We start from the raw sequence: 66,946 nt of genomic DNA, 5'->3' as shown, positions 1-66,946 counted from the left end.
TCAAAGAATGGTTCAAATTCAATCCCGATAGTCAGAAGATTTCAGATCCAGAAATAGTTTTGTTTCTCAATCAGAAAGCCCAAATTGTCGCAGCCCTCGCAGGTGCTCAATCAAAAGAAACTCTAACAAAACATCTTCAGCAAATCATGCAAATGATGGAAGAAGATAAAAAAAAACACAAAGAAGGTCCAACCTCGTCAGCAGAATCTTCAAGCGGTTATAACTAGAATGAAGACGACTGTTTTGGAATTGATCTAGGGGAGGATTAATCTTTAATCTTGAAATTAATGTAATCACAAAATTTATAATCATATCAACTTGTACTGTAGAAATAGTACTGGTTAGCATAACATGTACTGTAGAAACAGTAGAAATTTCAATTATAAAAGGAGGCCTCGTTCTCATTGTGAGGCACCCTTTAGGTTTTACAAACATAGAGAGAAGTTAACGGGAGAAGCTCTGAGAGATCCCTTGTAAGCTCTGCAGCTTTTCTTCTTTCCTCTTCTTTCTTTTCAATTATTCAATAAAACTTTAATTCAGTTCTTCATTTTTGTGTTTTCATATTTACATTTCTGCATATATGTGTGCGGACTACCGCCACATCTAACATCATACTAATCTGCATATACGTGCGGACTACCGCTGCATCTAACTTCATATTTACTTTATTGTTCTTGAATCTGCATTCATTTTTTTGACATTTCCCTACTCATCTACCCCTTTGACGATTGGATTTTTGATGGTTTAGAATTTCACAAATAAAATCTCGTTGTAAAGTATAGTTTCTAAACCAAACAATAATCCTTTCATACAAAAATTTGTTTGTCACTAGTACAAACCCCTAAAATTTATAAACCGAAGTATTCAAACCTCGGGTCGTTCTCCCTAGGAATTGTAATGAAGTGTTTTGTTATTGGTTATGAGTTATTTTTGGGGTTTTGGATAAGAAGCATGAAAGTAAACTAACAACTATAAAAGCTCTTGGCAAGACATGAGAACTAGAAGTCCTATCCTAGTTATCCTTCTCAATTGTGATGAGAATTGTTCATTGCTACCACTTAGTTAACCCTTACTAGATAAAGGAAAGTCAAGTGGATGAATTGACTTGAGCCACAAGTTCTAGCCAACTCCCAAGGAAAGACTAGCTTTAGTGCACTCCAAACCAATTAGCAATCTCTCCAATTGTCAATCAACAAAGGAATTAGATAACTCAAGTGTCACTAATTACTCTACCTAGGCCAAGAGGAACAAAATCTACACTAAAACTAAAGAGACATTTTAACAAACACATAAAGTGCAATAAAAGTAAACAACATAAATTGCAAGAATTAAGGAGAGATCTAACTACAAAGGCAAGAGATCAACAATAGAAAAGTAAAGAAGAACAATTATTGTGAATTACCTCTTATTGAATTGGAAGAATGTAGAAGGAACAATACTAGATCTACAACAAAATATAAGAACAACATAAAGGAAATTATAACAAAAGAATAGAAGAAGGTGAATCTAACAACAAGGAATTGAGAAGTAGAAGTAGAAGAATGAATGAATGAAAACCTAGATCTAAGAACTAAATCTAATCCTAATCCTAATTCTAGAGAGAAGTGAGAGCTTCTCTCTCTAGAAACTACTTCTAAAACTAAACTTAAACTAAACTAATGGTAACTAACATGTGTTTCCCTCTTCAGTCCTTGGGTTAAATAGCATCAGAAATGAGTTGGATTGGGCCCACAAGGCTTCTAAAATCGCTGGCCACGAGTTGCATCTTAAAAAGTCACATGCAGCATCGGCGCGTCTGCGTACTGTGCGCGTGCGCGCCTCTATACGTGTAGCAACTATGGCAAATCTTATATCGTTTCGAAGCCCCGGATGTTAGCTTTCCAACCCAACTGGAACCGCATCATTTGGACCTCTGTAGCTCAAGTTATGGTCGTTTAAGTGCAAAGAGGTCGGTTTGACAGCTTTCCGGTTCTTTCATTTCTTCATGAGTTCTCCAACTTTTCATGTTTCTTTCTTCATTCCCTTGATCCAATCTTTGCCTCCTAAACCTTAAATCACTTAACAAACATATCAAGGCATCTAATGGAATCAAGAAGAATTAGATTTAGCTATTTTAAGTCCTAAAAAGCATGTTTTCACTCTTAAGCACAATTAAAGGAGAATATACAAAACCATGCTATTTCATTGAGTAAATGTGGGTAAAAGGTTATAAAATCCCCTAAAATCAATACAAGACAAACCGTCAAATTGGAGTTTGTCAACCTCCCCACACTTAAACCAAGCATGTCCTCATGCTTAAACCAAGAGAAAGCAAAGGGATCAACATTTATTCAATGAAAACTAACTAAATGCAATCTACCTATATGCAACTATCTACATGAATGCAATTGCTTGGTCAAAATAAATTAATTCCCAAGAAGCATATATAAGCACAAGGGCAAAAGGTATTAACAACCATGCCAAACCACAATTGAATTGAGCTATTAAATATTTTTACAAACTTGCATGAAAGGAGATGATCATTGGTGGAAACATGTAATTGAGCATCAAACCCTCACCGGATGTATTTGCACTCTATTCGCTCAAGTGTTTAGGGTTGATTCACTCAATTCTTTCCTAATCATGCTTTCTAAGATTTGTTTTTCTTCTAACAATCGACATATATTTCATGCATGCATACAAGTATCATGAGGTCTTTTCTTTAGGTTGTAATGGGGCTAGGGTCAAGGTAGGATGCATATTTGGTTAAGTGAGTTTGAAATTTGAATCTTTGATAAGCTTAAACTTCCCACCTAACCTATGACATCCTATACAATTAAATTCCAACCTAACTACCCATTTTTCACTCTTTCACATACTCATGTATTCCTTTTTAATTTCACAACACCTATGCATTGATTTTATTGGACTATACTTTGATTTGGGGCATTTTGTCCCCTTTTTATTCCTTTCTTTTTTTTTTTCTTCTTTTTCTTTCTTTTTCTATATATATTTTTTTCTTTTCCATATTATTTTTTTTTCTTTTTCTTTTGTTTTTCTCATTTTTTTTTTATATACAAGAGCATCAATGCATAAGGTCTATACATTTGATCAATACATGAGCATGTACCCAATTCCCAATATTCTCAATAAAAATACAAAACTACCCTTTTATTCACCCAATGTCCCAAGGTTCCCACACTCGAATGGTGCTCACACACACTAGCCTAAGCTAATCACAGATCCACATAAGGACATTTATTGTTTTTCGCTTTAAGGCTTGTAATGTGCTAAAATAAGAACAAGTGGGTTAATCATAGGCTCAAATTGGCTAACAAAGGAATATAAAAGGTTGGCTATTTGGATAAGTGAGCTAAATGAAATGATGGCCTCAATCATATAAATGTATGAATACACAAAATAATGGACATAAAGAATCAAACAAATCAAAGATTACAATCATAAAAAGAGAATAATGCACACAAGAAGGAAAATAAGTGGTTATAACATGTAACCACACCATTAGGCTCAAATCTCACTTGCTTGTGTTCTTAGCTCAAAACATGATCCACAATATATATATGTGATTCAAGCAAGTTTAATGAAAAATTTTCACTCAAATCAATTAAGGTGCCCTATAGATAGAAATCTTGAAAATTTTCATTATTTTGACTAAGCTTATTGTGTATACATATACAAAAATTAAGAGAATGCAAGTAAAAACCATAAAATCCTAGAATGAAATGCAAAAGTGTTGGGATTAGAAACTTGTCACCCAAAATCGTCGAACGGTCGGACGACCTCCCCACACTTAAAAGTTTGCACCGTCCTCGGTGCACTCAAAGATGAGCAAGGGGGTACGACGACTCTCCGGATTGCTACGTGTTCTTAGTCTTGCTTCCGTTATTGCTTGTGGTGTATTCATCATGAAAAACAAAAATATAACACCATAAGGTAGGGTAATACAAAAGCACGGAAGCATAATTGTTGGAATGAGGTAAATCACTAGAATTGAGTGAGTGAATTAGTGTGACATTAATGACAAATAAGTGTGTGAATTCTAAATTGCGCGGTTTAGAACACACATTAGCATAAAAGTTATGCCACAAAAGAAGCATGCACTTTACTCATTCTACTATGCTTGAGATGCTTTAAGTGAACTTGTAAGGTAAAACAAGCATTAAAGAAGCATGAAGGCATTCAAGCCAAACACATATGGATGCATATAATCATAAAATACAATGCATTAAGGTAAATGCACAACATCATCCATCAAGAGGTTGCCTAATCACAAAATAAGGCTCAAATTGCATGGTGGCCAAATCATGTAATTCAAGAAGAGTTACAAGCTCGAAGGCAATTCTCATCACTTGGTATTTTTCAAAAGATTGCATGAAAAAACTCAAGATCAAGTAGCAAAATATAACCTCAATCATAGGATCCAACAAAGATTATCTAAAACATTAATGCTAAATTAGCATTTAGGCAATAAAGGGGAAGCAATGCATAGTAAACAAAGTCAATAATCCAACACTTATGGTGAAAAGAGAGAAAATAAAATGAAAACTAAACTAAAACTAACTAACAAACTAACCGACTAACTAATTAACTAACTAAAATAAATGGTTATCCATGGTGTTTGGAAGTGTTGAATGAGGGGTAGGAGGAGGGAAAAAGAAAGGAGGAGGAAAGAAATAGAAAGAGGAGAAGAAAAGAAATGTGGTGAAGGAAGGAAATCCACGCGCACGCGCGCATGCCGCGCGCGCGCGGATGGTTTATTTCGAGAGTGGCGCGTACGCGTCATGTGCGCATGCGCGCAAGTGGGGTTGTGCCAAAGGCGCAACGTTGGCGTGGCGTAGGCATAACTCTCTGGAAAATGTATGGAATGTGGAACTTCTCAATCCACGCGTACGCACGCATGGTGCGCGTGCATGGATGGTCCAAAATGCATGATGTGCGCGTACGCGTGAAGTGCGCGTACGCGTGGATGGTGCTCTGTTTTTCAAATTTTTTTTTTTGCTATGTTTTTTTTGCACCAATCCAAGCATTCTAAACCTCCAAGCATCTACCAAAATACCATAAAACCTTATTTGACATGATAAAATACTAATTAAACTCAACCAACTAATCTAAACATGAAATTAAACTAGTTCTACCAATATGTACAAAAAAAGAAAATGAAAGGATTTTACCATGGTGGGTTGTCTCCCACCTAGCACTTTTGTTTATTGTCCTTAAGTTGGACTTATAGGGAGCTCCTCTCAAGGTGGCTTGTGCTTGTATTCATCTTGGAACTTCCACCAATGCTTGGACTTCCAATAATCTCCATCATTCAAGATTAATATCTCCAAGCTTTGATGGAGTTCTTCACAAACCATGGGCTCCCAATGTTGATCCTCATGTGTTCCCGGATCCCATATTTTGTCTTCACACCCATCTCCAAGTTGATTATCATTAATCCATGTGGGTGGTGAGCAAGGTGAATTCTCAACAAAGTGACCAAACATCCTTCTAGGCCCATGTATTCTAGTTATACACCAACCTTTACAATTAAGCTTTGAGCATGCAACCATAATGAACCTAGAATGATATTTCAAACCACTAACCATTTCCTTTTTACTCTTAAAGCCACAAATATGTCTAAGTTGACCATCCGTCTCAAGCAAACCATATTCAAGGGGAATAATAAAGCTTAAGTATAAAGAATTTACCCACTTGAATGAAAAGATAGATGGTGGTGGCTTGGGGAGAGGTATCTCCAATGTGCTAGCGAGCTCTACTCCCTTGTATTCTTCCTTGTCAACTTCCACCTCTTCATAAACTTCTTCGTTTTCAATCCTTTGTTCATCATTTTCATCTAGCTCTTCTCCATCACTCAAATCATAAATTGGAGGACGAGAGAAATCTACCTCCACATCACTTTCAAATTCATTGGGAGAAGGTTCTTCAAATTTAAAGGATTTTCCACCAAGAAAATTGGATGCATGATCTTCATCACCAAGGGAACTCAATTCTTGCTTCATTCCTTCCAAGTCTTCATTCAAAAATTGTTTTGGAGGTTGTGCACTTTCCTCCTCAACATCAAATTCAATCTTCTTGGAGGGGTTTTCTTCAATTCTAAGTTCCCAAGGGGGTTCCGCATCTCCTAAGTCTTCAACCACTTCTTCCTCTTCTTCAATGACCATAGGTTCCTCCAATTGTTCTAACACAAAGTAGCATTCCTCATTCTCCACCGGAGTTTCCAATCTCTCCTTCATGCTATGCTTTTCAATTGATTCTCCACATGTAACCATGGGAGTGTCTTGAGTACTCAAATATTGGGAGACTAAATTGCTTACTACCTTGGTCAAAGTGGCCATAAATTCTAGTGTCTCCCTTTGCATTTCTCCTTGCCCTTGAAGTATAAGGCTAAGGATTTCATCCATTGAAGATTGGAGTGGATAAGAGGGTTCATTGTCTTGGAGGAAGGGTTCATTATAGGAAGGTAGTTCTTCTTGGTAAGGTGGTGGTGTATATTGAGGTGGTTCTTGGGAGTAGTAATCTTGGAATTGTGGTTCCATGTATGGCTCATATGGTTCAAAAGGTGGTTGGTGTAGTGGATATGAATCATGGTCATATGGAGGTGTTTGGTGAAAATAGGCTTGAGAGTGTGGTTGAGGCTCATGTTGAGGATATGACTCATAGGCATATGGTGGTGGTTCTTGAAAATCACAAGGAGATTCACCATAGCCATTTGATTGGTATGCATCATAGAATGGCTCTTCTTCATAGTGCATTGGTGGAGGTTGTTGCCATGAGGATTGATCATAAGCATATGGCTCCTCCCACCTTTGATTATCCCATCCTTGATACATTTCTTCATTATAGTTCTCATCACCTACAACATAGTTGTAATTACACTCATAGCCAAAGTGAGAATTCATGGTAGCAAGAGAAAATAAGAAACAAAAAGCTAATAAGAAATAATGAAACAAAACACTAAGACTAGCAAAAACTAACAAGCAATCCAAAAATCAAACTATTCACAATATTCACATATATACAATAACCAATAACACAACACCATTGCAATCCCCGGCAACGGCGCCATTTTGACGATTTGGATTTTTGATGGTTTAGAATTTCACAAATAAAATCTCGTTGTAAAGTATAGTTTCTAAACCAAACAATAATCCTTTCATACAAAAATTTGTTTGTCACTAGTACAAACCCCTAAAATTTATAAACCGAAGTATTCAAACCTCGGGTCGTTCTCCCTAGGAATTGTAATGAAGTGTTTTGTTATTGGTTATGAGTTATTTTTGGGGTTTTGGATAAGAAGCATGAAAGTAAATGGCAATGAAAGTAAACTAACAACTATAAAAGCTCTTGGCAAGACATGAGAACTAGAAGTCCTATCCTAGTTATCCTTCTCAATTGTGATGAGAATTGTTCATTGCTACCACTTAGTTAACCCTTACTAGATAAAGGAAAGTCAAGTGGATGAATTGACTTGAGCCACAAGTTCTAGCCAACTCCCAAGGAAAGACTAGCTTTAGTGCACTCCAAACCAATTAGCAATCTCTCCAATTGTCAATCAACAAAGGAATTAGATAACTCAAGTGTCACTAATTACTCTACCTAGGCCAAGAGGAACAAAATCTACACTAAAACTAAAGAGATATTTTAACAAACACATAAAGTGCAATAAAAGTAAACAACATAAATTGCAAGAATTAAGGAGAGATCTAACTACAAAGGCAAGAGATCAACAATAGAAAAGTAAAGAAGAACAATTATTGTGAATTACCTCTTATTGAATTGGAAGAATGTAGAAGGAACAATACTAGATCTACAACAAAATATAAGAACAACAAAAAGGAAATTATAACAAAAGAATAGAAGAAGGTGAATCTAACAACAAGGAATTGAGAAGTAGAAGTAGAAGAATGAATGAATGAAAACCTAGATCTAAGAACTAAACCTAATCCTAATCCTAATTCTAGAGAGAAGTGAGAGCTTCTCTCTCTAGAAACTACTTCTAAAACTAAACTAATGGTAACTAACATGTGTTTCCCTCTTCAGTCCTTGGGTTAAATAGCATCAGAAATGAGTTGGATTGGGCCCACAAGGCTTCTAAAATCGCTGGCCACGAGTTGCATCTTAAAAAGTCACATGCAGCATCGGCGCGTCCGCGTACTGTGCGCGTGCGCGCCCCTATACGTGTAGCAACTATGGCAAATCTTATATCGTTTCGAAGCTCCGGATGTTAGCTTTCCAACCCAACTGGAACCGCATCATTTGGACCTCTGTAGCTCAAGTTATGGTCGTTTAAGTGCAAAGAGGTCGGCTTGACAGCTTTCCGGTTCTTTCATTTCTTCATGAGTTCTCCAACTTTTCATGTTTCTTTCTTCATTCCCTTGATCCAATCTTTGCCTCCTAAACCTTAAATCACTTAACAAACATATCAAGGCATCTAATGGAATCAAGAAGAATTAGATTTAGCTATTTTAAGTCCTAAAAAGCATGTTTTCACTCTTAAGCACAATTAAAGGAGAATATACAAAACCATACTATTTCATTGAGTAAATGTGGGTAAAAGGTTATAAAATCTCCTAAAATCAATACAAGACAAACCGTCAAATTGGGGTTTGTCACCCTTCTTCCCCCTTTCCTCCTTGATCCACTTCGGGACATCTGGTGTATATATATATATATATATATATATATATATATATATATATATATATATATATATATATATATATATATATATAAAATAAGAATATTTTAAAAATGAACTATAATAAGGGTATTGTAGTCATTTTTTATAAAAATAAATAATATTAATTTAGATCAGTTCAAGATTTGATTCACTATTTTTTTGGTTAAATCAATTTGTCTAGCCTAATTTTGACAAAAATGATATGATTTAATCGATTATATATGTTAGATTTTAATTTATGAAAAACATCTTTAAAAAAAAGACGTTTTAGGCATCTTTATTTGAGTTGCTCCCAATATATGAAGGCATGATTAGGAATGGATTTTGTAATGTCAATATTTTGTTGTTTCTTGTATGTTTGTAATGTTTGACTAGGTGGAAGTGAGTAGAACAAAATCAAGCTCAAGTTCGGTTTATTAATAATTCAATCTATTTTTTAAGCTTAAATTCGGCTCATTGAAAGTTTACGAGCTGGTTCAAATAATAGAAACATAATTTATAATTTTATATCAATAAATTATAATTTATAACTTATATATTTTAAAAAATATTTAAAAAAATTAATATTATATATTGTCTATTTATTAATAAATTATAAATTTTTTATTTATGTCCAACATCAAAATTATATATAAAAAATAAATATAAAATTTTAAATAATTAAGATCATTAATATATATAAAATTATATATTACTATTTTATATGTATATATATAAATTAAAAGTATAGATTAAATATATATATAATCGAGTCAGCTCACAAGCTAATGAGCTGAGTCCAAATTCAAACTCGACTCATTTAATTTATGAACTCAATTCCAAGTTTAAATTTGGCTCACTATCTCACGAGTTTAGTTTATCGAACTATTAATAAGTCGAATTTGAGTGAGTTTATAAGCTAACTTGACTCACTTTTAATCCTATATTTAAGTTTGAAATATTTAAAACATATGCAGGTGCTACATTACATTTTATACCCTCTTTTTTGGGTCGAATTGTAACAAACAATCTGAAAAAAATAACTAAACTCTTATTATATACTATTTGTGACTAAATAAATATAAATAGATAAAAATGCAAAATGGAAGCATCGAAGGACTAGAGAGATATGAGAAGAGTGAATGGCGGGCAAAAGGGCCAATTCACACTCCGAACCTTTTGGCGCGAACTGCATCGCTCATTCATTCGCTCGCTCTGCACCTTAATTCTATTCCCAATCCATTCTCTCAAACAACGCAAATTTAGTTACCGTTCCATTCGGAACAATTCCTTTCTCCTCTTACTCCTTTCTTCGCATTTTCTTTCTCTTTCTCTATTTGGACCCCAACGACTAAGAAAATCTATCTTCTGTGTTCTTCTACCTATTACGAATTTCACCTAACAAAGAAAAACAAAAAAAAAAGATTCTATGTACATTTTGATTAATTACTACCAGCTGCGATCAATCAATATTCATGTTACTGCTGTGGTTTCCTTGACCTAACGGAAGCTGCCGCATTCGCTCTCAGGTTATTGATTATGTTTTTTTATGTTTAATTCTCACGGCGTTTCTAGGGAACCAAACATGATGGTGGTTACGTACTTGGAATTCATAGGCGGGTGCAGATTTCTACTCTGAATTTGTATTCTAAAAGTACGTGGACGTATTTATATTGCAAGTTAGATGTTTGTTGATTACTAGTTTTAGAAATGCTTATGGTCATAAGAAAATAGTCAATAGATTTTCGATTTTTTTTCTTAATTTGTTCTTTTGGCTCATCAATGAACTGTTGGATGCTTGAGTATATAAAATGTGATTGATCATTGCTGCCATTATTTTTGAGCTTTGACTTTTGAAATTGGAAATAAGCTGTTGTATGAATAAAAATGTATGTATTTTGTATCGGTTTTAATTTCTTATTGGGATCATTGAGTTTGGGAACTAGATATGGAAGATAACGATGCATGTTTAATTCAATTATTCAATGTGTATAATGTTAGAAACTTAGAATGTAGCTGAAAATTAGTACGGTATGCTAGTTAGAAAATTTTTGGGCGGGAGCCAGTTTCACTTGTAAAACAATATCATGAATCTGGATGCAGATAACGAGCTTGAAAGGAGAGGGAAAAAAATAGAAGAGAAAGAAGAAAATGGCGACTCTAGGGGATATTTGTGTTTCCGCGGCCGTCAATCTCTTGTCTGCAATTGCATTCTTGCTGGCTTTTGCAATATTACGACTTCAACCCATTAACGATAGGGTCTATTTCCCAAAATGGTATCTGAAGGGAATAAGAGGAAGCCCAACAAGTTCCAGAACAGCAGTTGGAAAATTTGTTAACCTGGACTACAGTTCCTATCTTAGGTTCCTGAATTGGATGCCTGCAGCATTGCATATGCCAGAGCCAGAACTTATAGATCATGCAGGGCTTGACTCAGCAGTGTATATTCGGATTTATCTGCTTGGGTGAGTTGTTGCGAACAAGGGCCGTGTTTGGAGACGGTCTCAGGATAGAAATATGATAACAAAACTGAGATAATAGACACAACCTCATATTTGAGTGGATGAAAAATACAAGAAAAATCTGTCTTAGGACAAAAATATTTTACTTGTCTCCTTATCCAAACAAATTTGTATTTTTCAATGTCTCTATATATTTATGCTCTTAGACAGTATTCAAATGCAACATTTTTATTTTTATTTTTTTGCAATTAGGCTCTGCTGAGACATTTAAAAGACAAAGGAATTTGGTCTTCTATTTTCTATTTTGAATCTTTATTTTTTGTTTCCCCCTTTTAATGCTTGATTCTTTTTTCTCTGTTGGGAATACTGAGATACAGGTTGAAAATATTTGCCCCAGTTGCCGTACTTGCTTTTGGTGCTTTGGTTCCCGTTAACTGGACTGGGAGAAGATTGAATGCATCAAAATCCAAGGAGTTGACATTTAGCAATATTGACAAGCTTTCGATATCAAATGTTCCAGATGGATCAAAGAGGTGAGGAGATCCTTTTAACACTGTTTTCTTGGCTCCAACTCTGTCTCTTGTTATACAACATAGGATGGATCTTAACACTATATGCTAAGAAGTTTAGTGTCATCTCCTTGCAGGTTTTGGGTTCATATTGGTATGTCATATCTCTTCTCTTTTTGGACATGCTTTACTCTTTACAGAGAATACAAGATTATAGCAGCAATGAGATTGCGATTTTTGGCATCTGAACGTCGTCGTCCAGACCAATTTACTGTAAGTTGGTCTCATTTTCAGTGTAGTACATTTTCTTGTTATAAGTAGCTTGCTGAGATGCACATATGTACATATATGTACATGTGCCTATTATACTCAAATGAAGGGTATGTGGTAGTAACATAAGTCTTTCTATTTTCATGTTCTCCATAATTTTACTGTGATGCAGTGCAAGTCATTCAGCTTTTGCTTGTTATCAGTACTGTAACATTTACAGCTTGCTTAGGAAATTATCCTTATTCAGATGTTCAATGTTAATAACAGCTCTGATAATTTATAGGTCCTAGTGAGGAACGTTCCACCAGATCCTGATGAATCTGTTAGTGAGCACATTGAGCATTTTTTTTGTGTCAATCATCCTGATCACTATCTGATGCATCAGGTAATATTGTTTATAGACAATCTTAATTATATAACTGACAATAATAATATTTATAAGAATTGGTCTGGTAATCTTGTAATTTTCTTTGATGCAACAAAACATTAATTTATTCTTAATGATTGATAGGTTGTATATAATGCAAACAAGCTTGCTGCAATAGTTGCAAAGAAAAGGGCAATGATAAACTGGCACATTTACTACGAAAACAAATATGAAAGGAATCCTTCGCAAAGGCCAGTTACTCGGGTAACTTTCTCTTCATGATTTACTGTCAATTAGTTGTTATTGTGGCTTTCTTTTTAGTTAACAATTTGAATTGATGGGATCCTCTTTTGTCTTTTTGTTTTTTCATGAGAACTAAAAATAAGGTGATGTCAACTGACAATATTTTTTTCCCCTGTTCCTCAATTTGATTTCTTATCTATATAGACAGGTATGCTCGGTATCTTCGGGAAAAAAGTGGATGCTATTAATCATTATACTTCGCTAATTGATAACTTGAGCAAACAAGTACGTACTGATTAAAAAGTGCAATGCTTTAGTCAACTTTCACCTTCCATATACTTCCTTTGAAGTTGTCATGTTATGGTAATTATTTGTCATTGTTATTTCAATAGAAATAGCGGGTTATGATCCTAAGAGTTCTTAGAGGAAGTTCAAGTTATGGGTCTTTCACCTCATTTCCTACCCTTGTTCTGTATTCTAATTGTGCTTGGAAAGTTATAAAACTGGTTTAAGGTTAAACCAATTTCTGAACTTTCAAGTGTTTCTGAACATGCATTAATAAATTGTTACTCTTATATAGTTGTCATGGTACAAATGTTTAATATCAAAATATTCATCTTGCACCAAATTCAGTTTGCTCTTTGTTTGTGTGTCTCCTCTCCTCTTACGGTATTTTCATATGGTGATCAATATGATTGTATTCATTTCATGCAGGAAGAGGAAGAAAGACAGAAAGTTAGAAATGATCCCGATGCTATTGTTCCTGCAGCATTCGTTTCATTCAAAACCCGATGGGGAGCAGCTGTATGTGCTCAAACTCAGCAAACTAGTAATCCTACTATTTGGCTCACAGAATGGGCTCCTGAGCCTCGAGATGTCTATTGGGATAATCTAGCCATTCCATATTTGGATCTCAATCTTCGAAAATTGCTCATGACTGTTGCTATGTTTTTCTTAACTTTCTTCTTTATGATACCAATAGCATTGGTCCAATCTCTAGCCAACATTGAGTCCATCAAGCATGTCTTTCCTTTCTTGGCGTCGTTAGTTGAGAAGTAAGTTCAATCTTACACTAGTGATATACAATTTTCTTAAATCTGAAGTGCTAATAGGTTAACATTTTCGCTTGATTCACCAACGCTTAGTATCTTTTTGTGTTGTTCTGTAAAGGGAATAATTCTTCTCATGTGAAAAATCACATAAACTAGTCATTTGCATACTCTTTAACATTAACTAAAATATCGAGATCCACACTATTTCTTATCTTCATGTTTCATACTCAATAATACAATTTCACAAATAACTACGTCATGCACAATTTCCGCATAAAAGGAGTCCATTTTGTTGCTAGAGTAATGGCTTTGGTTTCTTCTCATACCCTGCAGGCCATCTGTAAAGAATTTTATTCAAGGATTTCTGCCAGGGCTAACATTAAAGATATTTCTTATTTTCCTCCCTAAAATTCTCATGACAATGTCCAAAATAGAAGGTTTTACATCGCTTTCAGGTTTAGACCGGAGGTCAGCATCCAAATATTACTTATTTATTCTTGTCAATGTGTTCCTTGGAAGCGTTGTAACAGGAACCGCATTTCAGCAACTTGAACAACTTATTGATCAGCCCTCTACAGAGTAGGCCCCGAGCTTAATTAGGTTTCATAATTATATAGCTTTTACTTGGTTGCTGAACATTGTTGCAACTGAGAACTCTCATGAACATGATACTTAATAAATATTTATCATGTGTAGGTTCACCAAAACTGTTGGCAGTACAATCCCTATGAAAGCAACATTTTTCATCACATATGTAATGATTGATGGATGGGCTGGAATTGCTGCAGAGGTCCTCAGATTAACTCCGTTAATTATGTTCCACCTGAAAAACACATTCCTGGTGAAGACAGAGCTGGACAGACAAGCTGCTATGGACCCTGGTTGCTTGGATTTTTCCATATCTGAACCTCGAATACAGTTATATTTCATGCTAGGACACGTCTATGCCCCAGTTACGCCTTTACTTCTCCCCTTCATTGTAGTATTCTTCGCCTTTTCCTACTTGGTCTTTCGGCATCAAGTAAGTTTTCAAAACAATTTGTTGCAATGTTTTGTTTTATATTCAATAATGGTGTCAAGATAGAAATACTGACAAAAGTTTCATTACACATGTAAGAATAAATGTTATTTAGTTTTTGCTTTTCTTAACTCACGATTTTCTTTCTCTCTCTCTTTTGCTGTCACAAGATTATCAATGTGTATAACCAGCACTACGAGAGTGGAGCAACATTTTGGCCAGATGTCCACCGTCGAGTTCTTACCGGATTGATTATATCCCAGATTCTTTTGATGGGGTTGCTCAGTACCAGAGGCACTAACAAGATCACGCTAGTTCTTATTGGACAACCCATCTTGACATTCTGGTTCTACAGATATTGCAAAGGCCGCTTTGAATCAGCATTCATAAAGTTCCCACTAGAGGTCAGTTAACCATTTAAATATTTTCTTACACACCATTCAATAGTCCGGATAAAACCGTTTTGGAAAAAAAATCCTCTAAAGGGAATTGGAAAGTAAGAAAGTAAGAAAAAAACCTCTAAAGTGAAGAGAATCGTAAAGTAATAAAATAAGGAGTTAATAATCACTATTGATGACAGGAAGCTATGGTGAAGGATACGCTTGAACGGGCTGTTGAGCCAACCTTGAACCTGAGAATATATCTTCAAGATGCTTATGTACACCCAGTTTTTAAGAGATGTGAGTTGGAAAAACCAATGGCCGTTGATGATGAAGAAGAGAATCCTCTCATTCAAACAACTAGAGCGTCTCGTCTGAGTAGCATGCCAGAATCTGATAATGAAGCATAGTAACTGATAGTTGTTAATGTACAGTTAACATTAGATTGAATTTTTTCTTTTTTGGAAATAGAATCAACCAATTTTTGTGTGGAAATTACAAGATTGCAACAAGCGACATGTCCCAAACAGATTCCTGGCTCAGGTGACACTGTTGGTCTCAACTGGGTTGGAAGATGCTCTTTGTTGTACCATTTTTTTAAACCTTTTGTTCTTTAACAATTTCTTTGTAGGTATATATCATATCTTGTAATTATTGTAGATAATTTTGTGTTCAATAGACCAATACTAAAAGACATAACCCATTTGATAAAAAAAAAAAGCAAGCAAATCAACAAGAGGTCACAAACAACACTCCCAAGATGAAGTTAAAGTTTTTTTTTTAAAACAATGAAATATAATTTTTATAGAGATTGTGTAAAATATCATACTACCATCTAGATCCAGCTCTATCCGTTAACTCAGACCAGAACAGGCTAAATATTAACTGATTGAGTCGGGCTAGTTTGCAATATATAGGAGTTGCTTTGAGAAATGTTCGTGTTTATATCGCGTTGATCCGCGGTTTCATGGGCTAACTCAAACTGCAAAATTTTTTGTGTCTTTTTTTTTTTTTTTTGCATTGCTATTATCAAATTTATGAGTTATGATTAAAAATTATTAAGAGAATGAGTCATAGAAAAAGGCACAAATCTTATACAGTAGTAAATTGATATTTATGTCAATTTTATGACAAATTAAAAAAATAAATAGTAAATATTAAGTGAAAAAAACAAATTTTAAATGAGTTGTTAGTTTTTAGCTTATATAAATATATTTTTATTAACATTATACTTAAAGCGAGTTTAAGTGGTACGGATTGCTGATTAAACAAGTTGATCTACGGATCATAGCCACCTCTACTACCATCTAATTATTTGCTTGTATATGCTAACTTTTTATATAGTAACAAAAAAAAAACAAAATTTTGTCTGTCTAACAAATTTGACCTCTCACCGAAGACTATGATCTACTAATATTGATTGCACCTACCAAACCACTTTAACTTGTCGGACAAGAATGTCTCAATCAATAAAATTATTCTCCACCGTTAGTTTTCTGTTTTCGACAAAATTCCTGTACATTTATTTAAGAAAAAAAGCTTTATAAAAATAAAATAAAATAAAAAAAATCCTGATCCGATTGTAGCCAAAGGCGACGGTAATGAGCGCGGCAGAGTGGAGAAGAGAATGAAAAAGCATTGTGTTAACAAAACCACACACATACCATCCCTTTCTCATCTTCTCCATTATTTATTCTTTGCTCTCTCTTCAATCATTTCAATCATTCTCTCATAAAATGTAAGTTTCAATCTCTTACTCAATCAATATATATAGTTATTTTATTCGCTCGCTCACTCACTCACTCACTCACTCTACACTGTTAACTGCAACTGCAAACACATAGCTCCAGGAACTGCTTCTATGGCGAATCTGGTGCATTCATTCACACTGATTCCTTGCAACCCATATAAATACCGAACCAAAGTTTCATTCTTTCACAAATCCTTTAACCAGACAAAGGACCAATTCGTTATTCGAGGGTTGCAAAACCCCATTCAACCCTTTTCACATAATTTCACCTCAAAATTGGGCGCCACGTCAAGGTTATCCGTTGAGCATAAACTGAATGCCGTAGCTTCCGAATCTGAGGATCTGAAGAGGGCGTTGAGCTATTTGTTCAGGACAGAGATTGGTGGCGGTTTGGTTAGAGTTTATGTCACAAAGAGTAATAACGACCTTAGGTATTCTGTTTTGATTGAGGTTTCTTCGTTGGATTTAAGGGTTAGTGGCCAAGGTGAAAAGAGGCTTGTGTTGTGTTGGGGTGTGTATAGAGACGATTCGTCGTGTTTTGTGGAGTTGGATTCGAAGAATTCGGGTGGGGATGCTGGGACGGGGATGAATCGAAGCCAGTTTAAGCAGAATTCTGCTGAGAAGTTTGTGGTTGAGTTGGATTTTGATGCTAAGCAAGTTCCATTGTACTTGTCATTTTATTTTAAGTCTCTGTTAGGTGATGATGAGACGAGTGGAGTGGAGATCAGAAGCCATAGGAGAACAAATTTTTGTGTTCCTGTCGGTTCTCTTCCGGGATACCCAGCTCCTCTAGGTCTGTCTTTTAGTCCTGATGGTTCTATGAACTTTGCCCTTTTCTCAAGGCATGCAGAGGGTGTTGTTTTGTGTTTGTATGATGACACTGGTGTGGAGCAACCTGCCTTGGAGCTTGATCTGGATCCTTATGTCAATCGATCAGGTGATGTTTGGCATGTCGCATTTGAGAGTGCCTCGACTTTTGTGAGCTATGGTTATCGCTGCAGGGGGGATCTTGTGGGGAGAGACAAGGATGGTGATGATGCCATGCGTGTTCTTTTGGACCCTTATGCTAAGATCATTGGGAATTTTTTTCCTGATGGTCATGGATTAGTGAGGAATCTTGGACGGTTGGGGAAGGAGCCTGCTTTCGACTGGGGCGATGATTACCGTCCGAATTTGTCCATGGAAAAGCTAGTGGTCTATAGGTTGAATGTCAAATGCTTTACGCAGCACGTGTCCAGTCAACTTCCTAGTAATTTAGCCGGGACCTTTTCTGGTTTGGCTAACAAGGTGAAGTATCTCAAAGATCTGGGTGTGAATGCCATTTTGCTGGAGCCAGTTCTCACATTTGATGAGAATAAAGGACCATATTTTCCTTGTCACTTTTTCTCTTTAATGCACATATATGGGCCATCTGGTGGTCCTGTGTCCACTATCAATTCTATGAAGGAGATGGTTAAAACTATGCATGCCAATGGTATAGAAGTTCTTATGGAAGTTGTGTTTGCCCATACGGCTGGGGCTGGTGCTCTGCAAGGAATTGATGACTTATCGTACTATTTTCTAAATGGAGTCGATGATCCGGATACACAGGGTGCTTTGAAATGTAACTATCCTGTAGTGCAAAGTTTGATTCTGGATAGCCTTCGTCATTGGGTGACTGAGTTTCACATTGATGGCTTCTCTTTCATAAATGCTTCTAATCTGTTGAGGGGTTCTCATGGAGAATACTTGTCTCGACCTCCATTGGTTGAAGCAATCGCTTTTGATCCAGTACTCTGGAAGACTAAAATCATTGCAGATTCCTGGGATCCCCATGGTATGGTAGCAAAGGGAACCCACTTTCCCCATTGGATGAGATGGGCTGAAATAAATACAAAATTTTGTCATGATGTGAGAAACTTCTTGAGGGGTAAAAGTCTTATCAGTGACCTCGCAACAAGACTTTGTGGGAGTGGAGACATGTTTTCTGATGGACGAGGCCCGGCATTTGCTTTCAATTACGTTGCCAGGAATTTTGGACTTTCTCTTTTGGACTTGGTCAGCTTTAGTAGTGGTGAACTAGGTGCAGAGTTGAGTTGGAATTGTGGAGAAGAAGGACCTACTAACAACTACGTTGTGCTTGAAAGACGACTCAAACAAATCCGTAATTTCCTCTTCATCTTGTTTGTGTCCTTAGGAGTACCTGTTCTGAACATGGGAGATGAGTGTGGTCAGTCTTTTGATGGTTCTCCTGCATACAGTGACTTTAAACCTTTCAATTGGAGTGCCTTGCAAACAGGTTTTAGCAAACAAACAACACAATTTGTTTCCTTTTTAAGTTCACTGAGAAAGAGGCGGAGTGATCTTTTTCAAAGTAGCAGCTTTTTAAAGGAAGAAAACATAGAATGGTACGGAAGCAACCAGGATCCACCACAATGGGAAGACCCAACCTGCAAGTTCCTTGCCATGCTTTTGAAGGCAGAAAAAACAGAGCTCCCAGAAAACCCTTTACCTACTGACATATCAGGGGACTTATTTCTTGCTTTCAATGCAGCTGATAATTCAGAAACCTTAGTTCTGCCCGTGCCCCCGGAAGGGATGTCGTGGTACCGTTTAGTCGATACGTCTCTTCCGTTTCCTGGTTTTTTCTTGACCAATGGTGAACTTGTCCCTGAGCAGACAGCAGGATTGTTTACTTACCTAGTGAGGTCTCACAGCTGCACTTTATTTGAGACAAGCAATAAGAGAAGCTAAAGTGCACTCATCAGCCCAATACATCCCTTAATCCTTTCCATTATATATTACATGAAAAATGGGGTTTCAATTATAGATTTATAGAATAATGATTTGAGATATATATGTTATGATGTTTGGTGAGGAATATGTAATAGGATATGCTTGCTGGAAACCCGTGTAAAATAGTGAATGTTTTCAGGAAATTGTCCCCCAAAAACTATAATTATCTTATGGTGGTGGTGGTATTGTTTTCAAATGTGTAAAATATGAAAAATTTACCAAATTACATTTTGTTAGGTATTTCTTCACTGAGTGATGTAGATAATTTAGGACCATCGTTAAGAGATATACTGTGTATCATTGATGGCCAAGCACGAGAAAATTTTATAAATTGGTGACTTGAATCACTCTTTCATTCAAGTTCAAAAGAAAAAAAGAAAAAAAAATTTACTCTTCCATTCTCATTCAAATTTCGTTGCAAATGGCCGCTGAATGTGTTTCTGTCTACCTGAATGCAAACATTCGACGTGATTATGATAGAGTCTCTTTTGAATGTAATTTCGTTCACTGATGAAATTTCATCGAGTTAAATTTTTGACCGAGATAAAGAATATTGTATTGATGAATAAGAGAGTACTCGCCTACTCGGATCAAGAAGATAGAAAAACATGGGGTGCAACCATATAAGTTTCTAATAGCAGCAGATGACTGAAAAATTAGTTTAACCGTCGTATAAAATTTATGGCCCAAGTCAAAAGCAAAAACACTATGCATCTTAGAGTAGAAAAATTACAATATTCGAAGGAATGTCAAGAATAAGACCATCAAATCTGATAATGTGAATTCTGAAATACCATTTTGCATGCAAACAGGTTGGGGGCTTCATCTAACATTCTACAACATATGAGATATTGATATGAATTTTATTTTATTTTAGCAAAACCAAATTTTATTTGAATTTTTATTTTGATTTAATACTTTTTTTTTTTAGATTTAGTCTTTCTTATGTTGATTATTTTTTAACAAGTACTTTTTCCATTATATAATTATAAAGCTATTTGGTTATAATTTCTGTAAAAAAATAAAATAATTTTATTCTTTTTATTTTAAACAAGAATATTTTTTTTTTTCAAATAACAATTTTAAAAAATTAAAAATAGTACTTTTTATATTTTCTATTCGAGAGGATCTAATGATCTACCCACCTGGTTCATCTTTTTTACTTAATACCTACAAGAAGACAAGTCTCAAATTCTACTGACTAAAAGCATGCAAGGACAGTAACCTAAGTAACACTAACATCCAAATTTGTTAACAAATCCATGAATATCTATGCCACAGTACAACACAGCTCTGAAGAGATTTAAAATCTATGTTGAAATGCAACAATCATTTCAGCTGCTGCACCCATGGCGCCAATCCCTCCTTTCTCCAAAAGCCTAAGAGCCAACTCATGCTCATTCATCTGTATTAATCCCTTGCTTAGTCTCTTCAATATATCGACATTGATTTCGCTGACCCACAATGGAGTGCAACTCACAATCAGGCTCAGAAATCCTGACACATAGGCTCGCCAAGTAGCATCCTGACAACGCAGTGGTATATTCTTCTGAAGGACATTTGCAATGAATTCAAAATGCAGCCCCATAACCTTTCCTCTTTGTCTTGATAGAAGTGAATGGTCAATACCCCAGGCAAATGCCCCACTGAGCATGACAAAAAGTGCTAATGCATAACCTCTAAGCATAGCAACCAAGGCACTGGATTCTTCACCATCCAGCTCCAACATACTAGAAGAAAAGAACCATTTAGGAATAGTCTCTTTTATGAAATATTGAACCAACTTTATTCCACCCGATATCCAAACCAATGAAGCTGCCAGTAGAGCAGCATGCTTGACCCGTGCCTTGGATCTAGCAAGAGAAACCTGTCCATGTGTCGTTCCATACTTGATTTTCTTCTGCTTCTTACCATCCCCCTTGAGTAACTGATTACTTACTATATCTCTCACTGTTTGCATTAGAATAGAGACAATTTCTTCAGACAAGTACCTGGTATCTCCAATATACTGGTACACTTTCAAGCAAATAGTTCCTGGAGCAATCGGAGAGACCCCGTCAGATGTTTTGGAATTGACACCAACGCCATAACCATGACCAAGGAGAGCACCAACACCACCATTATTATGTAAACAGGCAGAGCCAAGCCCAAGTGTGGATTTGAAGCAACTTCTTAGTAGTTGAACTACAGCATCCTTGTTGCAGTGGAAGACTGTTCTGGAAGCAGAGAGCACAAGGTAATCACTCCAACGCTTCACTTTCTGGACCCACAAAGAAGCTACAATGGGCATGCACGGCCAGGGGCAACTAGAAGCAAGAGCAATCATAACTGGGCCAATCAGGCTAAGGAACCGCCCAGTGTCTTTGTCAAGTTTATATGTTAATGTGAGGCTTACAAAAGCTGCCAAAGGCAAAGGCAATGTAGCTTGAAAGTCCCCATCTGCTTGCAAGGAATCGAAAATAAACAACATAATGACTAAATGAAACTTTGAGCTCCACATTTAATAAGATTAAGAAACAAACAAGTCCACCACAAAAATAAATACTGGGATGACAAAAACATATATGGTTCACACAGCTACCTCTTTTGTATGTTCATAATAGCTGCTTGATTCAAGTCATTCACGAATAATGTCAAAGACAAACTCTTCTAAAGGCTACTGTCTACTGATTTTTATAACAACAGTGTCAATTACAAACTCTCCTACAAATAACTTAAGCTGTTAAGGTTATAAATGGGTTTTGGACTCATGAAAGAAACTTTGGACTTCAAGTATATAGGTGTATGAGTATTACAAAGGAATTTAATCCATTAAATTTTAACTCTTAGTTTTACCCCATACTAATCTTAACTAACAATGACTAATGTTAATGACTAATGTTAAGGCCAACCCTATCGTATCCTAAAATATCAACATTGTATGTAAAGAAAGTGTCAAGGATAATGTCAAAAATAAAAATTTTGCTGTGGGCGTGAATTGAGTAAACAATAAGATGAATTACCTACAGCAAGGCTTGGAACATCAACACCTGTGGTGGCTAAAATTTTCTTTATCTGCTGCTCAACAAGGGATAAATTTGCAGCAGGGCTAGGCCAATCAGTTCCATTCATAAAACCTGGCTTCCATATTCCGCGTCTAACTTCAGCTGATAAATAGCTTGCAATTGTAACCAAAGATGCTGGCAGAAAATCAGCCAGATCTTTGAGGCCTGGGATAAGAAGCACATTGAAATAAATTACACAGTAAACAACATAAGAAGAAAATTCTAATACTCAGGATTACCAATGCAGCATTAAGTTCAAAACATAGGAATTCATTATCAAGATATAAGTAATTGAAAAATTATTCTAGGGCACCTTTTAGATGCAGCATGTACTGGTTCCTAAAGCAGCATGAGGTGTTATAGGAACAACTTTTGACTATTTGAATTCTACTCAGTATTTACCTAATAAATGTTAAAGCTTACTAAGGTATATAAAAGACTAGGCAAACCTGTAGCTAGTTGACGTGTAGAAAGTCTTCCATGAGCACAAGCCGTCAAAGCAGCATCCAGCACAAACGGAATGGCCTCAAGTATATCCCACGCAGGTACCTTTAGTTTCATGATAGCTTCATTCAGTGCAGACCCAGGTGAACCGCTGCTTCCTGAATTGCTACATGCCAAAGGTTCATCACAACTATTTATCTTCCTAAATAACGTGCATAGTAGAACATCAACAATCTGATGCACAGGCCCTCCAGGGACAAGACCAGACGGGATTGAAACAATGCATTCCTGATGTTGCTGATACCAGAAGTTGAATTTTGGAAAGGAATCCAAAAATACTGGTTCAGTAGGAAAGGTTATATATTTTGAAAATCTTTTCCGCGTTATTTGATCCTTTGCTGATCTTCCAAAAGATGCCAATAGAAAGTTTCGAACCAATAAAAGGGAATCAGGACAAAATAGTGACCCAAGTGGTGGAGTAGCAGAATCCCTCCGCACATGTTCAATGGATGGAACATCAAACCGCCAGAACCTCAGCAAAAGAGTGAATGCATTTGAGAACACCTCATGAAAAGAGAGTTCTTCTCCAGTTGAAAGAGTTTGTGAGACATCAGGAACACATGATCCAAAAACCTCACATATTCGCATTAACCCTGCTGCAAGTAATGGAACCTGAGTAAATAGAAATATCAGCAAGCATCAGCAAGCACAGTATATATCAGCATCTGCTTGTATATATAACTGATTTGATGATTGAAACTTCTCAGATAGGAAAAACAAATGCCATATATATACTTGTACTATAAAAAAGAGTAGTTATAATTACATGTCTAAGCCAGAATACAATTGTTAGAAATTAACATACCAAACCATGAAGAGAGAAAATATGAACACAATCTAGTGATGAAATTCCAATAAGAAGAACATTGAGAAATTGAGCTTGGCTGATCAAATGGCTTTCAGTTGGAGGAACCAGAGGTGAGAGCAAACTTGTCATAAAAAGAATGGTGTGCTCCTGCAATAAAGATAATCATAGTAAAAAACTAAAATAAAAAGAAGGATCAACAGACACAACAAACTAAACAACTAGGAAAGAGAAAACTACTAATTTCTATGGTAGAATCAAAGAACTAACTGGAATAATTTAGCTCTACCTGTACATTCCATCCTCGTACTAAAGATGCCCCACAGAGGATAGTGGCAGCAGATATCTTCTCTTTGTCTGAACCATTGGTTGCAATTTCATATATTTTCTCAATCTCTGCTAAGCTTCCATCAAATCCATGAGCTTAAAAATTCAGTTGTGTTACCTCTGGTAATTGGTAAATTTACAAAAGAAGCATCTAACATTCTTGGCTTAAAAAAAAGATAGGTGTGTTTGTAGTATTGATACTAGGCAACACAATTGTTACTCCTTAGAGAGAGAGAGATTCATTAAAATAATAGATATTTCCATTGATGTAAATGACAAACAACCAATTTTCAATGCTTTCTATGCCCTGTTTAGAATATATAAACCATTCTAGATAATTTCTTGTGTCAGTAGTCAATACATGCTATTTCTAAGTTCTTTTCTAGAAGTATCGGCTGAGAATGAGATTTTATGAAAATTTTAACTCTATCTAAAATTCTGAATACTACTCTTGTTTGAATTTTGTATTTATCTAAAAAATTGAAGTCTAGGTGAACACGAAAGGCACATGTGTCGGACAGGACAAGTGTTTTGTCTAATATGCAAACACAACAACTCAACAAAGTATCCATATCTGTAACGATCGTTCCATATTACTAGAATACATTCTTCTCCCCATATTAGTTGTATACCATGTGTTAAAAAAAAGTGCAATGCCATGTGGTTCTGGCTCACACAAGATGTTCCAAAAACTCATCACAGTAAAGAGGGGTGGGGATATTTTGTCTGGACAATATCTAGAGATAAAAAGGGACGTTCGACAAGGAATTAAAAATGTTCAGAGCTCAGACAAAAATAAATAATGAAATGCAAAAGGGGTAGCTTCAGAGAAGATATTCTTTCAAGAAAACAACATTTAATTTTGCAATAACAACCTTTTAGAAATCCTTGCATATTAGGATTATAAGAAAGTCAGTCAGTTCTTGCATCCTAACCCATTAAAGTGCATTAGAGAATAAAGTTACAAATAGAAATGCTGAAACTATCATAATACTAAACTACTAAAGTGTGAACAAGGTCTAGGTCAGTAGCATGAATGGAAGAAAACAAGGAAAAAGAAAGATACTATGAAATGTATAAAGGAGTATCCAAAAGTTCCTGACAAACAATTTAAGGTGGGACAGACAACTTGGATCAGGAAGTGCAGCCAGATATTAGACCACAAAAAAAAAAAAAGAATGGCAAGAAAATTAAAGGCAATAAGTAACCATTAGTTTACTACAAGGATACACCACTGCTGCTTTGTCATGGTGGAAAGAGGAAAAGAGAAAAAAAGGGGGGGGGGGGGGGGGGGGAGACTATCTGAACAAGAACAATAATCTAAACTTTTAACAATATTCCCCTAAATATTTCCCTTGTAACAGAACTTTTAAGATGGGAGCAGGGGCACAAAACCCAGGAATGATATGATTCACTAGCATACCTGGAAGCTGGAGTTACAACTAGTACATCAACCAATTCAGGAGTTAGCTGTGATCCCTTCATTAATGAAGACCACCCAGCCACCTGGCTAGACGTGCTACAAGGAATTTGCTGATTGCTGCATGCATTGACATAGCCAGGCCAAGAATAAGCTGATGTATCAAGTAGGTTTCTTGCAATGCAAGCCTCAACGATTAGATGCCATAAGTTGCCAGCTGTGAGGAAACATAAAATAAAATAAAATAAAATTATGAAACCATGTCGCTACAGAGAGAGAGAGAGAGAGAGAGAGAGAGATTTGGAAATATGCATACATTGACTTTGAATGGAAGGTGATACGGAGGGGGAAATCCTAAAAATAAGATCGCATCCTTAGCTCTTGATAGATCCCATCTTTTAGAGAAGCTAAATAAATTGAGAGAAAGAGAAGGGGGGGGGGGGGGGGGGAGGAAGAGCGGGATCATTTTTTAGAGAACCTAATGTTTGAATCGTTGATTTAAAAAAATGAGTGGGATAGGCTCTACATAAGGATTAAAAATAGTAGATTTGTCTAGTTCGCATGGAAAGCAGGTGGAGAGGAAGAAAGAGAAGATTAAAAAGGCAGAGCTCTGAGGATTTTGTGACGATGGCTGACTGAAAGGAGGGAGGGGATGATGACAAGGGAATAGTCCAGAATAGGCATCGGATTAGCATAAGTTATGACATAGAAAGAAGAGAGAGGCGAAGGAAAAGAGGATGAAGTGGTTGTGTGTCATGCAACTTGGACTAGGCCGCCACAAAGGGAGCCAGCATTGATTTAAAACTACATTGATAGATAGCCATTCTGAGCTAGATACTCAAGGCCCTTGTGCTTTCTTTAGAGTGTTTACCTCATAAATTTGCAGTCAAATGACCTAAATTTGAGTTTACGGGTGTCGATTGAACTAAGAAAAGGAAAACAAAAACAATAAAAAACTTTAAAGCTTATACTAATCACCAGTCAAGTTACTTGTGAAATAGTTATTCATACGGTGATATGACGGATGTGAGAGCGAGGTTCAAGAAGCGAGATGATGCAAAGGAGGGAAGGCTACTAATTAATTAATGGAACAGTTAAATAAAGTATCATCTCAGAACTTTTAAGGGGCTTAAGCTTGTAGAATAAGATCTGCAGCGTTCATGTCAGTGCTTTCTCTCCATGGTTCTATTCTAGTGATGTGTACGAGAACATGGGTCTATGGAATATGCCATTGCCTCTTAATGGAATAACCAAATTCACCAAACCAATCTGATTGAAGTCATCATGAGAAGAAGTTGGTCTTTCTTCGCTAACACTATGGTAGAGTTATTGCTATGCAAAAGCAAATTTAGGTGGAGTAATGATTGTTTCATCTATGAAATGATGGATATTGTGATCTAAATGGTTGCTGTAATCAGCTGTAGCCAAAACTGGATTTTAGCTCTAGAGTTATGGATACCATGTTAATATTCTGTGAGTTGTAAGAAAGTGCAGAAAACTAGAAGAAAATGAGAGGGAATATAAGAACCATGTTTGGAAGAAATCCAATAATGATCATTAGAGAATAACTATGATAAAATTATATACAAGAATTTCTATTAATAACTCTTAGTTATAATTTAATAGAGATTCTCATATTTTTCTTTCCCTTCTTTTCCATATATTCTTTGAACTATTTTATCGAGTCCTATCTCGTAGCTTAATGCTAGGTGGCTGTGATGAAGTTTCTAATAAAAAAGAAATGTATAAGTTTTGTAACCAACATAGAGAGAAATACTTACAGCATTTTGTCGGTAAGTCATTAACGCTTATACTCTCTAAGACCTCACTGCCAACGGAGTTTCCAGCTAAGAACATAATAGCCTTGGCAGCAGCTTTATTGGCTTCCGAAAGAAAAGATTGAGGTGGAGTCAGTAAGAACTCATAATCACCCAATAGCTGTAAGCTGGCAATCAATTCTCCACGACACTTCCCCAAAGTTGGTTTATCTTTTCTTTGATTGGCAGGGCTACATTCAGCTTCCTCAATCAATTCACTTTCCTCTTCATCAATAATATGAGCAACCACAAGGGTTATAATGCTCAATAACATACACATGCAAGTATGAAGGCGAGGTACAGGACCTTCAGTTGAATCCCTCTCCTAAAATAACAGGTGAAAAATATAAGTAGCATTATTTGAAAAGGGTGTAGATTCCAATTGCAAAAACTTTCCAGAGCCATTTTTTTCCTTTGTAAATAAAAAACACTTGATCAATTAAATATAGAACTGCAGCTGCCAACACATACAAAGCAAATGTAAATGACATGCCAGCATAACCTTCCCTTATAATAAAAAAGATGATTATATCACCAGCACATACACATGAATAAATTTATGAAGCCATTTCACAATAAAAAAAATAATCAGTTTCCCATCACTTCTGTTGTATCAACCCATACATACCCTTTGAACCAACCGCAATGCTGCAATCCATAAACCTAAAAATGCACTGTGCCAAGTACTTCCATTTACAGCATGTAAAACCTTCACCAAACCTGCAATAAAAACTTAAAATAAATTTCCAGTAAAAAAAGGCTTGAAGTAAATAAAACTGCCAAGTACTTCCATTAAAAATAAGTGTTCAGTATTAAATATTATATAACAATGAGATTGAGCATTTGTATGGGGGTTCAAACCCTTGACCGCCAAAGAATTGAGAGGTTTTCTTTTCATGTTAAAGTGGGCAAGCAAAAAATGGTCAATTTGTGCTACAAATTGTGTTATGCGAGGTTTTGAAATAAAGCTTTGGGCTAGCGTGAGATTATTTAGAGGTTGATTGATACTATTTATACATTTTAATACTGGTGCTTTTGTTGATATTCAAATGTAGGCAACTAACAGAATCATGGTTTTACATGTATCGATTTGAGTTGTTTCACCACTATGATAAAAATAATACGGATCATACCAGTAACAATTTTAATAGCACTAAGTGCTGAGACATTAGCTCCACCCAAAGCATCTTCAAGGATAAGATCAATAGGAAGCCATTGCAAAGAACAACTATCACCAAAAGATTGACCAGCAAAACAGATCTGAGAACCAGCAACCATGAACACATTAGCCTTAGATGTTGTTTTGCTTTGATGAGATATGCCTTTATAGATATTTTCCATTAAAAGCAAAAGGGCCTCCGGAGTAATATGTTTTGAGCTCCTCAAAACTGAAGAGTTTGATACAAGCAGATGCATTCGGCGAATGAAAAATCCCCAATGAGATGGCCTACAAAATATAATTTTCTTCAGCGAGCATTCCAGCACTTAATTGAGATTCACCCAATGGGCATTGTTCACCTCATAAATGCAAAGTACACCATAATTAAGTTCTTACATGTTTTGATGAACTAAGGAAAGGATCCTTGAAGTAATTTTGTTTTGCAAAAATTCTGCAACGATCTCAATAGCCATTGCTGTATTTTCTTTCTGCAATTCCCCCTTTTGCCCATTTTTTTTTCCAGTGAAGCAATCAGGACTTCCAATATTCATATCATCTGACCTCCTTAGCCATCTAGGATTATCCTCCGATGCATGATCCAGTAATCCTTCATCATCTAGTAATGCTTCAAGTAACTGCCAAACAATTGAGAAGACAAACTCAACTAGAACAACTCCAGGCTCACAATCCTTTCGGTTATATACTTGGGAGAGAAGAAGAACTTCATCAATTGATGTCATAATCCTGCACAATCACTATGGAACATTACTATTAGCATTCAATGCAATATATCATCCAAGAAAATATTATCCCTATTCATGGGGTAGAAGGTTTGAAGGCACACTATGTTAAAGAAACATTAAAACACACATAACCAGGCTTCTAAAAGCAAGACGTAGAAGCAAGGCCTTGTGGGCCCTAATGTTCAACTTTTTAACATATTATAAAAGACAACCCAACAACATTAATTCACAGAAAACTCCTTTGGAATTGAACCTCACTTTTCATAGTTTGGGGATTTGATATGAGAGGCGAGCATAAAAGCATTTCGCTTTAGGAGTTCCATATAAAGTCTGTAAGCTACTGGATGGAGTTGCCTGCTTGGAACAACCCTGCAGTCATGGGAAAAAGAAGTTGTAATTTAACAAGGAAGAAAAATAAGAAACTCCGAGAGATAACATGATGTTAGGCAAAGCTTTCCCTTAAAGATGCAGATATAATACAGAAGACAGCTGATTAGCTATCTATGTCACTGAAAAGCTACTTCAATCGCCAGCAAGGTCATAACTCCAAAAGGACACAAAAATACATACATGAGAAAGTTCAGAAGACCACCCCCCTGCCCCCCCAAACCTTCTACTGCCTCAAATGGTTTCTTTCTATTCAATAATTATGAAGTGCAACCAATTTGATTCCAAGCAACTTTTTCGTGCGAAGCAGAGCAACATACAAACTTGCATTCACGAAATACAGTTACACAGATACATACACATATAAATATCCAATCATACGCGCTGCTGATATACTAAGCATTTCATAAAGTATACACATTACAGTAACAAATACCGATAATAATAATAATAATAATAATGATAATAGACAATAAACGAAATGGCAAAAAAAAAAAACCCAATTAGAAATGCACACATATAAAAACCATAATGTCCAAGACTACAAGAAGAAAATAATTTCTTACCAAAAAAAAAAAAAAAGAAGAAAGAAGAAGAATCGCAGTAAAAGGAGGAATGAGGAGTTACGTGGCGGAGAGAAGAGCGAGGAGGAGCAAGGGAGGGACGATGTTGAGAGAGATGGCTCTTTCTAGAAACTTCCACGCGGTGGGGCAGTGATTCTTACAGAAGAAATGAGACACGAGGTGGTGGGCGAGCTCCACGGAAGGAAGGATCACGGTGGAGGATCGGAGCATGGCGGCGAGCTCCGAGGCCCACAGGTTAGGGTCGGAGTTCCGTTGCTGAGCCAGCTCAGTGTGCCGAAGCACCGCGTCCCAGAGGCTCGGTTGATCAGTAGCGCTGGTTTGCGCGGGAACCGCCATACGAGAAAAATGAAAAGAGACCACGAGAAATTGAAATACAGAGAGAAGAGAAGAGAAGAAGAAGAAAACAAACTAAAATGCGGAACGCGCAATGGAGAGAGAGTGAGTGAGATTGTGAGAAGAGCGTTTAGTTTATGAGTGTGTGTGTTTTTGTTGTGCATGGGAACGAGAATGAATTATGTTAGGGTCGGTTGCGTGACAGATTTCTCTTCTTCAAACCTTTCCCTCTTTTATTCAGCCAAATGGCTTTCTTCCTGCATTTAATTATGAACGACTATTATACCTGGACGTCAAAATTATTCTTTAATTATTCACCAATATAAAATATATATTAAAAATAAATTAAATCATATATATATATATATATATATATATAAATATATAAATAATATTTTTAAATTACATTTAGAACATTTTTTTTAAAAGTACTGAAAATCAACAAAAGACATTTAAATTCTTAAAATTAAGAAAATTCGAAATTTATTTTTAAAAAAATCTAAATTTTAATTTAATAAAAATATTTTAAATAGATTGTATATTAGACTTGTTAAGCAATTTATTATAATATTATTTGAAATTCACTGTTATAATGTTCATTTTTTAACACTGTTCTAAAACTATTTGATTCATTAATGTACTATTTAGAATTTAAGATGACTATTTACAAAATTATGTAAAGATAATAAATAAAAATTATTCAATGACTTATATGCCATATTTCTTTCAGTTTTTAAAACATGTCTATCTATAATATTTAACTAACATTTTTTCTATTATGTTTTTAAGGAGATTTCTAAATCATTTATAAAATATTGTGTGTTTATTAGTACTCTATGGATGGTTATAATTAATTCTATGGGAGAATAATCAATTTATATAACTTTTTTTCTCTCTCCAAGTTTACCCGGAAAAAGTTCTTAATATGTGTGTTATTGTTTGGTTTCAAAGAAATAAAAGAATATAACTTTAATACAATGACAAGTTTTATATAGTCATTTAATTAAATTTATAGGCTTAAATAATTTTTGAAGTACTAAATTAAAAAATTAATTATTTTTATAGTTAATGTGACAATACACAATTAATCGTATGTGAAAATTTTTTTCCACCAAAGATCTATAAAATTCAATAAAAGATGTTTTTATAGCTTACGAAAATTCATTATTTCTGCACGTGTTAATTTATTTGTCGAATATAGAAAATAGAATGTAATTGAGTAAGAATAACAAGTTTTTCTTCAGAAAATAATTTTTCTCTGATGGATATATTCTAGAGATTAGAGGCTAATCTTGTTTAATCATACGACACGTAAAGTAATAAATCTTCCATTTTCTGCTATGTGCTATCTCATACGATATTTGTCTCTCGTTCTGACATAATGTTATTGCAATTATGGCAGTGAATTCATATATGGTTATCACTTAGGTCCAACTTTTAAGTAGATGATTTATAAAACAACGTAAACATTTGACGAGTTTGCAAAGTCATAGACTTGGGCACAAATATTTCTTCGAATTATTAAGAAAAAGGTTTGACAAAGCATAGTAAAATAATAATACAAAAATAATTATTTTGCAATTACATGGTGGTACTCACATAACATTTACATAAGATAATCCCTTAACAACCTGTCTGGTCAATTTTTATCTTAACAATCCTCACATAATTACAGGTAAGAACCAGTAACTATCACTGAAGTTCAGTCACCATCCATCATACTTTGAAACAAGGCAACAAGGGCAAGGAAAAGAGAAACTCAGTTATCACTTTGTCATAGTAAAAATTGGACAATGCTATCAAGAGAATAGAAGGATAAAGGAATGCAGTTAAAAAGCCTCAACATCTGTTAAGTGTTTCTTTCTTTATCCGAAACCAAAATATCCATGACATTTCAATCCAAACAGACTACAACAGAAAGATACACTATAAGAATAACCGGTTAACCACCCCGAGCTTCTCTCCTAGTGGCATCGTGCAATAGTTCAACGTCCACGCCTTCTGGAGGTAATTGCACGTATCTGACCACTGAACCTCTGATGAAGCAGTTCCTCACAGAAAGCTGAGATCAAAGAGTAATATACATTATATATAAACTCATCATATTCATAGTTATGTAATTGCTAGAATGGATACATGAAAGCATGGATGATTATAACATGAAGAATCAACACTGAAGCTAGTTACAGTATACACGCCAAATTGAGACAATAAAATATAACATAATTAACAAGAGAAGAACATAGCTTCAGATTGCAGAATGAAACACGTGATAATCAGAGAAACCTGTACGAACTCCAGAGACTATATCCTACTACCAAGTTCCTTTATACACATTACAATGTCCTATAATCCTTTCACAAAGTAATTTTAAAGCGAGTATCTCTCACTCATATTCTATTACAGAAGCGTGCTTTATTATTTATCTTGTCTTCTCCCTCACCATCTAACCTCATAACAACACATCAACTCATTATTATATCCCTTCTCTCTTTTTTCTTTTTTTTTTTTTTTTTTGTTCATGGCATACATCAATAGCCAAAATTTCAGGCCATTCGAGTACAAAAATTGGGGGCAAAACCTTCAACTGCAAATTCATAAACTCCCAAATCTTTCCAAATTCCAATAGTCTACAAGACATTACCATTTCAATTATTAACATAACAGAAATAAGGAAGACAGGCATTGACAGCCTGCAAAATCCCCGAGTTCTCATTCCACCCTAGTACAACTCCTATAGGCCTAAGGCTAATAATAGGAGAACAAAAATGGAGTGGCTTAGAATGGGAAAGAGACTTTGATAAAATTGTATGTTCAGAAGTTTCTCCGGAAGTGAGTGAAATTGCCATCAAAGAAAACCGAGATGGCGAGACCACCCCTCAGCAATTCAAAACAATGAATTTTATGATTCCCAGTGTATTCAAGCTTCTCTCCCTTCTCTTCTCCTACCAAACAATAAAGTGCCCTATAATCGTTAACTCCAATCCTCATCTTTCTTTTCTACTCCATTAATGAACATTTCTTCCATCATCTGCAAACTCCCAAACATACTCTAAACATATAAACAAAATCAAAACATACTAACACACACTCATATGAAACACATTAAAATGTAGAAGGGAATCGGTGAAATAACAGACAACCCTGAAACTTGACGTGGCTCTCAAAATAATCAACAAAGTAGACAATATACAATCTCATATTAAAGTTCCAATTGGAACCCAATAGGGTGTCTCAGTGCATGAGGCTACTACTAGGTGTAGTCTAAAAAGGGCAGATGGACACAGCCTTACCTCTTCAAACCTAAAGCTTGTTTCCAGATCTGAACCAATAACCTCTTATTACAAGACAACAACCTTATTGTGTGTCCACTGTCAAGGCTCACCCTCTATTAGAACTGAAGGGATCCTAAAATTCCACCCGATGTTCCCTTAAAAGAGTATACACAGTCCTACCAGAGAACGCAAAGGAACTATTTGCAGGATTTTAACCCATGACCTCTAACCCATAACTCATGCAGCAACAATTGTACTTCTGTACCGTGGCTAAACCTCAATAAAACAAATAGAAATTTCACACAAATATAACGAACAGATAGAAGGAGTCGAACCATAATACTACAACATGAACAGTTGAAAGGAGAAACTTACATCCCTCCCTGTCTGAATCACATAAGAAAGAAAATTAAAGACCATGATCCTTATAATCATTAGTTTGTTAAGGTAAGTGTTAGGCTTAGCAGTTGAAGAAACATAATAACTTACTATGAGTTATGGTCACATTAAGGGAAGTAAGCAACAATCCCACAAAAACAGTAAGTTACAATCAGTACAATACCATGACCATAGTTCTACTTATTCTTCACTTCTATGATCTGTCTATTTAAATAAGAAAACCCCCTTCATACAGGGTTTTGCAATTCACTCTCACCTACAGCCAAATCCATATCTCAAAATTAACCAACCTCTGGCACACCAATACACATTCGATTGAAGAATAATCTTATTCACATACACAAGAAGCACCTAATTGCTTTAATACTTCATCAAGCAATAGTCAGCAATTCATCAAGCAATGGTCAGCATTAAGCAATCCGGTTGGCAGAACATTACAGTACACAAATTTGACAGAATACTCAATATGGTTTGCCAAAAATCAAATAAATGTTAAAAAAATTCCAATCATTAACAGGAATTATCACAATATCAGTGACTATAATACCGAGAAGTCCATTGATCATGAATTCAAATTTTTTGCAATGCAAAACCCCATAAACCCTAAAATTGAGGACGGAAAAAGAATAAACCCTAGAAAGAAGCATACCATATGGGGGTACTTGTCTTGGTCAACGACGCGAGTGTTCTCGAGCTTGATGTTGAGGTACTGGTCAACGGAGTGAAGAGTGCCCCTTATGGCCAAATCGTTCTTGAGCTCCACCGTTACTTCTCTTCCCACCAAATCCTTGAAGTACGAGAAGAACAACTACACCCGCCCAAAAACCGGGGTGAAAAAGGAAAAAGGAACATACTTTAGGACCCGTCGTGCCAAAAAAAACGAATCACAGAGATGAGAAAATCGGAAGTAGAGAGAACAAGAAGAAGAAGAAAGAACGAAAGAGACATTACCATTTTGAGAACAAAGGAAGAGAGTGCAGTAGAAAATGGGAACCAAGCACTCGAGTTGATGTAAACGTATACGTATATATGAAGATTTTCTGTTATTCCATAATTGCCCCCCGAGGCCCCGCCCAAGCCCGAATGCATTTTTTTATTGAATAGAGCAAAATTAATTTATTACGAAAATAACTAAACATAATTTATTTAAGATAATAATTTTTAACTTATATGATCACTTAATAAAAATGAAAGAAACGAAAAATGTTTAGAATAATTTAATCGGGTTTGCTACACATACAAGCAAAAAGACCCTACAAGTTTTACAAGTTTCCAACCCAGACTTCATTCACACGCGTAGTTACTCGCTTTGAATGGAGCGTAAAATACACGCGCTCCACTCAACGGTTGCGCTTCGCGAAAAGCGCTCCTTAATGACGCATTCTTCCACATCTCCAAGCCCTTCAAAGAAAACACAAATCGTCCATTTTCGAACAACATTGCAAACTGCAGAGAAAAATTCGTCGCGAAGATTAGAACTCTCCATCAACACAAGATAGAACTCTCCATCAACAATCTCCAGAAAAAATGAAGATATATTACTCAAGGTACGTTACTATTTTACTCATCTTGTATATTTTCCACATTTCGAAATCGAAGAACTAGGTTTTACTGTTCTTTTACGTTCTTTTAAGTTTTACTATTCTTCTTGTTCTAGGTCTCATTTTACAGTTTTTAATGTTCTATTTGTTTTAGGTTTTACTGTTATTCTTGGTTCTAGGTTATACTGTTTTTAGTTGTTCTAGGTGTTACTGTTCTTGTTGTTCTAGTTCTTCTCGTAACTGATTTTTTGGAGTATATTGCGTAATTTGGTGGGTGTATATGAAGTAATTTGTTGGGTGTATATTTCTGAACTGATATACTGTAATATAGTAAACAGTTGCAACTGGTCTAATATTTGCTTGTCCATGGGTGTATATTACTTGACCTTGTAATGTTGCTTGATCTTGTATATTAATGCATGTTTGAGTGATATCTGACTGATATCTATGAGTGTATTTGACTCATATCTATGGGTGTATTTTTCATTTCAGAAAAAATGACAGGCAGAAACCAAGCTGAAAAAAATGTAAGAACAAATATATGTCTTAGATGAAATTAGTTTTATATAATAGAAATATATCTGACTATAATTTTGCTTTGTTTACAGCAAACCAAAGACCTTAAGTGTGCAACCCATTTGTTAAATGAGAAATTCAGAAACATGAGTAAGGAGAAGAAAACAATTGTTAGGGATTTGGGATTTGGTGGCCTGATGCACATCCCGCCACTAAGGGTGCATCACCAAATATTAAGGGAGTTGGCTAACTCCTTTAAATTAGGGGAAAACAGACTGAAAACGGATTACGATTCGTTTAAAGTAAGACCAAAAAATAATAGGGGCTGCGCTTGGCATCAACGCATCAGGTAACTCGCTAAAAAATATAGGTCTATATGATCCATATTCAGGTGTATTTCAATTGATGCTTGGGTGTATTTGAACTGATTTTCATACTCTGTATTAATTTACTCAATTAACATGGTTGATTAAACAGAATATTCTTTTTAACTGTAGGACAAGGTGGACCACTTTATAGTAGAATATGTTTTCCGGATTCTATTCCATGAAATGAATCAAGACAAAGATGAAGCCATTAGGGGAAGTAATGCAATAAGACTGTCCAATCCATCCTCATTGTTATTGAGTCCATATTGTCAGATAGATTCTAAGGATATTGACACTGATTAATGTAACTGTTATATAATTGATGTAACTGATTAATGTAACAAATTGAACATATGCTGTAAAAATTTATCAATTTTGAGTAAAATTCTCTCTTTTGTATTCAAAATGTCTGAATTACAGGTACTATCATATGAAGGAAAACATCAAACCAAATATACATTCATGACCTGACATTTTTTACACCCAAAGAAAGTTGAATATACACCCAAAATTCTATCCCCCTGATGCTTTATCCCTAAAACCCTGAACCCTAAACACTAAACCCTAAACCCTAAAAACCTAAACCCTAAAACCCTAAACCCTAAACCCTAAACCCTAAATCCTAAACCAAATGTCTGAATTACAGGTACTATAATATGAAGAAAAATATCAAACCAAATATATACCAATGACCTGATATTTTTTACACCCAAAGAAAATTGAATATACACCCAAAATTCTATCCCCCTAATGCTTTATCCCTAAAATCCTGAACCCTAAACCCTAACCCTAAACCCTAAACACTAAACCCTAAAAACAAAACCCTAAACCCTAAAACCCTAAACCAAATGTCTGAATTACAGGTACTATAATATGAAGGAAAACATCAAACCAAATATACACTTATGACCTGATATTTTTTACACCCAAAGAAGTTGAGTATACACCCAAAATTCTATCCCCCTGATGCTTTATTCCTAAACCCTAAACCCTAAACCCTAAACCCATAAAACCCTAAACCCTAAACACTAAACACTAAACACTAAACCCTAAACCCTAAATCCTAAACACTAAACCCTAAACCCTAAACCCTAAACCTTAAAAACCTTAACCCTAAACCAAATGTCTGAATTACAGGTACTATAATATGAAGAAAAATATCAAACCAAATATACACCCATGATCTAACATTTTTTACACCCAAAGAAAATTGAATATACACCCAAAATTCTATCCCCCTGATGATTTATCCCTAAAACCCTGAACCCTAAACCCTAAAACCCTAAACACTAAACCCTAAAAACTAAACCCTGAACCCTAAACCGTAAATCCTAACCTCTAAATTCTAAACCCTAAAAACTAAACCCTAAACACTAAACCCTAAATCCTAATCCTAAATCCTAAAACCCTAAACCCTAAAACCATAAACCATAATATATATATATATATATATGTGTGTGTGTGTGTGTATGTATATATATGTAAAATATAAATACAAGAAAATTTTAAAAAAATACACCAAAAACAACAGTGCTTTTACATCTATATTATGTAACTATACACCCAAAAAGTTATCCGTTGCTACTGGTACCCTGAACTGATAATTCATAACACGTCTTTGATATTGGCTGGAATTTGAATGTACCACTGATGCAGAGAGAGGCTGCAGAATACACCATGTCAAAAACTAAAAATACACCCAATCATGTCTGATATAATACACACGAACGACAACAACTCAACTAAAATAACAAAAAAGCCATAAACTATAAATACACCCACACTTCCCCCTAAAATACACCCAAAAAATTCTTATCTACACCCGAACGTCTGCTATAAATTGCAGATAATTAATCAAAATTAATACATTAGATTCAATCCACAGATTTATGTTCACGTGTTAATTTCACAGTCAATGTTCACGAATTAGTCAGCTACACAATGCTATACAAATAACTGCAACAAAATTCAGAGTAATCGTATGTAAATCAAACCTCAGGAACTTCGTTAGATTTAAATTCATAATCCACTTCGTCCTGATTCAGCTGACAATCTGAGGTTGAATCATCCATTATCTTCAAAACGAATTCAAACTTTGATTTCAGAAACCAGAAAATCGAAAAGAAAACGAAGTTGGAGTTACAGAGAGAACAACTCATGTCAATGACGAAGAACAAACCAGTGAGAAAGTAGGGGAAAAGAACGATCGAAAAAGTAAGGGAAGACGCGCGAGAAGAAGAATGAAGAAATTTGGAAAGAAGGAGAACGAAGAAGGAAACAAATCTTTTAAAATTGGTAGTTATATATACGCGAGATCTGTTATATAGGGCATGTAAGGGACGTAATACTAGGAGCGCGTTTTGGGGGGTTAGTGGTTAATTGACTTGTAATGCTTACAAGCCCTAATTACTTGTATGCAGAACTTTTCCGTAATTTAATATATAAGCTTCATGAGACTTACCAATTTTTAGACTAGATCTGATTTCATAACTCGAGCATGTCGGCCCATAAAAGTCACAGTCCGATTATATGATCGTATCCACACAAGATTCCGCATATGTTTTGCACAAGTTTTTTCGAATCTTTACATATCTTCTCTTCAAACTCTATAAATATAAGGCTTAATACAAGCCCAAAATATCACGTCTAATTTTAATTCTAATCCTAATATCTCTTAGACTATATTAATTCTATTATCAGGAGTCTTTTGCAGGTACACCTCCACCCATGTGGAGATGCCGACCCAAAACAGGATGTCGACCCAAAACAAGAAGATTTGCTGCAGCTTTGTATTTTGATCTATAAATTCATGTTCGACCACTATGAGAGGTAATCCTAATCTCACGTCCGGAACACTTACATTTTTATTATTTAACTACCAAGTATAATTACGTCACATAGTCATAGTATAGAAATTAAATCCTATATTATTTAAAATATTTTAACCCTTTCATTCTTTTGTAATGTTTTAAATTGGTTCAAGTGTTTTACAAACATGAAAATATAACGTAAGGGGGAAAAAACATACAAAATAACATGAGCCATGACCCATGAGTGAATACGCAATTGTATTGATGTTTATTTGCACTTGAGACCTTCAAGATCGATTACAAATAGAGTAAAACAAATAAGGGATATATTGTTTTAAATACTCTGTTGCGTAAAAGTTTTGTTTATATCCCATTAATCATTAGTTGAGAAACATAGCAATCATGATAACGGACAAACACAAAAGGTATTGCTATAAAGATGCTTGGCACGCGTTGATACGGTGGCTTTCAATAAAGAACGCATAAAAAAGAGGTATTGGCAACATCATCGCCATGGCTAAATGGAAAGATAGGGAGAATTTCGTCAGAGGATACCTTTCTAACGTCTCTAAGATGACAACAGTAAAAGAATGCATGAACTCTGAACAGACGCTGACTGATCAGTGATCACTACTTTCAGACACGTTTCTTTCAACGAAAACGAAAACGAACTTGAAGGCATTACAGAAGACTACACAATCAAACGGAGCATTGATAGTACAACACTATCACAGATTACATTACATTTACGTCTCATACACATGAATAAGCTAAGAATTAAAAATTGACTCTAAATCCTATAAAGCTTATCTCGCTATCCTTTTTAAAAAAGGGAGAGTGAAAGAAGACTCTACAGAGAGCAATTCGAGTTGAGTACAGTGTACACAGACTTAGTTATTATAAAGCCTTTGCTTCACCCGCCTCCCATTTATGTCGCTGCCATCAAGGAGTACATCATTCCTGTGCTTGAACATCAAGTCCGAATGCTCAGTGAATCTAGCCACATACTCCAGTAGCTCTGTCAGTACAGAAGGGCAACTTTCCTTCAAGTAGTCAAACCCATCAGTTTGCATCACGGCTGAAAGTCCCAAACGGGGGAAAATACTTTAGTTTATTAAGAAATAAAGGTGGATCAATATTTCTATTCAAATCAATCCAGATTAAATTAACAAAATAATTTCCGGCATTAGGAAGCTTGCAAACCCTTTTATGAGGTGTTTGCTTACTATTACTCTGCACTCAAACGTTTTATATTTCTGATAAATTTTAACTTTTATAGCGGAACAACGATTTACAATTCCTAATAATCTAGTTATTTATTCTAATATTTGTGAGCAGAGCAGTAGAAATCCATGGAAGAAAATACACACCTCTGAGGTTTTCGGAGGTTGCAATAAACTTAAGACAGACTGCTTTCAGCTGAAAACAATGATGCTGCTCTGCTAAAGCTAAAGTCGTAGCCACAGTGTTTATTGCAACATCTTCACAGAGACTTGCTTCACACATCAGCCTAAGCCTCTCTAAGGCATACCGATCAGCTGCCGCTAGCAGATGTTGAGCCATCAAGGTGGTTGCCCATTTTGTGTTCAGTCCAGTTAGCTCATGCAAATCAGGTAGTGTGTCCCAGTACATATAATGAAGTGATGCCTGCAGAAAACATTTCACAGCTTACAATAATACACAAACCCAGAGTCCCAGACCTTAACCCAAAGCATATGTACATCCCCCCCCCCCAAAAAGAAAACACCCCGATGTCCAAAACCATATTTGCCAAGCATGCAGAAACACAAAGCAAATTGAAAAAGAATAGCAAAACAGCATTTACTCATGCCTTAAAGACTGGAGCCTCCATATCTTCAACTTTTATACAATCAGTATTCTGATCTTTCATAGGACCAAAAAGTTGGGCTCTGAAAACGGGTGATCGTGCAGCTAGTACCAATTTATGGGCCGCAAAAATTTCTCCATTCACTTCAAAACTCACATCAGTTCCTCTTCCGCTTTCCAGTAGTTGACCAAATTGCTCACCAATGTTAGATGGAGGAATTCCTATAGAATAGATTCTAGGGCCTTCTGTGTGTGATCTCACCACACCAACACTACAATTCACAGATAGGCAATCATCTTTAAGGTAGTCAGATGTTTCTAGAGCCGTTCTCTTAAAGAATCGTTTGTAACCCCTGAAACACACAGCATCAGACAACCAATCAGCATTTAACAAACTCTTTGGACTGGCTTTAGGACAAAAAGTTTCGTGTGCATGGGTGCAAATAAACCAGAACAACAAAACAACAACAAAGCCTTATCCCACCTAGTGGGGTTGGCGATATAGACCAAACGATGTCATTGCGCTCTATCATGTATCATGTCTACGTAGGTCTCCTGTAACCACCTCGTGTATGGTCTTCTTGTGCATATAAACCACAACTGAGACAAATAAATTCATAACACAGAGAGAAGACAAGGGTCTGTTTGTTTTTTATTTCACTTTTAGTGTTTTCTATATCATAATTTTATGAGCTAAAAAGGAATAAGACAGTAAAAGAAATAAAAGCTTGTTACACTATTTCCTCCATAAGACTCGAACCCCAAAAGCAGAGAAAACTTAGAAACATGAAATGAAATAAAAACCAACTAGTCCCCAAGAGCTCCCATAACATGAATGCCTACAAATAATCATACACGTGACAAATTTGCATATCATCGAAGTAATTGTTTCAAATGGCACAAAATTACTCATAAAACAACATGAGAATCACCTCTTCCTCTTCCTTAAATTATTATTCCATTATCTGTTTCCACAACATCAACACAAAAAGCCAGTCACACAGTTAAACCTTCTCCACACGCATATAAAACGCATACCAAATGATCAGATAACATAAATTGGTAACAACAGCATCAATCAAAATAAATAGATGCAATAAACTTCAAGCTCTAGAACTCAAATTACATAAAATTTAGCATACCACATGCTACCCCGGTACTTCAACGTGTACGGCCCGCTTTCGAGCGTCCTCTCGAAATGGCTATGGACCTTGTGCCTCTCCTTCCCGCTCTGATCCAAAAGGGTCAGCTCAAAGAGCGCCCTAACGTCTGTGCCGTCGCTGGCGAGAGCGATGAAGAGAGAAACGTAGGTGGCATTGTCCTCAACGCTCTTTCCATCAGGGTAAAAGTAGATCGCCCAATCGTATCCACCAACCGAGAACGTATCCGAGGCCACGTATTTCCCAATCCCAATCCCCTTTGAGAGAGAATACCCCGTGATCTTGAAATGATGAGACCCCCTAACTGTTTCGGTCACGGACGTAGACGACGTCGTTGCCGGAGCTGAAGACGATGACGGCGAAGCAGTACTGGAGGACGGTTTCCCGGTTTCTCGGAGAATCTTACCCATGCGCGAGAGCCACGGTAGCTAAATTTATCGAATTGTTCGGAAACTCACGCCGATCGAGGGTTTGGAGACGAACTGGGAATGGGAAATTCGGGGCGTGGATTAGAGGATGTGAACTCGATTGGGTGAGTAATTTGATCAGGATGCTGAGAAAATCTAGGGTTCCGTTAGGGGAATTGTCAGGTTCTGGAAGCTGAACTTCTAGGGTTTCGAATTTGGATTCCCAGAACCTAAGAGAGGGAGAAGAATAGAATAGAGAGAAAGAAAGAGAGAAGGGCACGGATTCCGTGCACAACTTAAGCTCTTGTGATTAATTTGGTTCTATGTATAATGATATCATTTATAATTTTAGATATCAACATCCAAATATTTTTTTGATGAACTACTTTTTGCATTATTTATTTAATGGGAAGAAATTGCTTCCTTCATTGACAGATTGATTTGGAGACTACTAATTTTATTTTCAAAGAACAGACTTGAAAGGTATGCTGCCTACTACCTTAGGCATTCTCTTCATTCTGTATAGAAAAAAGTATTTAATAGTGATGATTAAATTCTAGTGATGTTAGATATTTCTCTTTATTCGGTTGTTTTTGTAGGATTTTGCATGCATTTATGATTTAACTGCTCAAGGTGGTTTATGTCTGTATTTTGTCGATTTTTTGCAAATCGATGGTGGTTCGATATCTAGTAGTTTGGGAGCGAAACCTACTTCTTTGTGCGAGTACCTGTTTTCTAGAAGTGTATCAAAGCGTCTTTGATTAGACAAATTTTGACAATAAAATAAAATAAATTTGTAAATTGATAAAATGCGATTTAAAAATTAAAGTTTTGAAAACTAAATAAATGGTAAATGGACAGATTTGCATAAAGATTAAAAGAAAAAAATAATAACTCATTGGTCTCATCATGAAAGAATTCCATGATAATACTGTGGGAGGGCATGCAGGCATTGCTAAAACAGTGGAACACATTTGCTCCATATTTTACTGGCCTAAGATGCAGCAGCAAATACGAGAATATGTCCTCTCTTGTGGTACTTGTCAGCTAGCAAAAGTAGAGACAAGATTGGCAGCAGGATTGTTGCAACCCCTGCCTATTCCTTCTAGAGTTTGGGAGGATATTTGCATGAATTTTATTATAGCTTTGCCTCCAATTCATGGTTTTTCTGTGATCTTGGTTGTAATTGATCGTCTTATTAAATCAGCTCATTTCATTGCACTTAAGAATGACTTTAATAGTAAGAGTGTTGCTGAGGCTTTTATTCAACATGTTGTGAAGCTGCATGGTTATCCCAAATCAATAGTCTCGGACCGCGACAAAGTCTTTGTTAACAAATTCTGGCAGCACCTCTTTAAGCTACAGGGGACCACCTTGGCCATGAGCTCCGCTTATCACCCGCAAACTGATGGTCAGAGTGAAGTGTTGAACAAAATGCTGGAAATGTACCTTCGGTGTTTTTGTTTTGATATCCCGAGACGATGGCTAGATATGCTTCCTTGGACAGAGCTTTGGTACAATACTTCTTGGCATAATAGCATTAAGATGTCCCCCTTTAAGGCTCTATATGGTCGGGATCCGCCATCTCTGGTTAGGTATGAATTTTGCCATGCGAATGATCCTTCCTTACAAGAAATGTTGACTCTGTGGGACCAGACTCTAGAGCAGCTGAAGCACAATCTGACTCGTTCTCAACAGTTTATGAAGTACCATGCTGATAAGCAGCGTTGCCAGGTTGAATTGGAGGAGGGTGACTTAGCTTTAGTAAAGCTCCAACCCTATCGACAACATTCGGTGGCTTTATGTAAGCATTAGAAATTGGGCATGCGTTATTTTGGACCATTTAAGATCCAGCAAAAGCTTAGTGCTGTGGCTTATAAGTTGGCACTTCCTCCGGAGGCAAAGATTCACAATGTCTTTCATATCTCTGCTCTGAAGAAATTTCGTGGTGACCAAGAGACTCACTACCTTCTTTTCCCTCTACGTACCACTGAAATGGGTCCAGTTTTAGAACCTCATGCTGTTCGAGCCAAGCGAACGGTGATTAAAGATGGTAAAGAGATTCTTCAGCTCCAGGTACAATGGGGTGAAGGTCCAGTGGCAGAATTGACATGGGAAGTTGCTGATAACTTCTGCCGTGCTTTTCCGGATTTCAACCTTGAGGACAAGGTTGATGTTGATCTGGGGGGTAATGTAACGAATATTAGTGGGCTTGGGCACGTAAAAGAAGGCCATGCTGCCCATTCAGAGTTAGTTACGAATCAGGGACCACGCAGGAGCACAAGAGTGAAAGCTACTAATAGGAGACTGGAGAATTATGTTTGATAGCGTATTGTGGTATTCTGTTGTTCCCTCTCGTAATTGTGGATTCAATATCCTTCTATTCCCCATTCTCCTTCCTCTGCTCTCCTATACTAAATCCCTCAGCTAAATTCTATTCTCACATTCTTGACAGGTTCAATTAATTGGAAGAACGCATGGTCATATCCCTTTGGTGCTGATGTTACCGGAATATATCATTTTTCCTTTCTATACATTCTCATTGTTTCATTAGTTTATTAATTCATTATACTCATGATGCTGCATCACATTACTACTGTACTGGTTTAATTTTGCTTTTCAATAAAATTCATCAATCACCCTTCCAATTGGTGCTTTCATTGCCCATGTCCGTAGCCGACGGCACGAGAATGAAAGGCGTGGAGGCCGATATTAAGAAGCTCTACTAGATGATTGAGACGACGGCGGAGGAAAATCGAGCAAAGCGGGCCAGAGCCTCTGAGGCGATGAATCTAAAATTTGATGCACTTCAATCCTCCATCACACAACTACTTCACACTCCACGTCGCTCCAACTCTCCTTCTCGTGAACTCTCACATGGCGCGAGCTCAATTGGAGACCAGCCGTTTCGTGCGGGCTTGCCAATTTATTTTGTCGATTTTTAGCAAATCGATGGTGGTTAGATATCTAGTGGTCTGGGAGCGAAACCTACTCCTTTGTGCGAGTACCAGTTTTCTAGAAGTGCATCAAAGCGTCTTTGATTAGACAAGTTTTGACAATAAAATAAAATAAATTTATAAATTGATAAAATGCGGTTTAAAAATTAAAGTTTTAAAAATTAAATAAATGGTAAATGGACAGGTTTGCATAAAGATTAAAAGAAAAAAGTAATAACAATGTCTTCGATTAAATTAAAAGACTTTAACATAAAGAATGAAAATGCAGAAAGATAAATTAAATGAAGAACATAAAGAATACTTTGTAAATAAAGTTAATTGAAAAGTCAAATTTACAGAAAGATTAAATTGAAAGAAGAAGGTGGAAGGAACCCTACAGAAAGTGTAACTCGATTGCAATCTCAGGGATTCGCTGTGATGTAAGAATGCTTAGAGTATTTTTCTAAGTAAAAGTTCCAACCTTTATTCCCTAACACTTCACAGTATTTATAGACTATCTTACATAACGGTTAATTTGATTATAATTAATTACAATTAAATGAAAAATCACAAATTTGAAATGCAATCACTCTTGGTAACCGTTCCCATTGTGTGATTGTAGATATTTCCAATATTTTTCTCGTGTGATAAAAGCCACGAAGTTTTCCGCTTCCATCAACACTCGAATAGCTCTTCGAAAGCTATTCCTAATTCTTTGAATCGAGACTCTTACTCGATTTGACTTTTTCGATCGGCAGCACAATCGAAACCTAAATTAGAGCCGATTACTTTCAACTTCATCTCGACCCTGTATCTTCTCGAAAAGGCCATACAACTTGTTTCGATTTATCTTACTTATATCGAAAATATTTTTTCGATCAATAGTCTGTTAAGTATGAAGCAATCAATCTCTTATAAAAGAGTAGTTATTGTTGTGAAAATGATACTTTATCACACCTTAAGTAGATGCCTATTTTCTATGAGATATAGTTTTTTAAGGATGACTACATTTAATATGTAGTTGAAAAAGCTATCTTATGTATGTATATAAATAGAGGTTTAAGCCTCTGATAATTACACACAACAATAAAGCATTCCTCTCTCCTCTTTTTACTATAATACTCTTTTTATACACTGCTAACACTTCTCTCTCCTTTAATATAGATACATAAATTATTCCTATTATAGTGAGATTATTATTGGCTAATATTAATACTTGTGTTTTCTACTTCCACTTTTATTTTATATTTATTATATCTTCTTTATTTATTTTACAACACGTTATCAGCACGAAACTCTGATTAAATTTTTAGAAAGATTCAGGTAACAAATTTTCATTATGTTGAAGCTCTCTCATCTTGAATTCAATGCTCTTGATATATCTAGAAACAATTATTTATCATGGATATTAGATGCTGAAATCCATCTTGATTCAATGGATCTTGGAGATAATATTAAGGCTGAAAATAATGCATCCCAGAAAGATAAAGCCAAAGCCATGATTTTTTTTTCGTCGTCATCTTGACGAAGGATTGAAAAATGAATATCTCACATTAAAAGATCCTGCAGATCTTTGGAAAGACCTTTAAGAAAGGTACAATCATAAAAAAAACGGTGATACTTCCTCAAACCCGATATGAATGGACGCACTTGCATCTACAGGATTTTAAATCCATAAATGAATATAATTCTACAATGTTTCGATCACGAATGAAAATATGTGGGGAAAAGATAACTGATCATGATATGTTGGAGAAAACTTTCTCAACCTTCCATGCCTCGAATGTGCTCCTGCAGCATCAGTATCGAGAAAAAGGATTTAAGAAATATTCTGAGTTAATTTCTTGCCTTCTTATTGCTGAACGCAACAATGAGTTGCTCTTGAAAAATCTTGAAGCGCGCCCAGCTGGCGCCGCCCCATTTCCTGAAGTAAATACAGCAAATTACCCCAGAAGAGGTAAATGGCAAGGTTTTAATAACAAGAAAAATTATGGAAGGAAAAGGAATTATATTCAAAAGAGAGGATCTCACCAGAAATGGGATAAAGAAAGAAATATTGGGCAAAATAAATTAACAGAGGATAAGTGTTTCTGTTGTGGTGGAAAGGGACAATGGTCGCATACCTGTCGTACCTCAAGGCACCTAGTCGATCTTTATCAAGCATCTTTGAAAAAAGACGACAAAGGAAAGGAGACGAATTTCGTTTCAAATGATGTCGCTGAAAACTCCACCACTCATTATGATGTATCTGATTTCTTTGAGAACCCTGAAGGAAATATTGGTCATTTAATCAATGATGGAATAGTTTAATATATGGGATTGTTAAATATCTAAATAATGTAAAGAACTTATTGTTAAGTTTTATTTAAGTTTCAAATGTGATGTATATAAATAATGAAATATTAATGTTTATGAATTTTAAAATTATTAAATGTGTCAAGTTTTAAAATAAAATTCTAGTATATGACATTATTTTTATGTACAGTGTTTCTTAAAAAAATAATTCCGATCAAGTATTTAATTTAACTGTACATACTACTCATATTATTATTATTTGTCTTTGAAGAAAATGGCAAGAATATATAATGAAGATGTATGCCTTGCAAATAGTGCAAGTTCGCACACCATTCTCAAAAGTGACATATATTTTTACCCATCTTGTGCCAAAAGAAGAATTGTTATTACTATTATTGGCTCAGGTAATGTGATTGAAGGCTCCTGAAGAGCTATAATTTTATTTTCCGGAGGAACAAAATTCATAATAAATAATGCACTATTGTCTACTAAGTCTCTGAGGAACTTATTGAGTTTCAAAGATATTCGCCAAAATGGATATCATGCTGAGACAATGAATGAGAAAAATTATGAGTATTTATGTATCACAACTCATGATTCAAATAAGAAAGTTATATTAGAAAAATTATTCTCACTTTCATATGGGTTATATTATACCAAGATTAGCGCAATTGAATCACATGCCATTGTAAACCAGAAGTTTATTAGCCCAAATGAATTCATAACTTGGCACAACCGATTGGGTCATCCGGGAACAACCATGATGCGGATAATTATTGAAAACTCTCATGAACATTCACTAAAGAATCAGAAGATTCTTAAATCTAGTGAATTTTGTTGTGCTGCATGTTCTCAAGGGAAGTTAATTTTAAGGCCATCACCAGTAAAGATTGGATTTGAGTCCCCTCTATTCCTAGAAGGGATTCAAGGCGATATATGTGGACCCATTCATCCACCATGTGGGTCTTTTAGATATTTTATGGTTCTAATAGGCGCATCTTCAATATGGTCACATGTGTGCTTATTGTCTTCTCGCAAACTGACATTTGCGAGAATACTGACTCAAATTATTCGATTAAAAGCACAATTTCCAAAAAATTCAATCAAAGCAATTTGTCTTGATAATACTAGTGAATTCACTTCCCAAGCTTTTGATGCTTATTGTATGGCTAATGGAATAAGTGTTGAACATCTAGTACCTTATGTTCACACACAAAATGGGTTAGTAGAATCACTTATTAAGCGCCTCCAATTAATTGCTAGACCTTTACTAATGAGAACAAATCTCCCAACATCGGTTTGGGGGCATACTATTTTATATGCCGCAGCACTTAATCATTTGAGGCCAACAAGTTACCATCAGTTCTCTCTTATGCAATCAGCTTTTGGCCAGCAGCCAAATGTTTTCCATTTAAGATTATTTGGGTGCGCGATATATGTCCCTATTACACCACCTAATCGCACCAAAATGGGACCCCAAAGAAAATTGGGGATATATGTTGAATATGATTCTCCCTCTATAGTGAGGTATTTTGAGATACAAACTAGAGATGTATTTAAATCCCGGTTTCCAGATTATCATTTTGATGAATCAAAATTTTCAACATTAGAGGGAGAGAATAAGCTTCCTGAAAAGGAACTTAATTGAAATGCATCATCGTTAATGCATTTAGATCCTCGATCAGGGCAATGTGAACTAGAAGTTCAAAAGATTATACATTTACAAAGAATAGCAAATGAATTGTCTGATGCATTTTTTGATACAAAGAGGATAACAAATCTTATATACCAGCGGAAAATACCCAATTTGAATTGATGTCCCAGTAGGACAAGTAGCCATTGAAACAAATTCACGCCAGAAGCGTGGCAGGCCTGTTAGTTCCAAAGACAAAAATCCTCGAAAGAGAAAAGAGGTAAATACTATTCCTGTTGAAAAAGACATAGTAAAGACACCTGTAGTTGTTCAAAATTCTGATACATTTTTAATGCCAGAAGATGTTTAGGTACCTGAAAATTGTGAAAATGACGAGATCTCAATAAATTATGTCTTTACAGAAGAGAAATGGGACCAAAATAAGACAATTGTCAATGAAATATTTGCATATAATGTGGCATTAAATATCATGCATGAAAGTAAGGATCTTGAGCCAAAATCAGTCGAAGAATGTCGACAAAGAAATGATCGGCCAAAATGTGAAGAAGCCATAAAGGCTAAACTAGACTCACTTGCAAAACGTGAAGTCTTTGGACCTGTAGTTCGTACACCAAAAGATGTAAAACCTGTTGGATACCGATGAACATTTGTGAGAAAACGAAATGAGAAAAATGAAGTTGTGCGTTACAAAGCCCGACTTGTGGGACAAGATTTTTCACAAAAATCCGGTATAGATTATGAAGAAACGTATTCCCCTGTAGTGGATGCGATAACATTGCGTTATTTGGTTAGTTTATTTGCATATCATAAATTGCATATGCATTTAATGGATGTGGTAACAGCATATTTATACGGCTCATTAGATCGTGATATCTATATGAAAGTTCCTAAAAGACTGAAGATATCTAAACCATCCAATGAATATTCGCAGGGGTTATACTCAGTTAAATTGCAAATATCTTTATATGGTCTAAAGCAATCTAGACGAATGTGGTATAATCGTCTTACTGAGTATTTGGCCAAAAATGGATTCAAGAATGATGATATATGCCTGTGTGTTTTCATAAAAAAAACTGCATCTGGATTCATTGTAATTGCTGTATACGTTGATGATTTAAATATCATTGGAACTCCTGAAGAGATTCCAACAATTATAAAAACTCTAAAAGAAGAGTTTGAGATAAAAGATCTTGGAAAGACTAAATTTTGTCTTGGCCTGCAGATCGAGCATACAAAAAATGGGATCTTTATTAATCAAATGACATAGACAGAAAAGATCTTAAAAAGATTTTATATGGATAAGTCACATTCCTTGAGTACCCCAATGATCGTAAGATCTTTGGATGTGGAAAAGGATCAATTCCGTCCTAAAGAAAAAAATGAAGATATCCTTGGTCCTGAAGTACCATATCTTAGTGCCATTGGAGCACTAATGTATCTTGCTAATAATACACGACCCGATATATCATTTGTTGTGAATTTACTAGCAAGATATAGTTCCTCTCCAACCAGAAGACATTGAAGTGGAGTCAAACAAATCTTCCGATATCTTCATGGAACAGTTGATATGAGATTGTTTTATCCCTATGGATCCAAGTCACAATTAGTTGCCTATGCAGATGCTGGATACTTGTCTGGTCCACATAAAGAGAGATCTCAAACAGGATATCTGTTCACATATGGTGGTACAGCTATATCATGGAGGTCCACAAAACAGACGATAGCGGCAACCTACTCTAATCATGCTGAAATACTCGCGATACATGAAGCTAGTCGCGAGTGTTTTTGGCTCAGGAATTTGATCTAATATCTTTTGTCATCATGTGGACTATTGACCATAAGATAGCTCCACTGTCCTATTTGAAGATAATATAGCATGTATTGCTCAACTTAAAGGCGGATATATCAAAGGTGATAGAACAAAGCATATTTCTCCCAAATTCTTCTTCACTCATGATCTTCAAAATCAAGGGACAATTGATATCCAACAGATCCGCTCAAGTGATAATCCGGCAGATTTATTTGCAAAGTCACTTCCAAAATTCTCCTTTGAAAGATTGGTACATGAGATTGGGATGCGCCGATTTCGAGACATCAACTGATGTCGACAAGAGGGGGAGAATGTACTCTTTTTTCCTTTGTCAGATTTTTTCCCATTGGGTTTTTCTTGACAAGATTTTTAATGAGGCAGTCCCCATCACAAAGGATATTGTACTCTTTTTCCTTCACTAAGATTTTTTTCCATTGGATTTTTCTTTAGTAAGGTTTTAATAAGGTATAATCCTAAATGGTCATCCAAGGGGAGTGTTGTGATAAGGATACTTTATCACACCTTATGTAGATGCCCATTTTCCATGAGATATAGTTTCTCAAGGATGACTACATTTAATATGAAGTTGAAAAAGCTACCTCATATACGTATATAAATAGAGGCTTAAGCCTCTGACAATTACACACAGCAATAAAGTATTTCTCTCTCTTCTTTATACTATAATACTCTTCTTATACACTGCTAATACTTCTCTCTCCTTTAATATAGATAAATAATTATTCTTATTATAATGAGATTATTATTGACTAATATTAATACTTATGTTTTTTACTTTCACTTTTATTTTATATTTATTATATCTTTTTTATTTATTTTACAACAATTATTTTATACTTGTTTTATGTTTATGAACAAATCTTTTATTTAAATATTATATTTAATTTAGGAATTTAAGTGTTGAATACCAATAACTTTTTTTAAGACATATTTTATTCGTAGTTGCTCTTTTAATTTCTTAATTTGATGTTTAAGACTTTTTAGTTTTTTTGGTGAGATGCTTAAGACTTTGATTTCATGTAAAATCTACTTCTTATATTGCTTTGTAACCTTGTTAATGATATTGTGTTTAATGAAATATTTTATTTTATAATAATTAATTTTACTATATTTATATTATGTATAAATAATAATTATTGGCAACAATAATTTTAAAATTTTAGAAAAAAAAGTTGTTAATTTAAAAAAAGAGTATAATATAATTAAAAAATATATAAAAATATATTAATTAAAAACTTAATTTTTGTATATTTTTTTATAAAAAATTATTAATTAATAATTTATTATGTATTTTCAGAATATATGTCCGTTAAACTCAACGAAATAGTTTCTATTTTATAAATGCTAAAAAAAATGCTATAGCTAATATAATATTTTTTTATTATATTCATATATATAATCATGAGACTATATATTTCTGTTCTTCTCTTTTTAAGAAGTTATATGGCTGAAATTATTTATAATTTATTTTAAGAGGTTAAGTTAATGAGTCTCTAATCTTATAAGACTACCTTTGTTGGGGGAGATTTCGAAAAAAAATTGAGAGAAAAAAAGATAAAAAAATACTACATTCAACTCAAAATTTTAAGATGTTAAGTTAACAAGTCTCTCATCTTATAAATTTCTCACTCTTCCTTGCTTGGGACTAATTTCATGCACTATTAACACTTGTAACATTAACAATCAACACTCCCAACCATTTTTTTCTTCTAAGCATCTCTCCTTCATTGCCAACCATTTATATACTTTGTTTTTTTTATGTATCTTCTACTTGAAATACGCATCATGTCAAATTTAAAGGTGATTCATCCTGATAGATTATTTAGAAGTCGTAGTTAGTCCGTATACTACTGTGTAATTTATTAAGATTTTTGCTGCTAGAATTTCCAACTATTGATGAAGGTCCAATTGGTAGACCGGGTTACCAGCTAATAGACCAGCTAATATTTTTCGCACCAGATAACTTATTACTGCTGGAGACCATTCAATTGGGTGCATGAGATGCCCCACCAAACACCATCAGTAATGGTCATATATAAGATCTATCCCTCTCTTATATTTATAAATAATTTAAAATATTATGCACGTAGAAGGGAGTTATTATCATAGCAATCACAAAAAAAAATTTATAATAGAGTAAAGTTATGTCAATACAACTAATTATATCTGATATCACTTGTTGGGCACTATGAGAAGTTCTTAATTATTAGGGAGATACTACATCAATTCAAAACTTTAAGGTGTTAAATTAATGGGTCACTTTTCTTTGTCTTGTTTTATTTGATGTGGGACTAACAAGTAACAATCTCCTTTCACTTTGAATACTCCTTAGCCACCAGATCGGCTCTGACCACCATTAATACATAACATAACAATCTCCTTATTTCTTCTCTCTGTCTGAGGCACAACATCCAATTCAAAAAAAATGGTCTATTGTTTTCTCTTGCCATTAGAAATGGAGTCTTTACCAATGTCTAAAATTAAAAAAATGGTAATATCTGAAAATATTTACGTTGCATTAATCTTTTTTTCTCACGTTAATAAATAATTATTTATATCTTTTTATTTTTAATTAAAATAATCATTTTATTCTGCAATTAAAAATTTAAAGTTTAAAGTTACTGTTATTCATTAAGTCGCCCACCCGTTGATAACTAAATGAATGAAAAGAACAACTCTAGTCACCATTGGCTCTGAAATCGATTTCTGGACTATGTGCTTGGTAGTTGTATCTACTGTATGTTCATGTATGTGATGTATAGTGATATTGTTTGTGCTGGTTAGTGAGGTTTCTTTTTTGGTCTATGTGCTTGGTAGAATGATTGACTTGATTTCTTTTTTAAGGTTGCATTGTTTGTGCTGATTAGTGAGGTTTCAAGCAAATGATATATACTAAGAATTTATCTTATTATTTTTTTTTGGAATTGTACTAGGCCATGCAACTGTCATATGTTATTGAGGTTGGAAGTGAAGAGACGGATCTTGGTTATGAGGTTTGGACTCTAGAGGTCGGTGCTCATATTGGCTGCAATGAGCCCCACCAATTTGATGGGTTCATGTATTTGTTAAACTCATTCGACAATAGTTAGTTTCTGTTGGACATGACTTTCAGTACGTAATTCATGTATTAGATACTATAGACGAAAACGGTTATCTGGTCTAGAAAGAATGGGTTTATTTTAAAAAAAATTTGGATGTTCGTTTGTAAATATTAATGATGTTCACCGTTATTGTATCCATCCAAATGGTTAATTTATTAGACAAGATGGATGTTCATTCTAATTATATGATCCCACTTATTGCTTACACGATTATTGCTACTTACAAATATTGGATGTTCATCTTTACATATAACTGGATGTACAGACCGTGGTCACTATAGCGTCTATTCAGGACGCTTCATGAAATCTTGGCTTAATGTCAAAATTCAAGAACTCAATGCTTAACAAATTCAAATCATTTGCCTTTGGAAAAGTAAACATAAATCTCTAGATAAATACAGGATGTTCGTTATAGTAAGAATCTAGATGGTTATTTTCACAGAAAAAATGGATGTTCACTTTTGCTGTAACATCTGTTCAGAATGCTTCATGGAAACTCGACTCAAGTTCAAATTTCAAGAACTCAAAGCTTAACAATTTCAAGTCGTTCCACTTTGGAAAACTAAAGATAAATTCCTGAATAAAGACATAATTAGATGGATATTCATTTTAGCTAGAATATGGATGGTTCCTTTCACAGATAAAATGAATGTTCACTTTCATGCATTTTTAAGAATGTCATGCCTGAGTGAATGAAGACCAACATATTCACAAAATTACGAAAGGTAAAAGAGGGTCCACAATACTAAAAATTCTCCTGATTTTCATGTCAATCATAATGCTAAACTGTTGCCTAGCTCAACTTTCCACCTTCTCAATCCAACAATCATCCACCATGGACACAAATCTTGGTTCCTTCAAGGTCCCACCAGCTTCTCTCTCTGTATTTCCAGGTCTCTTCATCATGGTTCTTGCCCCCATGTACGACCACGCCATCCTTCCATTCGCAAGAAAAATAACTAGAACCGAAATCGAAATCACGCATATACAAAGAATTAGAACATGGTTGGTTCTTTCCATAGTGGCCATGGCAGTTGCCGCGTTAGTCGAAATAAAGAGAAAGAAAACGGCATTGATTCATGGTCTAACGGATTCAACGGAACCTCTTCCCATAACGTTCTTATGGGTGGCGTTACAGTACTTATTTCTTGGCTCTGCTGATCTTTTCACTCTTGCTGGGATGATGGAGTTCTTCTTCACTAAAGCGCCATGGAGCATGAGGTCTCTTGCAACCGCCCTTTCTTGGGCTTCTCTTGCCATGGGTTATTACTCCAGCACTGTTCTTGAGTCAGCGATGATGGATGTTGACTCCTCAGCAGACGGAGGTTTAGCCGCATGAGGAGCGATGGAGTTCCTTCCCGCAACCGTAGTTGCGACGAAGCTGGGCGCTACAGCTTCAGTCGGAGGAATCGGAGGCTCCATGTCGCACAGGAGCGGATCGGTTGGCGGCAGGTTGATTCGCGGATAGCTGGGCAGCGGCTGGGGTGGGTGGGGTCTTGCCAAACGACCATTGGGGTTTTTTTTGGGGAGGGGGGAGGGTCACGACGGGGATAGAAGGGTTAAAGGGAAAAATTTGAATTAGGTAAAAATTAGGGGTAAAAGCCCATATGAAATGAGGGTTACTGATGATTAAATTGCATTATTAATTTAGATTGGGCCAAATAAACAGCCCATTGTATGGATTGTATAGATATTTCATTGTCTCCCTAGCGAGATCCTTATTTATAAAGTTCATAATCACCATAGCCACCAAAACTTGTGAGCACTATATACTACACCTTATTACAATACAACTAGTTATTATACATCTTAATAGATCTAACAACTGGAATTTAAGCAACTGGAATATATTATTTTTATTTAATTCTGTCCTAGGTGTTTTAATTTTTCTCTTTTTTTTTTTTCGTTTTTCTTTTAGTTTTTTGTTGACACGTATTTTTTAGCCTTTTTAGTTTGAATCAAAACCGCAAAGATCATATAAGGTCCAAAAAAATAGTTGCTGCATCTACTTCGTCAAAAAGTCATGTGCAACGGAATTGGTGCATATATGAAAATAATTTTTGAAATTCATATAAAAATATATCCAACTAATCAAAAAGAAAAAACGGAACTCGTGAACTATGGGTTCTTAATCCATAAAAATATGCATTGCAAGGTATGGTTGAGTGGCAATTATGTTTGTCTTGTTTTAAGGTGTATCGGATTTAAATTCCAACTGAGGTTGGTTGTTATTTAAGAATCCATAATATCTATGAAAATGTATGTTAATGTGTTGTGTAGGTGTATGAAACATAGATATAATGTCTAAAATTGAGGGTTGACCAATCTGTTTGATAAAAAAAAAATCCATAAAAATATAAATTTTTTATTTTCTGTGATGGTCTATATTATCAAAACAAAATCGACATAATTTAAAAAAATTTATATTCTCGTAATATTATTATAGATAAAAAAATTAATTTATATTAATATTATATAATAAAGTGGAGTTATTACAATACAACTAATTATTATACATCTAAGTGGATCTAATAATTGGAATTTAAGCAAATAAGCCAATAAGGTATAGAGTCAACCGGTTTACCACTGTGGGTATAGTGAGAATGGCAATCTCTACCATACGCGCCTATCCAGCATATCAATTAACGGCATGTTTAGTGACCTTAGATGATGATCAGTTTATATATGCTTATAAACACCAACTTCTTTTGCCCCGCTATAGCGCTCTGCATCAACAATAGATTCTCTGAAGCCTCTTCAAACTATTGATCATCATCTAAGGTCACCAAACCACCGTAGTAAACCGGTTGTCCTTATATCTTATTTGGTACCGATTAGGAGCCTCCACGATTAGCTCTACCATTATATTTTTCTAAAGAGTGAAGAGTTTGAGTGAAGTGTATGTGAAGAGTAGTTACTGGCAAGTGGCAACTCTAATTTATAGTAATCTACTAATCTTATATTTTCTGCATGCATTTATTTATTTTTTTAATATACAAGAGTCTATTTTCAATTTTAAATATTTATTTAAATAAAAAAAAACCATATCAAACTCAAATTATAAAATTTGTTTATTTCGAATTAATGTGCTTAATGTTACATTAAATTAAATTAGTATCGTAATTGTTCTTCAAGAAAACATGCAGCAGAGTTCCTGATGCTCTAGTTAGATTTGTTAAGGATAAGAAACTATTAATAACGCACATGATATGTTAATAAAATCTCTAATAACTCTGTCACCAAACTTGCTGTCAATTCATCTGCTGGATAGGTGCGTATTGTAGAGATTGCACTTCTCATCATACTCACTGTGGTAAACCGGTTGACCTTGGGTACCAATCGGGAGGCTTTCTATAAGACAATGTTTGGTACGCTGCATTTGCATAGAACTTTTTTTTTTCTTTTTGTTCATAATACTAAATTGAATAAAATTTTCACCTGTTTAGAGTTTATGTTTGATTGCGTTTTCTCTTATTTCTTTATTTTAAAACTCTATCTTTTAGTCCGGGAGTTTAGGTCTTGGATTATGCTTATAAAGTGATAAGGATAACCTTTTTTTTTATTATCTAATAAACTATAAGAAAATTAATTAATTTTCATGACCCACTCTTTGAAGAGTGAAGTACCAATCCGGCCCCTGTCCATTTTTAAGAATGACAACGCGACCCCTCAAAATAAAATCGATTCACTTCGGTCCCTATCCCATGATTCCGTCACACAACGCGGTCCCTGTGGGTATTTTTCCGTCAACTCTGAACGGAAAATGCTGACGTGTCACGTTTAGAAATGGATAGGGGTCTAATTGTCTCTAAATTTAAATTGGTTAGGGGTTTATTTGTCCTTATTATTTTTTAAACAATATTTTTTTAGATTTTTTTTATTTATTGTATTAATATTTTTTTCAATAAATTATTAAATATATGGTATAATAAGTACAAACTAATTAATAAATTATTCAAATTTAAAAATATCATTTATTATGAAACTAAATAAATCATTCTCAAATATAATTTTTAAATACATAAATAATAAACATTAAAATTCAGTTAATACATTAATAATAATACTCTATGATATACTATTAGTATTATGATCTAGATAATTTTTTACAATAAAGTGAAAACTAATGAACACATTACTTGATGTATATTAAAATATTTTTGAGTAATAACAAATTTATTTTTTTATCTCTTTAAACTAAATTAATAATCTATTTAATATCTTTATACTAAAATACACTATGAATAAACTACTAATACTAAATGAAGTAGATTATGGAACAGGGATCGAAGTAGATCGATTTTATTTTAAGGGGTCGCGTTGTCATTCTTAAAAATGAACAGGGCCGGGTTGGTACTTCACTCACTCTTTGAACATTGAAGCGAGCCAAGCATCATATCAAATATAAACAATAGACATAATTTTACGATAACTGTATATTCCTAAATATATTTTGAATTATCAAAGTTTAGAAGCAATAGTTAAAATTTTGCCAGAACCACCACCCCTTGATCGCAGAGTATATGGAGTCACCTGGTTCGGATCCTGGTTACGCTGAAGCCCTGGACATGTTCCCTTGACAATATGGCGTTTAAGGTGGCTAGTCCCAGCCACTTTTGAACCATTAATGTATGTAAAACTTTTTTCGCATTGCTTGCAGCGTGCCCTTCTACATCCAGCACTGACTCTTTCTATGGTGAAGTGTTCCCAGACTATAGATTTCTTTTTCCTCCTCCTGCTTGGCTGTGTTTCCGGTGTATGTTCCTCTTGGTTCAGTGGAGTTTCAGCATTAACAATCTCATAGTGTGCTTGAGAACCGACTACCCGATTGTCATGCAGCGTTTCGTTATTTGTCAGCTCATAGTGAGGTATCATTTGGGAATTGTCTAGCTGATCATGGGACAGTGCTTCAGAGTTAGCTAGCTGGTGGTTGGACAGTTCCTCAGAATGGTGCAGATGATTGTTGGGCAGAGTATCATACTGGGCCAGGTGATCTTCAGGTATTGGTTTGATGTCTGCAAGATGACTGTCTGACAGTGGTTCAGAACTAGGAAGTTGTTCGGAATGTGGTAGTGGTTCAGGTTGAGGCAACTGGCCTTCTGGAATCACATGGAGATCAGTGAATTGATGATGATCTGGAAGATTTTCTGGAAGGGAGAGCTGATTGTTAGGATCAGTTGTGGAATTGGCCAACTCATGTTCAGATATAGCTTCTGACGTTACCACATCATGGCCAGCATGTGCTTCGTGAATGACTGCCTCATTGCTGGGCTGTGTCTCAGGCGCTACTAAGTCACTGCTAGGCTGCGTGTCAGACATAACAACCTCACTGCTGGGCTGAGTTTCAGAAATGACAACTTCATTGCTTTGCTGAGTCTCAGAGAAAATAACCTCCGTGTGCTGTGTTTCAGTGACATCATTACTGGTCTGTGTTTCAGAATGAGCCACGCCATTGCTTGCAATTGCCTCAGAATCAACCTGCTCATTTGTGGTTGGTGCCTCAGGAGTAGCTTCAGAGTTGACTGATGTATCGTTAAGTGGTACCTGGGTGTCTACTAGTTGATTAGTGTCCGGGGGCCCAGTATCACCCGATTGTTTGTTGGGTAGTGCTTCAGTTTTCTCAGGTTCATTGTTCAAAGGTTCTTTGGTGTTGTCCAATTCAGGGGTAGGCAATACTCCTGTATTTGCATAATCACTAGTGACCTGGCTTTCGGATGCAGGAAGTACTTTCTCGGGCTCTGTTTCGGAATCCGAAAGATCCTTGTTGGGCTGAGGCTCGGAATCTTCCACATTGCTTTCAGGCTGAGTTTTAGATTTAGCCAGATCATTGGTAGGTTGAGGATCACCATTGACGGACTCACTTTTCACATCAGGGGTCTCCGCCACTTTGTCTTTTTCAAGAGTTGTCATCTTGTCTTGACAGGTATCTCCCTGCATTACCAATAAGAAAGAATTGCTAATTAAAGGTGGGCATAGTTAATACTTTATGGTAGTGAAGAGATGAAAGCAGCATTATCATTATTTCACTCGGGCATCAGGTATCAAAACTTCGGCATATGAGTAATGAAATAAAAAGCACGCATGTTTACACTGCAAAGTTCAGGAAAAGTGTAAATCAACCCAAAAGCTAATTAGCACCACATGTACATCTTTAGCATAGAACCATGCATCACAATTTATGCAAGATGCAAACAACTCTGATGCAGATTGGAGGAAGATGAAGTTGAGAAAAAGGAAGAAAGACCAATTTTACATACATCCTATCCACTGAATTAACAATAAAAATGAATAGTAATTATGTATTCACCCATATCTTAAAAATACAAGGCATAATACAAACTGCTCAATATTATAAGTGATTCATAAAACCATTCCTGCATAGTGCAAACAAGTACTGGAAGTTTGCTCTGGCATGTGCAGGTGTACTCGTGTAAGTCTATTTCAGAAAATGGACAAGTCCAAATGAGGTGTGCACAAACAAAAACCAAAAACAGGAATATCAAGATGGACAAAATGGCCTATTGGCAATGCACTTAGAGCATCATTACTTTGCTATCATGAACCATGAGGAAGGATAAAGATACTTCCTCATATTATTCATGACAATGTACTTCATCTTTACTTTGCCAAGAAGGCCCAACGGGTATTACTGAACTAATACTCGTGCCCTCCTCTATTCAAGTTTATCTTGATGTTTGATAAAAGCTTAAAGTATGTCAAATACGGTGAGAAACTGAACACCAGCTTCAAACATCAGAAGAGAATAACATTAAGCCTGGTATGCGCTGATACGAACCCAAGTATACTTGGGCCCATAGTTGGGTCGGCCCATAGAAACATTAAATAATATAACAATAAGAATAATACGAACACAACAGAACCGAACCCCAGCAAACTTTAGTGTAAGAGGTCCATTGCAGAATCTTACACACAGCCCAACATAGTCAAACTTTAAAACTGGAACACTAGATCTTCACTGGCTACCAAGTACTAATAAAGAAAAAGTATATATAATACATATATAAAATAGTATAAACAAATTTTCAAATAAACGAAATCGCGGTCTCGAGCAACCCAGATCCAAGAATTTAATTACAGAAACAAACAAATCCAGCTACTCACTGAAACTAGACAAGACAATAAAACAGAAAAGCTTCGATTTTCCGAAACCATACTAGATAGAGAAAAATGATTAACGAGGAAAACGAAACAACCGATTTCGTGAGAGAGTAACGAGCAAAAGAAGCGGCAGCTAAAGAAAAATACAAAATACGAACGAATAGAAAAGTTAGGGTTTGCGATCTACCAGCTGCGCGAAGGAAATCTGACAAAGAAAGCGCTGATCTGGAACGAAAAGAAGCTCGGAATCCGAGCTTCAGGGCGGTCGGAGTGAGATCTAGGGTTTTGCAGAAACGGAGATAGAGAGAGAGAGGGAGGGAGAGGGCTCACCGGAGAGACATGAAGATTGGGCTTGTTGGAACGATCCCAAGAAGCTAATTGGACCTTGGAGTTTTCCTAACTTTTTTTCTAGGGTTATGTTGTGCCTTCTAGGTTTCTGAAAAACACTCATTTAAAATAGGGCAATACTTTTGGATTCCCAATTTGGACTCCTTCGGCCCATTATTACTCTCATTATTATTAATTTTTATTTTTTGTTTTTGGTTTAGTATTTGTTTGGATCAAAGATTCCTTATACAATGACCGTAAACTGTATGGGCCTCATTCTGTTGTTACCCAGAGCCCGAAACTTTATGATGAGAGCTGTTTGAGTCACGAACATGGTGAGCTTATTTTTTTACTTTTCATGGGCTCACCACTCAAATACCCAATCCTTGTGATAAAAATATCCTAATCTTTCCTAAAAGAGATGAATATTGTAATAAATTATATTTTTAGGAATATTATATTTGAGAGTATTGTAAAAAAATTATTTATCTAGTATTATAAATAGTTGAAAATTAGTTTTTATGTTTTCAATTAGGATACATATATTTTAGTAAGAATAGATTTTTAATTTTTAAAATAACTCGAACATTAATAAAATGAAAAACTCTTTGAAAAGAAACATCATATATATATATATATATAGGTGAATTCTATTCTATCATTTAAAAGGATAAATTATTCTTTGTGATATATATATTAAAAGTGATTCACCGTATGAATTCTATGAAGTGAAAGAGATCTTTACAAATGTTATTTATACACTTGAAGGTAAAAGAGTGTTTAATATATGAACTGCGAACACATTACATATAGTGCAATATGGTTTTTTTTTTTAAATTATTTATAACTATTAAAAAAATAATATTAACACTAAAAATTAATATTATATAAAATAAGAGGAAAATTTGAGAGTCTAACTTCTTGAATCAAGGTAGTGAGATTTTAAGAATTTTTTTTAAATAAATAATTTAAATATTTTATTTACTAAAATACATAATTTTAAAATATTTATCAATTTATATTTATTATTTATCTTGTTTATATTATAAACGAAATAAGTATATATATATTTTATTTATAGTATATTTTTTAAATATTTTACAAAATTAATTTATTTATTTCAAACAAATTAAATAATTAATATAATTAATTAGTTACAATTAATATAGTTAAATAAAATATTAAATAATTTAATATTTATTTCAATCGAATTAATTAATTAATGTATTTAAATAAATCAAATAAAAAAATTAGGAAACACCTTACGTCAATTATACTATTAATATTAAAGAAATTTGATTTTAATAATATATTCTATCAAATCAAATAATTAATATAATTGCCAATGAGTTATACCTCAAATGGCATAGTTTTTTCATACTCAATTAAGAGGTTGCGGGTTCGAGTCTTTTATCTTTGGAAAAAAAATTATGAATATAATTGATTGTTATAGTTAATGTGGTCAAATAAAATATTAAATAATTTGATATTTATTTCAATCAAATTAAATAAATGATTAATTATAATATTTTTAAAAATTATTCATCAAAATACATAAAATAAAAAATTAATATAAATTAAAATAAAATCAATTTATTTATTTCAGTTAAATTAAATTAAATAATTAATGTAATAACAAATTATATTTATTTTATTTTTTATATCTATCCAAATCGTACCGCAAAACTTTTTGTTGTCTTATAATAAAAAAAAAAAAAAACTTTGGCACATACACAATGCCTTTGTATTAGAGTCTCTTTCGTAGAATACGGTTATCGATTATATACTAGCAATATACCCACGCTATGTGGGAAAGACAAATGAAGACCGCCATGACAACATTGTTTAGATATGTTGTGATAAAAATAAAAGATGAGGTAGATGACCATCATTAATTAAAGGTGTTTGATTTTAATATTGAATGGCTCAACTCCTCATGACAAACATAAATTAATGAAGTTGAAATTGTAAGTTTCACAGGCCTATAAATAGTGAAGCAATCTGAGGAACTATACACAATAATAAATTTTTTTTTTCTTTTATAGGACTACCACATTCTTCTCTCTTTATATTTCATTATTTTTTATTTGTTACCTATTCCTTATTTATTTATTTAGTTATTTTACAACACGTTATCAGCACGAATCTCTAACGAAATTTTAGGAAGACTTCAGGTAATAAATTTTTATTATATCAAAACTCTTTCATCTTGAATTTAATGCTCTTAATATATCTGAAAATAATTATTTATCATGGATACTAGATGCTAAAATCCATCTTGATTCAATGGATCTTGGAGATACCATTAATGCTGAAAATAATACATCCAAAAAGGATAAAGCCAAATCCATGATTTTCCTTCGTCGTTATCTTGAAGTATAATTGAAAAATGAATATCCTACATTAAAAGATCCTGCAGATCTGTGGAAAGATCTTGAAGAAAGGTACAATCATCAAAAGACGGTGATACTTCCTCAAACCCGATATGTTAGAAAACAATTTTCTCGACCTTCTATGTCTCGAATATGCTCCTGCAACAGCAGTATTGAGAAAAAGAATTTAAAAATATTCTGAGTTAATTTCTTGCTTTCCTGTTGCTGAACGCAACAATGAGTTACTTTTGAGAAATCATGAAGCGCACCCAGATGGCGTCGCCCTATTTCCTGAAGTAAATGCGGCAATTAACCCCAGAAGAGGTAAATGGCAAGATTTTGATAACAAGAAAAATTATAGAAGGAAAAGAAATTATGTTCACAAGAAAGATCTCACCAGAAGTGGGATAAAGAAAGAAATAATGGGCAAAGTATATCAATTGAGGATAAATGCTTCCGTTGTGGTGGAAAGGGCCATTGATCACGTACCTGTCGTACCCCAAGGCATCTAGTTGATCTTTATCAAGCATTCTTGAAAAAGGATGATAAAGGAAAGGAAACAAGTTTTGTTTCAAATGATGAAAATTCCACCACTCATTTTGATGTATCTAATTTCTTTAAAGATTCTGAAGGAAATATTGGTTATTTGATCAATGATGGAATAGTTTGATATGTGTATATGTTTGTTAAGTATTCATGTGAATAATTTTACTGTGCATGTACTTCTACTCATTTTATTATTATTATCATTTGTCTTTGAAGAAAAATGGCAAGGACATATTCTACAGATATTTGCCTTGCGGATAGTGCAAGTTCGCACACTATTCTTAAAAGTGATATATATTTTACCCATCTTGTGCCAAAAGAAGAATATGTTAAGACTATTATTGGCTCAGGCAATGTGATAGAAGGCTTCGGAAGAGCTATAATTTTATTTTCTGGAGGAACAAAATTTATAATAAATAATGCACTATTATCTACCAAGTCTCTGAGGAACTTGTTGAGTTTCAAAGATATTCGCCAAAATGGATATCATATTGAAACAATGAATGAGAAAAATCATGAGTATTTATGTATCACAACTCATGATTTAAATAAAAAGGTTATATTAGAAAAGTTACCCTCACTTTCATCTGGGTTGTATTATACCAAGATTAGTGCAATTGAATCACATGCCATTGTAAACCAGAAGTTTACTAGCCCAAATGAATTCATAACTTGGCATGATAGATTGGGTCATCCGGGAACAACCATGATGAGGAGAATTATTGAAAATTCTCATGGATATTCACTAAAGAATCAGAAGATTCTTAAAACTAGTGAATTTTGTTGTGCTGCATGTTCTCAGGAAAAGTTAATTTTAAGGCCATCACCACTAAAGATTGGATTTGAGTCTCCTAAATTCTTAGAAAGGATTCAAGGTGATATATGTGGACCTATTCATCCACCATGTGGATCTTTTAGATATTTAATGGTCCTGATAGATGCATCTTCGAGATGGTCACATGTGTGCTTATTATCTTCTCGCAACCTGGCGTTTGTGAGATTACTGAATCAAATTATTCGATTAAAAGCACAATTTCTAGAAAATCCAATCAAAGCAATTCGTCTTGATAATGCTGGTGAATTTACTTCCCAAACTTTTGATGCTTATTGTATGGCTAATGGAATAAGTGTTGAACATCCAGTAGCTTATGTTTACACACAAAATGGGTTAGCGGAATCACTTATTAAGCGCCTCCAATTAATTGCTAGACCCTTGCTTATGAGAACAAATCTCCCAACCTCAGTTTGGGGGCATGCTATTTTACATGCAGCAGCACTTATTCGTTTGAGGCCAACGGGTTACCATCAGTTCTCTCCTATGTAATTAGCTTTTGACCAGCAGCCAAATATTTCCCATTTAAGAATATTTGGGTCTGTAATATATGTTCCAATTGCACCACCTAATCGCACCAAAATGGGACCCCAAAGAAAATTGGGGATATATGTTGGATATGATTCTCCCTCTATAGTGAGGTATCTTGAGATACAAACTGGAGATGTATTTAAAGCCTGGTTTGCGGATTGTCATTTTGATGAATCAAAATTTCCAACATTAGGGGGAGAGAATAAGCTTCCTGAAAAGGAACTTAATTGGAATGCATCATTGTTGATGCATTTAGATCCTCGATCAGGGCAATGTGAACTTGAAGTTCAAAAGATTATACATTTGCAAAGAATAGCAAATGAATTGCCTGATGCATTTTCCGATACAAAGAGGATAACCACGTCGTATATACCAGCAGAAAATGCCCCAATCCGAATTGATGTCCCAGTTGGACAAATTGCCACCGAAGCAAATACACGCCAGAAGCGTGGCAGACCTGTCGGTTCCAAAGACAAAAATTCTCGAAAGAG

At 34.9% G+C, this 66,946-nt stretch overlaps 6 protein-coding genes and 1 pseudogene across 6 annotated transcripts; 3 read left to right on the top strand and 4 right to left on the bottom strand.

The window, feature by feature from the left end:
• The first annotated feature begins 10,813 nt into the window (after positions 1-10,813).
• LOC130933771 (CSC1-like protein At4g02900) lies at positions 10,814-15,373 on the top strand. The gene is made up of 11 exons (XM_057863385.1): positions 10,814-11,127; positions 11,502-11,657; positions 11,771-11,906; positions 12,187-12,288; positions 12,415-12,534; positions 12,718-12,798; positions 13,228-13,568; positions 13,899-14,144; positions 14,262-14,586; positions 14,754-14,987; positions 15,164-15,373. Exons 1-11 carry the CDS (start codon positions 10,814-10,816, stop codon positions 15,371-15,373), a joined length of 2,265 nt encoding a protein of 754 aa, XP_057719368.1.
• A 1,148-nt stretch (positions 15,374-16,521) lies between these two features.
• LOC130935901 (isoamylase 2, chloroplastic) lies at positions 16,522-19,801 on the top strand. Its single transcript, XM_057865815.1, has 2 exons — positions 16,522-16,701; positions 16,808-19,801. The coding sequence occupies exon 2, from the start codon at positions 16,825-16,827 to the stop codon at positions 19,444-19,446; it is 2,622 nt and encodes an 873-aa protein (XP_057721798.1). The 5' UTR covers positions 16,522-16,701; positions 16,808-16,824; the 3' UTR covers positions 19,447-19,801.
• Positions 19,802-20,791: 990 nt separating this feature from the next.
• On the bottom strand, positions 20,792-30,614 carry LOC130933770 (mediator of RNA polymerase II transcription subunit 33A-like; annotated as a pseudogene).
• A 1,826-nt stretch (positions 30,615-32,440) lies between these two features.
• Positions 32,441-35,285, bottom strand: LOC130933284 (sm-like protein LSM2). Its single transcript, XM_057862859.1, has 3 exons — positions 35,237-35,285; positions 34,935-35,093; positions 32,441-32,673 (listed from the first exon to the last, which is right to left on the bottom strand). The coding sequence occupies exons 1-3, from the start codon at positions 35,237-35,239 to the stop codon at positions 32,554-32,556; spliced, it is 282 nt and encodes a 93-aa protein (XP_057718842.1). The 5' UTR covers positions 35,240-35,285; the 3' UTR covers positions 32,441-32,553.
• Positions 35,286-40,050: 4,765 nt separating this feature from the next.
• LOC130933283 (BTB/POZ and MATH domain-containing protein 2-like) lies at positions 40,051-43,237 on the bottom strand. Its single transcript, XM_057862858.1, has 4 exons — positions 42,490-43,237; positions 41,352-41,700; positions 40,891-41,167; positions 40,051-40,598 (listed from the first exon to the last, which is right to left on the bottom strand). Exons 1-4 carry the CDS (start codon positions 42,915-42,917, stop codon positions 40,411-40,413), a joined length of 1,242 nt encoding a protein of 413 aa, XP_057718841.1. The 5' UTR covers positions 42,918-43,237; the 3' UTR covers positions 40,051-40,410.
• A 12,326-nt stretch (positions 43,238-55,563) lies between these two features.
• Positions 55,564-56,067, top strand: LOC130933769 (protein NRT1/ PTR FAMILY 4.6-like). The gene has a single exon (XM_057863384.1). It carries the CDS (start codon positions 55,564-55,566, stop codon positions 56,065-56,067), a length of 504 nt encoding a protein of 167 aa, XP_057719367.1.
• A 2,982-nt stretch (positions 56,068-59,049) lies between these two features.
• Positions 59,050-62,242, bottom strand: LOC130936471 (uncharacterized). Its single transcript, XM_057866542.1, has 2 exons — positions 62,178-62,242; positions 59,050-60,659 (listed from the first exon to the last, which is right to left on the bottom strand). Exon 2 carries the CDS (start codon positions 60,636-60,638, stop codon positions 59,190-59,192), a length of 1,449 nt encoding a protein of 482 aa, XP_057722525.1. The 5' UTR covers positions 60,639-60,659; positions 62,178-62,242; the 3' UTR covers positions 59,050-59,189.
• Positions 62,243-66,946: the final 4,704 nt, after the last annotated feature.

This window comes from Arachis stenosperma, chromosome 6, assembly GCF_014773155.1.
Source record: "Arachis stenosperma cultivar V10309 chromosome 6, arast.V10309.gnm1.PFL2, whole genome shotgun sequence".
In the NCBI taxonomy this organism is placed as follows: Eukaryota; Viridiplantae; Streptophyta; class Magnoliopsida; order Fabales; family Fabaceae; genus Arachis; species Arachis stenosperma.
This window is presented reverse-complemented; position numbering and strand designations above follow the sequence as displayed.

What these genes read in the sequence shown, in the direction of transcription:
- LOC130933771 (XM_057863385.1), top strand. Translation starts at nt 10,814, where the DNA reads ATGGCGACTCTAGGGGATATTTGTGTTTCCGCGGCCGTCAATCTCTTG. An exon ending in TTGGCGTCGTTAGTTGAGAA is followed by an intron (nt 13,569 to 13,898) that starts GTAAGTTCAATC and finishes CATACCCTGCAG; the next exon opens with GCCATCTGTAAAGAATTTTA. An exon ending in ATTGATCAGCCCTCTACAGA is followed by an intron (nt 14,145 to 14,261) that starts GTAGGCCCCGAG and finishes TATCATGTGTAG; the next exon opens with GTTCACCAAAACTGTTGGCA.
- LOC130935901 (XM_057865815.1), top strand. Translation starts at nt 16,825, where the DNA reads ATGGCGAATCTGGTGCATTCATTCACACTGATTCCTTGCAACCCATAT.
- LOC130933284 (XM_057862859.1), bottom strand. An exon ending in AAGACAAGTACCCCCATATG is followed by an intron (nt 32,674 to 34,934) that starts GTATGCTTCTTT and finishes CTTTGATCTCAG; the next exon opens with CTTTCTGTGAGGAACTGCTT.
- LOC130933283 (XM_057862858.1), bottom strand. Translation starts at nt 42,917, where the DNA reads ATGGGTAAGATTCTCCGAGAAACCGGGAAACCGTCCTCCAGTACTGCT. An exon ending in AAGTACCGGGGTAGCATGTG is followed by an intron (nt 41,701 to 42,489) that starts GTATGCTAAATT and finishes TGTGTGTTTCAG; the next exon opens with GGGTTACAAACGATTCTTTA. An exon ending in TGGAGGCTCCAGTCTTTAAG is followed by an intron (nt 41,168 to 41,351) that starts GCATGAGTAAAT and finishes TGTTTTCTGCAG; the next exon opens with GCATCACTTCATTATATGTA.
- LOC130933769 (XM_057863384.1), top strand. Translation starts at nt 55,564, where the DNA reads ATGGACACAAATCTTGGTTCCTTCAAGGTCCCACCAGCTTCTCTCTCT.
- LOC130936471 (XM_057866542.1), bottom strand. Translation starts at nt 60,638, where the DNA reads ATGACAACTCTTGAAAAAGACAAAGTGGCGGAGACCCCTGATGTGAAA.